Source organism: Athene noctua, chromosome 5 (genome assembly GCF_965140245.1).
Source record: "Athene noctua chromosome 5, bAthNoc1.hap1.1, whole genome shotgun sequence".
Classification (NCBI taxonomy): Eukaryota; Metazoa; Chordata; class Aves; order Strigiformes; family Strigidae; genus Athene; species Athene noctua.
The window spans coordinates 10308735-10379782 of record NC_134041.1 but is presented as its reverse complement, the minus strand read 5'-3'; the positions used below and the strand labels follow the sequence as shown (position 1 = coordinate 10379782).

General features: G+C 45.8%; 2 protein-coding genes across 10 annotated transcripts; both read right to left on the bottom strand.

Annotated features, from left to right (window-relative positions):
- Positions 1-9258: 9258 nt before the first annotated feature.
- MKNK1 (MAPK interacting serine/threonine kinase 1) lies at positions 9259-34028 on the bottom strand. Of its 8 annotated transcripts, none has more exons than XM_074906269.1 (15): positions 33918-34028; positions 32818-32904; positions 30838-30916; positions 29223-29329; positions 25729-26003; positions 24792-24889; positions 23279-23358; positions 21795-21868; positions 18391-18495; positions 15340-15395; positions 14666-14761; positions 13503-13697; positions 12694-12858; positions 12028-12071; positions 9259-11111 (listed from the first exon to the last, which is right to left on the bottom strand). In XM_074906269.1, the coding sequence occupies exons 5-15, from the start codon at positions 25841-25843 to the stop codon at positions 10883-10885; spliced, it is 1257 nt and encodes a 418-aa protein (XP_074762370.1). In that variant the 5' UTR covers positions 25844-26003; positions 29223-29329; positions 30838-30916; positions 32818-32904; positions 33918-34028; the 3' UTR covers positions 9259-10882. The 8 variants fall into 8 exon arrangements, with proteins under 8 accessions (XP_074762370.1, XP_074762368.1, XP_074762369.1 ...); XM_074906267.1 differs by having other exon boundaries at positions 30838-30905; XM_074906268.1 differs by having other exon boundaries at positions 30838-30905; positions 32818-32909; positions 33918-34008.
- A 10601-nt stretch (positions 34029-44629) lies between these two features.
- Positions 44630-68404, bottom strand: MOB3C (MOB kinase activator 3C). Of its 2 annotated transcripts, XM_074908115.1 has the most exons (4): positions 68157-68404; positions 60603-61102; positions 50488-50690; positions 46137-46307 (listed from the first exon to the last, which is right to left on the bottom strand). In XM_074908115.1, the coding sequence occupies exons 2-4, from the start codon at positions 61021-61023 to the stop codon at positions 46278-46280; spliced, it is 654 nt and encodes a 217-aa protein (XP_074764216.1). In that variant the 5' UTR covers positions 61024-61102; positions 68157-68404; the 3' UTR covers positions 46137-46277. The 2 variants fall into 2 exon arrangements, with proteins under 2 accessions (XP_074764217.1, XP_074764216.1); XM_074908116.1 differs by lacking the exon at positions 50488-50690 and having other exon boundaries at positions 44630-46307.
- Between the last annotated feature and the right edge of the window lie 2644 nt (positions 68405-71048).

The following is a 71048-nucleotide window of genomic DNA, read 5'->3' as shown; positions in this document are numbered from 1 at the left end:
GGTGACTTAATGTCTCTTCTCCTATACAGCTTTCCAGTTTGCATATATTGAGACAAAATGGGGTTGCAAAGAGATTTCTACTATCATCATTTCCTTCCATGCACACTTCACTTCCATACTTTGTTTTCCTGTGCAGGGCTTGGGTTTCTTTCATTCTGTTTACTTTTTCTTCCTTTCTCACTTAAGTCAAGACAACAACATTTTGTTCTGTATTTCCACAGTTATTCCATGGTGATTTGTTAACGGTGTTGGGTTTGCAGTCAAACGACTGGAAAGATAAAAAGTTGGCAAGCTGCTTCCCTCATTAGGGAACACAGTGCTCAAGTGCCAGCCTATTAGCTGAATTATTCAACAGAAGAAAAAACACATGAAAAAAAAAAATAAAAGCCCTACAACAGGAGTGGAGAGGGAAGGGAAGCTTATTGACTTTGGTGCTGTTGGAAAAGTTTGGCAGTGTTCCTTGAAACTCAGTTTGGGATTCAACCCATCTAAGGAACTCGGGCAAGGCTGAATGGCTGCGTGGAAGCAGATAGAAGCTGGCATTCATAATTCAGATATTGGACTATATTGTTGCTGTCCTGAACTGATAACCAAGAAGCCCAAATGGGGAATATTTCCAAAACTATAACATAAGGGATCTGTTTATATGCAGTTTGTGAGTAACTGGTGGTGCTGGAAATCTTCCATATGCAGACACAGGCTTTAAGCATTGAAAAAACTTACCATAAAGATCCACAGTAATAGTTTGTGTGTGTGTGTTATTATAGTGTAATAAATACCATGTAATTCAGAAGAGCTTAGCCACCCAAGAGAGAGGAGCATGTGCCAAGAGCAAGAGGAGTTGACACGTGGCAGCTTGTGTCCTGAACAAAGCTATGAGCTGGACCAAAAACTCTGATGTGAAAGTCAGAATTGTCTGACTTCTGATCTCATGTAACCTGAAAAGAGAAAAGTGCTTGATTGAGGCACAAAATTAAGCAGGGTGGTCAAGACTTTAAGGACCCTCATATTGCTGGTGGACTGCATGCAGGTGGGCAAAATCAGGATCTCAATCTTAACTCCCGAGGGAGGTGGCTAAGGACACAGCCTCTGGTGAAAGATTTACCTCTCAGGTGGATGAAACCAGAGCTAGTATCTGGGAGATGCCTCGAGATTATGGAACAAAGTCCTCCACTGGAGAAGTCAGTATGCAGACCAGACTGTAGAAGAGAGCATGGACAACTGTCCATATTCCAGCAGCAGTGTGGACAGGGGAGAAGGGGGTTATTTGTAGGGTTCAGAAACAGGGACTGTGAGATTTAGGTGTCAACTGCTAACCGAAAGTAGAAGAAATCTGGACTTATCAAAATATTTTTGGCTATGCCAAAAATACTCAGAAATAGTGAAGAAAGATCGCACACAAAATCTCTACTAAATTTTCTTACAGCTGTATATTTCCTGTGCTAAAGCAAAAGGCAATGAGTTTTATGAAACTTCATAAGCTGTAGGGATCTGCTTATTTTAATTGGCATATGATGTTTGGAAGATAAACCCTGAATCTGGAGATCTGGGAAGCATGTCCTTTAGCTACTGCAGGGCTTGAAAGTGCAGTGCTGCTTATGCAGCAGGCTACCACCCACTCACTTCATTCCCAGGCAGGTTCTTTCTTTCACCCAGAAACACTGTACAAGTAGATTTTGTATATTTTTGTGAAGGGATTGGTTATACATACATCTCATGCGTAAAAGTAACTTCAGAGGAAATCTGCACAGAAGCCAGAATTTTTATGCCACGGTTGTGCTGACAGGAGAGGATCTTACAAATGAGGAGAAAGCAGCAACAGTGGAATTCATCAAGCAATTAAATCATTTTAGTTGATAACCCAGACAGAAAGAGAAGTCAGGCAATGAGAACTGCTGATGACACTGAGCCATCACTTAGAAGAGGACAAGAAGACCAGAATATCACAAACATGATGCGGAGAACCTCAGTAATGTAACAGGGCTGAAATTCAACAGCAGACAGCAATGCCATTAGGGGGCAAAATAGAACTTTGCAGCAAGAGTGAAGGCTCAACCTCTGGTCTATTGTTCCCAGAGGAGAGGAAAGGACTGGGTATGCAGAAGAAAGTTAGTGGCTGCACATAGCAAGATACCAGAGAAATCTTAATCTAATCAAGTGAGAGATTTCTGGGGAGCAGGGAAGCATCAGTGCTAGTAAGACAGTGATGTGCCTTTGTGCACGCAGCTAGAGCCAAGATAGGGGGCTTTTCCCACCCAAAGGGCTCAGTGTATTTACCTAGACATGCAAAGGCTGAGAACGAATGTGATAACAAGGAATAGTATTTAGAAAATTAGAGATATTTACACCAGAAGATGAGGTCATTGCATGAACTAAGGGGTAGAGAGTGGCTACAGATGGTTCAGGTGTTCCGTTCAGGCTCTCCTCCAGCCTTCACAACAGCCCAGATCTCTCAAGGCATCTGTATGTGGCTTTGACAGTGGGAGAGACAAGTAGCCCTGACTTCCAGCAGGCAAATTGAGCTAGAGGGCTTACAGTGCTTCCAGATCTGCAAAGTGCTCCAGGGAAGCCATGAGACACAGGCTGAGCAGATGGAGCAACTCTTCTTGGAGCAGCTCCAGCGCCAGCTTAGTGTCTTCCACAGGGGCCCCCTAGATTCATCATCTTTTGGGACAATGTGTGTGGAGGGAAAGCACAAAAAATACTAAGAGGATCACTTTCAGGTGACAGTGTTTGGTGTACATTTGCAGTACACTAAGGATAGCTAATATATCCATATTGAGAGGACCAGTCCAAGTTGCCATCTGATTTCCCAGAAATGCCCCCCCATCACCCCAGTTCTTTAGAATCAAAAGCAAATTGGCCACTTCAAATACTTAGTTGAGACTTCAGCAAATTTCTCTACAAAATGAAGGCGGGAAGGGAGAAACTATTAGTCTTGAGGCACGTTTGGCTTTGCCATTGGTTAAAGCAAAAGCCTTGCTGCTCCAAAGACTGCAGGCAATGCTTTTGGCATTAGGAAGTGTGCTGACATGGTTCAACAAAGGGTAATTAATCAGAAGCCAGTGTAATTGAACACCTCCACTGCTGCTCAATTAATCTGATCACTTCACTTACAAATTCATAATTGCAGCCTGTGAATACAGCAGACCTTATTTATATGCCAGAGAGGTTTCCAGTTAGGATCAGACAGACTGTTCTGCATTTCCAGCCCAAGCCCTAGGGCTGCGTTCAAGACACTAGTACAGATATCACTGCTGCCTTTCTGCGATGCAACTACATGGAAAAAATCATAGAATCACAGAAAGGTTTGTATTGGAAGGGACCTTCAAGATCATCTAGTTCCAATCCCCCGCCATGGGCAGGGACACCTTCCACTAGCCCAGGTTGCCCAAAGCCCCGTCCAACCTGGCCTTGAACACTGCCAGGGAGGGGGCAGCCACAGCTTTGGGCAGCCTGTTCCAGTCGCTCACCACCCGCATAGTAAAGAATTTCTTCCTTGTATCTAATCTAAATTTACCCTCTTTCAGTTTAAAGTCATTACCACTCACCCTATCACTACACTCCCTGACAAAGAGTCCCTCCCCACCTTTCCTGTAGCCCCTTTAAGTACTGAAGGCTGCTGTAAGGTCTCCCCGGAGCCTTCTCTTCTCCAGGCTGAACCCCCCCAACTCTCTCAGCCTGTCCTCACAGGGGGGTGCTCCAGCCCCCGATCGTTGTCAGTGAACTTGCTGAGGGTGCACTCAGTCCCACTGTCCATGTCACCAACAAAGATGTTAAACAGCGCTGGCCCCAACCCCTGAGGAACACCACTTGTCACTGATCTCCACCTGGACATCGAGCTGTTGACCACAACTCTTTGAGTGTGACCATCCAGCCAAACTGGATGCTCCAGTAGCACATTTGGTGTGAATAGCAGGATGAAGGCTTGCCGACTGTCCAAGGTGTTTAGACCTAAAATGAAAAGAAGGGGGATGGCCAAACCTTGGAGGACCCTCATTGTATTTCACACAGGAGATGGAGTCTGTTCCAGTTTCAAGTAAAAGTTCAAGTAAATTGCTTAGAACTGCGAATTTTTACAGATGCCCTTTCCTGCCTCACAATGAAGCTGAGAGCAGGTGTAGAGATGAGAGAGAAAGATCTGCTCTGATGAAACACTACAAAAATGGTTTTGCAGATAGCACTGTGAGACAGTTTAAGGCAGGACATAAGGAAAGCTGCATCCAGCTACTGCTGGAAGAACATGCAGGGCATTGTGTCACCTAGCCAGGGATGACACAATGTAGTCACAACACATAACAAAGACCATATTCTAGACGTCATCCCCCACTTAGCTTGAAGAGCATTGGCAGTTTGCTGTAAACACAGCCTGGAAGTATCCAAACTAGGTTAAGATTACTCTGTAGAGCAGCAAGGATATGACATGGCTCAATATAAAAGGAAACCAGCCAGTGTGGGACCAACATTTGCTGAAGTCAGTTGGAAGCTTTGTACCAGTGCTTAGGATGAGCATGGAAGGTATATTTACTCCACAAATTTTTTCATGGTAGGGATATACATTTTTCTCTGAAAAACAGCATGTCCCCATGGATAATGTCACACAGAAAAAACCCACAATACCCACTTGTAACTTATCAAAAGGAATCCAGTCCACAGTGCTGAGTGCAGCTGTTTCTGACCATCCCTCTCCAGCATCACCTGTTGTCTCAACCCAATGCAACCTCTCACTTTCATTCAGCTCCCCTCTGCTAGAGAAAAGTTGGTCTGCTTCATCCACCATCACCAGAAGCAACTGGATTGTTGGTGTCAACAACAAAAGCCCCTGACAAAGCTTAGTGACAAGCAGGACCATCCACACAGATCTCCAGCAAACAGCTATTTTTGCTCATAACAAAAGGACATTGCAGCTCTTGCATCCCCAAAGCTAGCAGGTAGTACCCCCAAAGGCAATTCTAATTTCTAATACAAAACAGCAGGCACAGCAACCATGAAACAACCTAGTGCAATGGTCAAGCCAGCTGCAATTAAGCAATACAAAACATTAGTACAGACACATAAGTATACCTTTTATTGGCCCCAGTAACTCTTTTAAAGCTGGAACAGTTTATATGGGGATTATTCCTATAGCCCAGCTCTCTGAGTGAAGAGGACAGGACTTGACCCTTCCCACATTCCCAGTTCACCAACCTGCGTCACAGTCTGTGTCTGCTCTCCTCCTACACGTAGCTCCACGAGTTCTCTATTTTGTTCCACATCAGTCTGCAGAGGCCATGGCAGCCTGCAGGAGCACCCTCTGGTTAAGCAAGCTGATCTAGGGCCTCTGCAAGGGGAACGTCTGGATGAAGAATAGAGTGAAACTGGGGAACAAAAAAAGGAGCAGGAAATGAGGCAACCCTGCTTTCCCCACAGGTAGCCTGGAGCTGGGTGCAGGCACTACAATTCTCACAGCAGATGACCAGAAAGTCTCTGAAGTCCAGAGAGTGATGATTAAGGGTAAGGGAACAATGGGGGACATAAGTTTCATGCCCATACACACACATAGTGTTGCTTAATAACTGGCCATAGGATTTTGATCAGATGTGGTGCCAGGTGAGGTCATGAGCTTTGCTCTGGATCAAACAGAAAAGCTAAACAGAAAGCACCAGACTCCAAGCTTCTCTGCACTCTCTGCCATGCAGAGTCCTTGGCCTCACCCTGCTTCTCACTCAGCAACACATTTCAGGAGGCCCCATTCCCTCTTCCCTCCTACTCCAGACAATCAGAGCAAAGTTGCTGAACTGGGGCTGCTTGTCACCCTGCCAAACTTTGCTAACCAATCTTGGTGTGAAAGCAGCTGTGACAGGCAGCAACAGAAAATCTAGCATCAAATTAATTAGCTGGAAGGGAACCAACAAAACCCTGGTACTCTGTCTCATAAGCACTGGATGAGTCAATCCTCACCCTTCTCAGTGTTACAGATGTTGGACTGGGTGCAAGGTCTAGTTCTCTGAACCAGCCCATGCCAGCCTGCCCCCACAAAATAATCTAAGGATGAAGAATTTCTTTTAGGGTTCTTATCCCCGCACTGGAAGGGAATTTGTGGCTCAGTCATGTCTCCCTACAGTTTTTGTTTGGGGTGGGGTGGGGTTTTTTTGTTTTGTTTTTGTTTGTTTTGTTTGTTGTTTTGGTTGGTTGTTTTTTTTTTTGTTTTTTTTTTTTTTTTTACAAAAAATGCCAATGAAATGCCACCATTGCTTTTACAACTTTTATTGTTTTCTTCCCAGTGAAGTGTATTTCTGTGCTTGGAGCATTTTAAATGCACTGATTGAATCTGGCAGGGGTAACCAAACACACACATCACACAGGAAACAGAATGAAGGAAGGGTACAAGCAAATATTTCTTCAGGACTGTCAGGCCTTTCAGTTACCATGGCAGTATGTTTCCATGGAAGCCAAATTTGAAGCCTGTTGCTGCCACTGGAGTGGCCCAAAGAAAATTATTAGTTTTGAAAATTAACCAGGCTGCTCTCTACCTTGAAAGCCAGCCCACCCACAGCCCTCAAAAAAATAAAGGCATCTTTCCATCCCTGATAAAGGATTCAATAAACACGTGGAGAAGAAAGAGAGCAGAAGAAAATACCACACAATGAAAAACAGCAGCTTCCTTTTATGCAACTGACAACGCAGAAACCACATTGGAAAGCACAAGGCTGAATGCACTTTGTGAAATATTGCACATAAAGGTCTGAAAAATCCTACAGAGGATCCTGTGCCACCAGCTCCCAAGGGGACAGAAGTGGGATACTTTGAGACTAGTGCTGTTTGCTTGCCATTTGTTTGAAATTACCCACCCTTAATCATGCTGATGCTTCTCCCTTGGTTTGCTTGTCCACCTCCAGGAAAAGCTTGAGGAAGCGAAGGAAAATTTTCCCAGGGGCCACCTTAGTCAAACATCAAGCAGCAGTTTAGCTGCTTTGCTGGTCAGAATGTATTTTTGACTGCTTGAAAGTCGCCTTTTGCCTTACCCACCCCATTTCCCCACCAAAAAGACATTTTCTGTAGCCTCTTTCATTTTCCAGAAGCCAGGGAGTCCACATAAGCTGCCTAGTGCATTTTATCACCAGTAACTGGTGTAACTAAGCAGTAACTAAACATGGCACAGAGATTCAGCCCTTTCCAAATGACAGACTGTGGGATTCAGCAATAAAGCAGAGTCATGTTCTACAGGCTGCCCGAACAACAGACATTCAGGTGACATGAACAAACCCAGCACTACTTCAACAGGACAGATCACAGAGCCTCTGAATTTAGTGACTTCCCTGCTAATAGAAACCAGTGCCTTCTCCCCACTGACATGAAAAAAGTAACATGAAGGCCTACCAAATTAGGCCTTCTGAGGATAAAACACCTAAAGAAAGCTGAACTCTCATTGAAAGATAAAGATCAGAGGGAAAGAGGCACCTGTGATGAGAGACTGTTGGACCATCACCTGAATCTGACTTCTCATTTTGGGGCAAAGAAAGATTCAAGACCTATATCACCGAAACATCACTCTTGTACCACTGCTACAAGGTCTCCTGTGCTCTCTGCTACCTCTCTTGCCTGAGAAGAGGAGGGAAGGAGAAGTGGATGGTTTTAAAGCACAGCTCAAACAAAAGCATTTGAAGTGAATATTGCAGATTTCCTTTGAAAGAAAGGTGAGTACAAATAAAGGGCCTGCCACCTGGTTTGGGATCCCTGCTCTATTCAGGAACTGGAAAAGGAACTAAAACCCACCATGTCTGTCACAGATAGACTGATCTGATTATCACAGGGCAATGGGGAGTGCTGCAACCTATTTCCCCACCCAAACTCTATTATAAACTGTTAGCCAGAGACCTCCACAAAAACTTTAAGAGGCAGTCAAAGCTAGACTACAGCTGAGAGCAGAACAATTGGCTTAAACCAACCCCTCTTCCCTGACTGGAGAGGTTTTCTCAGTTCACAGCATTACACAGGTCTGGCATCTACCGCTACCTGCTGCTTGCCTTCCGCTCTGCCAGAGGCTATTGTCTTGCAGAAGGAAAGCATTTCCGGATTTTAGCTCTTCAGTGAAAAGCCCAACATCGTACCTTCAAGTCCTGAACAGATGAGTTTGCAAGTATGTAGCAGTGGGGAGCAAGGATGCTCTAGCACAGGCCACACAGAGGCAGCTGCTGGCAGCATCCTCCAGGCAGCTGGGAGCACCACAAGAGCCAGAGGGCCCTGAACCATCAGGTGAAAGGTTCATCATAACCACCAAAGTTTAACCGCTTAGTGCCAATCCTGCTGAGCACTTCTGATGTTTCACACACCAGTGCTTAAAACCCTTTGCAACGCACACATCCAACTACTGAAGTGTTCTCCTCATGCAGAAGGAGGCTTCAAGCCAGAGGAGTACTTGCTTGCCTAGACCACAGTTCCACTAGCCAAAGGTAATGGCATGAATATTGCTGAACTGTTTTCTTCAGACATTTCACTCTCTCTTCCCAAGCTCTCTTCCCAAAAGAGAAAGCAAAGCTGGCTAGCAAGCCAGCTTCTTCCTCGCTGTGCAGACGACACATGCATTGGATTCACTTTCCATGCCAGGTTTTGGAGAGAGGGAGGAAAAGGACTGACTGTCCAGACCAATAATTCACCCCGAACACAGGAAGAGCAGCTTTGGTCTTCACTCCACTAACTCACTCTCTGGGGCTACCTCTACCACCAGAAAAAGGCAGGAGGTGCAGAGCAAAGTCTGCAAAGGAACACTTACCAACACTTGAACAAATCCAACAGACCCTGTGGTCTCTGGGCAAGCAGCACCGTTAATGGCCCCTTTTCACACTTCCACACTAATAACTTCTGGAGCCTGACAGACTTCAGGGCTCCATCCAAGAGTATTTTGCATCGCACCACCACTCCTGGCCAAGCTTCAGGATTTTGGCTTTATGCACAAATCAAAGGGAAGAACATGAAATGTAACAATGCAGGTAAATTCCTGAACCCAATGGCCCTCAGTTACCTGATTTCTTATGAAGGTCAAAAGGATCACAGGATCCCTTTCCAGACCTCTCTGTGCAGTCATATCTTCATTTTACGAGAAAGCTGCGATCACAGGAGCCTCCAGAGACTGATACAGCAGTAGAAGAGGGAGGTATGCTTAGTCTTCAGACTTCAGTTGTCTTAAATCCAATGTCACACAGAGAAGTAAGGAAGTAAGCAATTCTCTATTTTTCTACATCATCAAAAATCAAGAAAAAAACACACAGAACTGCTAAATGTGTTAAATCCATAACTTAAAGCATTTTAATAAAAACACAGCAAAATACATCTCATAATCCGTCCACTGGCACCATGTATAAAATATTTTAAATAACAACTTTAATATTAGTCACAAAATACAGCATGTTGTATAAAAATAGCTGTATGCACACTGCTAAAAGAGAATGTAAAACCGCTCTGAATAGGCCATGCAAAAACATTCAGCTTTGACCTTTCAACTTCCAAGAACTTGTTGGATCTGCTACTTTATTCCTTCTCATTCTGCTTGGGAGGGTTTTGTGCTGGCACCTGGGGGCCACCTCCTCCACCTCTCCACCCTGCACACAATGCCCTGGCAAAGGGTTTCAGAAATGGCTGGTAAGTTTAAACGTGCATCATGTTGGGCATCTTAGTGGCCCTATTTTCACAGCTTATGTTTCAGAAAGTGCTCAACACCTGTGTCCTCCTCCATGGACACTTCACCTTGGTCACTCAAAATCTTCAGCTTTTCAGCCAGTACCCTTCCAAGTTACTCCTTAACCCCAGTGCACCACAGTATTAAAACTGGAAGAAAAAATCTAGACACCCAGCCTGAGATCACTGCAGGAGGCAGACTGCAACAGCTGCAGCACCATGTTTGTACAGATGTACCTCTGCATTTGATAATACTAAATTATTCACACACCAAAATTCACCAAAGCTTGTCCATTCACATTAAGTCGTCCAGATAACAGAAAAAAGGACTTGGAGAAATATGAGTTTACAGCATGGAAGGTATAACTAAGGATAGCATGAATTTAGAAAAAAAAAGATACTAAATATAAACTGTTTATATAAACGGTCTGTTACATACTGTGGTTATCAGACTTAAGAATGCAACTGCCAGAGAAGGGGACATACGGGATACCAAAAAAACCCCCAATTAAAAAAGAGATCATATGGACTATATTTTAGATATGAACAAAAAGATGTCGGATAAAGAAATAACACACCCCCAGCTTTCATCCCACATGCCAACACAAACTACCAACAGGATAAAAAAAGCAACCTGGTCCTCTTCATCTCTAGCCTGAGTGATCCTTGCACCTTTACAGTATCATTCTCATACAATTTAAGCCCAGTGAAGGTAATGGGAGACAGAAACCCACCTAAGTCATCATCTTCATTTCCTGAGTTTACAGAGGAGAGAAGGGCACTGTTGGTTAAAAACAGTCCCTGCTGCTGACACTAAGCAGCAGCACCTTGCAAGATGTGTCATCAAGAGCAGCCATAAGCAGGGAGAGACATGATGCTCTGCTGGGCAAAGAAAGCAAGCAAGCTTTTTTTCCTGATGTTTTCCAATTCACATTTTAAAGCATGCTCTTCTATGAAGAAAATAAGGAAAGCTTAGTGATTTATCACCTCAGATAATACAGGAGCAAACCCATCTTCTCCGGTTTAAAAAGATCAGTTAAATTATCTTAATGCACCAAATCTGACAAGCAAAAAACATTTTCATAAAAAGCTGTCCCCTTAAAGTTACAAGTCACATCACAAGAGCAAGCTTCTAATCAAACTGTCAGAAGCAGAGAAGCTTTTATCAGCGCTGAAAATCCAAATAAGAACACAGGCTGATCTTGCCAATCCATAGCAGGAAAGAAGTTTAAAAAGCTTTATGGGGAACTGGCTGAAAGTCACTGGTTTTGGTGGCATGCGTCATTGCTCTGCGCTTGGCGAGGCGGGACTTGGACGGAGGAGAAAGCTTCATGGAGCATACAGCATGGGCAACGTTCTCCTGCTCTGCGCTGAGTTCATTCTCGTGCTGAGACAACTGGCGGTTAAGGGCTATAGCCTCGGCAGCAAAGAGCGTCAGGTCTTTTGTGCTACTGTTCCTTTCAAGGGAAAAGAAGAAAGCAGTTACAACACACACAAAGAGTCACTTCAGCTGGTTACCCTCGCAGCAGAATAGCTGCTTCCAGGCAGTTTTATTTCTCCTATCAAAACATTGACACAGCAGGCAAAATGACCAGTCAATATCTGCATCTCTCCTCACTGCAAGGACCAGCGATACATACAAAAAACACTCTGGGATTTTGGAAACAGCCACGGTTCTAGTCCTCTAGTTCTGCCAAGGACTTCCGATGTAAACCCAGAAAGCCACCTGAGATGCCATGCTTATTTTCTACATGTTATAAAAGGATGGGCACATGGGGCAATACTGTTGTCTTTCCTCAGAGAACTGCAATCCCATTGTAATTGCACATCCAGCTTAAGGAAATGCATTTCTGATGGGAAGAACCACCTGGAATTGCCAGTGGCAGACATGGAAATAGAGAGAAAAGTGTGACTCAGGCTCCCTGGCATACAGAATCTGCCATCAAATCACTTTAAATGAGGCTTGCCCTGCTCACAGTTAAATTGATACTGTGATTACCACCAACTGCAATGGAAGTCAGATTCATGTGTACATGATGATTATTCACCCATCAGAAAGTAGTCTCTTTGGATAATGCACGCCTTTATGCCTTTCTTCCCCTCCTGGGCAGGGAACTGCCAAAACCATCATTGTTTTCTGTCTAAGATTAGCACTGCAGGAATTATCTCCAATGCCCTTCCCACAAACATGCAAGATTGGATCACAAAGAAAAATCAGAGCTTTAATATTTCTGATGTTCTTAAGTTAATGCTGCACATCTGTGAAGTTCCACTCTCAACCAGGGATCTCACCCACTGATTTGTCACCTCCTATCTCTCCCCATTCTTTCAGTAATAATTCTTGGCTAAGTTTACAGACATTAAAAAAGTTACCTTTGAAGAACTTGAGGGGTAGGTAATCCCCTTTCAGGAGCCTGCTAGAAGAAGCAGTTAAGAAAAGTTAGTTATGTGTTAGCAGCTGAGAACCAAGCTTTCCCAAGAGAGAGTAATAAAAAACAGGTGACCCCCCCAAATCTTTACAACTAATGGATATTGCATATAAACTAATTCACTGTGGGTTTACAAATCACATTTCATAATCTGTCTCCCCTCACAAGATATCACCACAATTTGCAGGTATAAGACTAACCCTTTGGAAGCTCTGTAGAGTCTATCCCTTCTATTCTGAACCGGGAACTAAAGCAAAAAAGGACACTGCTGTTCCTTTAAAACTGTATGTACCAGCATTCTGCATTACTGTAATAAAGAGTAACATCATAATTCGTGTACTGCAGTGCTTGGTATTCACAAGAAAGCCATTTAAAATGCATAAAGCAATAATTAAAAAAAACCCAACCCAACACTTAAAGCTTGGCAGATTCATCCAAATATTTACCACACAGAGCTCCAGAGAGAATAAAGCCACTGTGTATCATTTAATTAATCAATATAATAGCACTAAAACACACAATGACTATTAAAAGTTCAGAGACAGGGAACAGCTTGTTTGTCACTCTGGAAGAAGAATAACACTTAAAAAATATAAAGGGGGATACATACTCCTTGAACCCATGAATGTTGCAAAACTTGAGCGGCACTAAGTCGTTCCTTGGTGTCACGAACCAGCAACTTTGAGATGAGATCTTTGGCCTCAGAGGATATATGCGACCAATCCTTGTCAGGAAACTCATACTTGCCTTCCTGAATGCTCTCAAAAAGCTTGTTCTAGTAAAGGAAAATTTCTTTAATTTAAATAGCAACTAGAGTGAAACCAGAAGACTTCCCAAGTGACATTCCTCTCACTTGATTTTATCCACTTAATGTGGTGGATGACAACTGAAACCATCCAGTGTCCTTATGGAAGCAATGGACAGTGACAGACAGCTCCACAGAGCGATTCAGGGCGTCCTGAGATGGACATGACACGTTGTCTGCTGAGAACGCCTTCCCCCCTTCCCTGTAACAGTGTAGCCAACATACTCAGTTTTTTAGAAAGAATAAAAGCAGGCCCTGCATGAAGACTCTCCTGGGGCTCAACTTTCACCTGAGGAATTGTGGCAAGTACCATAAACCAGATCAAGAATTGCAGAATACAGGAGGATTGCGGAGTGGGGGAGAGGATGAGGAGAAGCCCTGAGATCTCACATGAGGATGAGGCAGTGGCAGTTGCCAAACCTTGCTTTAGAAAGAGATACCATCACTCAACTTTTCTATTACCACCCTGACTTCTCAGTCACAGCTTATCCTCCCAGATAACTGGTCGGGTTACAAACACAGCGTGTCACTGCTGGCATCATGGCAAGTCTTACGCCCTAAGTTCACAGAGCAAACTACAGTCTCCCACGTATGCCCAGGACATGTGCATTTACCTGGCAAACTCTGCAGACTTCTCCTCTGTCCCAGCCACAGTCTGTGCCACAGTTGCCCACAAAAGGGGGGTAACCACTGAGCATGATGTACAGAATCACTCCCAGACTCCAAAGATCACACCGCTTATCATAGAATGTGGCCTCTTCTGTGAAGACTTCAACTACTTCAGGTGCCATGTATTCTGCAGACCCACACTAGGAAAACAAATTCAAGCTTAAGTTTTCAAAAGGAGGGTCAAATCCATACAAGACTCAGGTTTATCGTTCTCCTCTCTTTATAGTAGGCAGCTTGATCTAAAAGCAGCATCAGGCATCGGGGACTACTGAAGTTTACTGCTGGCGTTCACTGCAGGTCTCATTTTGTTAAGCCAAATTGCAACTGCTGCATCCCTCAAAGGTTAAATGAAGTCACCAAGAGCTTTGAAACATTTTGTGAGCATACTGCATATGAAAAAACGAACACATTTCAGGTGTAAGGACTAAAGAGACCTAACAGAGGGCAAAAGAGTTCCTACTGTTCTTTGGGAGGATCATAAACTGTTCCATATGATTCTGTGATCCTTTATACAGGGTCAAAATTTTAATTTACATATTCCAGGTTTTTAAATCTTATCCATTAGTTACCAGACTTTTCAGAAAGTAAATAACTATATAATGGGAGGTGATTTCTAGAACAGACTCCCACAAAACTGTCATATTTTTCTTTCACAGTAAGGCCAAAAACATAGCACTGTAGTTTTTCAAACTAGTGTGTATTATAAAGCCATACGTGATTAGAGAGCTTTCATTCCCCTTAGCTCACAGGTCTTAGGTGCAGAACTCAAACCCAGGGAAACAAATGCAAAATTAAGGTTCAAATTCAGTCCATGGGCACATAAAACACCCCCACAAAAAGATTCCTCATTTGATGGAGTAAGAGATGAACAGGATCCATGCATTACTTTCTGGCCAAAAGGAGAATTAACATGGTGAGCTCCTGTGATTTTTATATCTTTGTTCGATGACTGGGAACCCAGGACAGTATTTATTACACATACACCTGCTTTAAATGAACCCCCCACCACTGGGTGTAGTTGCAGTAAGCAAACTGAAGCTCTCCTCTGCAGATAAAAATTGTTTAATGGTAGAATAGAAAGAGCACGAAGCCACAGTAGGTCTCTTACCGGCGTTGTTAATTCAGGAGTAGTTATAGGAGTGCACGCACTGTTCAGCTTCACCCCACTACCAAGATCAAAGTCACATATTTTTACTGGTGATACCTAAAAACAAGGACAGAACAGTAAGAGGTCCAGAAGACTGGGATTACTGCACTATTTATGAATACAGCACCACGTGGAAAACCCAAGGACAGAACACAAGTTGTTCTAGGATCAGGACTAGTGAAACCCAGTCTCTTGCAGCTATATTCCACTCCTTGTATTTGCCTCCTCTGCCCCAGTTGATCCTATAACACCAGCATCTGCCCCTATTGCATTATTTTTTATATCTGGCTAGGCAAGCACCAGTATACATCAGGGCACTCTGGGAACTATACGTGATGTGACCAGCTGGCCTGTAAATATTGCTTGTCCATCTGGGTACTGCCTCGGAACAGATGAGGTGCTAAATTGTTATTGCCATGCCCTAAGAACAGTAGGTTTTTTTATCGTAGTCAGATGCTCACATTTTTGCAGCTCAAATAAGAATTTAGTCTCTTTCAGGCTTCAGTTTTGTTAAATTTAGTTGAAGTTCACTAACGGGTTCAAAAGTTTTCAAGAGGAGAAGAGACAGAACACAAGGACTGTTTTTGGAAACTAAGTTAAAAACACTTCAAAACATTAAGAGACCAGAGTAGCACCTTTTCTGGAGATTCACACAGGATGTTTTCAGGCTTCAGGTCTCTGTGAGCAATACCTAAACAAGAGCACAAATGTTCATTACAGAAGATAGTCTCCTGTTTTATTTCTCATTACTTCTCTCTATTAGAAGGTGGCCTGGGAAATATTCTAGGCCTGAGTTTGCTACACAACTCCCCTTAATGATACTGCAAATAATTTAATTGCAAAGTGTATTTGCTAAAAGTCACTGTTACATCCTGCTATATACCTTTATCATCCTCAAATGTCCATGAGAGTCAGTCAAGCAAATAAGAACCTGCTAACACTGGAACTTTTTGGCTTAGCCAAATTAATTATGTTAATTAAAATCAGCTTATTAGGATGACTGACCTGTAGGAAAGTTTACTTGTGTACACAGTTTAGTCAAAAGATTTTTGTGCCTTCTACAGCAAGGTCCTTCTTTCCAGATGGATCAACTAGTGGTTTGCTGAACTCCTACTAGCACAGACAATACATGAGACACTCTTCCCAAAAAAAACCTGAATTCTCAGATGAAAACATCATCACTGTAACAGTGATTGCTGAAGCAAAAGAAAAATTAAAGGGTTTGGTTGGAGATGCTGAAGAAAAGCTACAGGATCACCACCAAAGGGCTTCTTCATTTTTCAACTGCTATTGGAATAGGCAAATCCAACAGGAAAGCAGCAGCAGGTTATCTATCCATACAATTCACATGCAAAGGTACTTTGCACTGTTAAAGCAGTTCTTCAAATGCCTAAACACACAATTTCTGAAAGTTCTCCATTTAATATGATCAAACATAATGGGAAGGCAGAAAATGAGAAGCAAAATAATCAAATCAAATGAGCAACTTGGCCGTAATTCAAATGCACCCTAGCCTTGCTTAAAAATTATACTCCAAGCACACCTGATACTACTTCAGAATATGAGAAAGAAAATATCCCACCAAATTCTAGGTAAGGGAGTTTCTAATGTCTTTTTTCAGCACCCTCCATAAAACCTGACTTAAAATATAACATTAGACTGGTGCTATGCTACGCTGCTAAAGGAATGAGAGCTTTCCTAATGATGCAGCGCACATTGCTTAAGCATGGAAGATGGCATAATGAATCCATCAAGATCACCCGAGCTGACATTTACAGCAAGGCTAGCAAAACCCCCAACAGTTGGCTTGGCTTGCAATATGAAACTCAACAGCGCTTTTTTGTAACGTAGTTTGACTTGAAATATCTGATTATATAACATTTTATTGTGCAGTTGCACACAGTACAAAGAAAACAACTGCCTTTAAACACTCCTCCAGCAGATTATTAGCAATAAAGCACACATATCCCAAGTGGGTGTAAGGCAGTAGTATCATCCAGATGAGTTTTAAACTATTCCTGGCAAAAGAATTAGTTGTCCTCATTCAAATTTTTTTTTTTTAAAGCATCTAGCTACAGCACTTCACCACTAAACTGTGCAATAAAATTGCTTTAATTTCCTGTTTACTTCAGTGTTTAGTATGCTACTTACTAATTATTTTAATATCACATGAAAGAACCATAAAGAGAACAATAAAATGAAAGGGGATGTTGTAGTTGATTCTGCAAGCCATGTCCCCACCGTACCAATTCACAGCAAATGACAACAAAGTGGATTGCTGCTCTAAAGTCATTTTAATAAATCACTCCCTTCTTGTCTGGGGAAAGGGGAATTAAAACTAAAAGCTGACTGAGAACTACAGAAAGACATTAGCCGAGTCAATGTTAAACTTCCTTGAACAGTGCTCCTAGACCTTCAGCTGTTAAGCAACCTGCTATAGCCCTAGCACATGAAATAAGTATTTCTCTACATGTTCAGCCTAAGCTTCCCGTTACTTATTTGACCCATCTCTCAAAGTAAAAATTTTCTAAACACCGAGTGTTTAGAAAAAATTTTAGAATCAAAGAGTGCATTCTCTGCAGGTTTAAAAATTATCACAAAGTCTATAAAGATTACCAAAAATATTAATCCAGGCCAAATTTGTTTCCACATTCAGATTAACCTCTCATAACATACACACAACATGTGACAAGATCCATATTCCTCAGGTCTACCACCTTCTCAATTCCCTATGCACTGCTATGCTTTTCTTTTTAATAGGTTCAACCTATCAGGGTACCAGTGCTGTGATTCCAACTCAAGCATATAAGCAGTCCCGTGACTTACAAGTAAAGCCTACAATTAAAGGTTTACTGAACTGGGGCCAGTACTAAACAATTTAGCAAACGCAGATCTGCTGAGATCTACCTGGCTAATTAGAATGACAAAACAAATGGAGAGACAATTTATCAAAATAAATAACCAATAAACATAGTCTCCAATTACGTGTCATTCTATTCAAAGGTAGTCACCGTAACATTAGCTGAAGCTGCTTAATCTATGCAAGACCAGATAACCATAACACAAGAAAGATTTTAAAGGTATCACATTAAATGCGAACATATAATCTGAGATGACCATAATGCACAGAGATATTTTGAAATGAAAAATTATTCCCAAGTAGAAAAAGCAGCAGAAAAAACATTTTAACTTAAAACTACTCTCTACAAACAGAACTGCTTTTAAATCTGAACAAATCCCAAATGAAATGAGGACACCTTCAAACAAGGACTATGGTTCACTTGTAGGTCTCTCAACCCAGCAGTGGGGGTCTAAATGTGGAGACCAAAAGCTACTACAAAGAGGTCTTGTAACCAGCAGAAATTCTAGGTAAATACAGAAAAGCACCTTTGTAGACCTGGAAGAGGAGGAAATTAAAAAGAATGTAATCTCCCTTTTGAGTAACCTTTACATGGTGGCTTAGGTAACAAGAACAAGCAAACTGATTCAATCCTAATGCTAATTCTCCCTGGATGACAATTTAACTTTTCTTCTTCAAAAGGCTATATCACCTTAACACAGCTGATTACTTAAGATACCATATTATGCTGAAATGCTAGCAAAGGCTGACTACTTACAGATAAAATGTGCTCCATAACTGAAGTGTACAATATCAACTAGTAAAGGTGGAGACAGCCTCTTCCTACCTTTTGTATGGAGAAAATCCAGAGCAGAGGCAATATCCCTCACCACTTTGCTAGCTTCTCGTTCATTGAAGTGCTTTCGCTTTTGTATATGGGCCAGGATTGAACCTGTCAGAACAACAGGTGAAAAGGAAAACCTTAATATGAATGTTGCCTGGGCTGAGAAAAGGCTTTGTCAATACAAGGATAAAAACACAATAGACACTGCTAGTCTGCCATAAAGGAAAAATTGATCTCAGTGCAAATAGGGCCAGAAGTCATTTAGAAAAGTTACTGGCTAACACTCTGTTCTAGTATGTTTACATGGCAGAAACTGAAGTGTCACAATCCCATGTTTTTATACTAAAAGATCCTCAGAAAATAATGATGAACTAGTACCAAGTATCATGAATACATATCCTCATTTCTCATACTTTGTAACAGCCTTTCACAGGAAGCAACTTCCATGGACCAAACAGGTAAATGACTAAGAAGAAAAAGGTACTGAACAGCTTTAATACTTAAAGCATGCTAGAACATAATTTTCAAACACTGCAGCCCTCTAGTTTAAGCACAGCATGAGAGGCAATCACTTTTTACTGCCCCAGCACACGACTGGTCTGTTTTCCACACACCATGAACAGTAGAGACTTGCTAGTAGTATTAGTAAAACTCAAACATCATCTAAGGAAGTAGACAGCACTTCAGCAAAACCCACCCTCCCCCAGGTCCCAGCTGGCCATGCTCAAACTAACTCTTCTCATTTTGTGTAACGTGACAATTGAGACCCTGCACTGAAAGTCAAGTATACACATTTTTTGTCTCAACACCATCAAAAAAAAAACCACCCACCTTTACCTTTAAATACACATTAAAATTCCCACTGACATCAAAGTAAGGCTCATACATTGACTTAAGGCAAAATGTGCCCTGGGACATGAAATCTGACAAAAGGCCTCTCAAATAGGAATACACTGAAGGACTGGTAGTTTGCAGCAGAGCTCCACTTATCCCTTTAACAAAGGAAAAAGGGAGGTTTGATTCCTTATTTTAAGTGAAGTCCATCAATCTTCTCAAAAGAATAAAAATATCTTTAAAAAACCCAATTAAATTTGCACTAAATAGCCTTACTACTGTCTTCCATTTTCTTACTGAGAGGTGTATTTATAAAAGCAATCAGGGAGAAAAATTCAAGGATTAACTGTCCTTTGTTATTGGCCCCCAATACAGCAAACACTTTATATCTCAGGTGATTTCATTTTTTTTATTCAGTTCAAGATGTGGGACAAAACCTCCCATTCTCTGTTGCAGTAATTCCTATTCTTATACCATCAATACCTCTGCCACTCCTTCACAGAGAGGAAAGAGGAAAGACAGTCAAAAAGAAGAAAGATGGACAAAAGACTCCAGATATGCTGTGTCAGATAGGTGGAGGAAAGCCACTTTGGACCAGGTTATCAGATTTCAAAGACGGAACTTTTCCCTTGCTGGAAACACCACTTTCTAGTTGGCTACAGATTTCTTTACGGGCAGAGTTCAAATGGGTTTCCCGGTATAGTTGTTCTTTACACCTTTAGAAAGTAGTAACAGTTCTTGAATGTTTCCATGTCTGTGGAAAAGACCCAAGACTCTGCAGGAAACAATACCAAGCCACCTCAAGTGTTCATTTTATTCAGCAGGTTTATTTAAAATTACTCTTCTGAATAGAGCTGATGTTCCAAACTCTCAGAGAAGAATTATGTCAATATCAATGAAAACATACTCTACAGACTTTATATTCAGCCCACATAGAGGAATCCCACAAACAGAAAGAATAGCAGGGCACTCCTGCCACAGCTGTTACCACCTCTTCAGTATTCAGCAGAGAGAAAGCATCATATAGCACCTCCCAAATCGCATTTCAAAGAAGTAAAAAGGAGGAAAGGACTCTTAAATCATGCAAGTTCAGTACAATAAGCTGGATTTTAATGCTTTCAATTGTAAAATGCCGTCAGGCAAGGATATTAAACAGCTTCTGCATATCATGGCAAACTGAACACAGCTAAAATATGAGCAGAACTCCTTCAGTTACCACAGCTACAGGAAGGCAAAGCTGAAATGGAAAGCTCAAGTTATGCCATTACATTGTAGGTAACACCAGTCTCTGAGACTGGAGTTACCGGAGTAAAGTTTGCATTGAAGATTAATATTCTCATTCTTGACAGCCACACTGCTTACATCAGAATCTGCAGTGCATCAGAAGCTAGTCCAACCCTTAATTCCTACTATTTCTTTTTTCTAACCCACATACCTAACACTCCAAATGCTGAAATTGTTCAAAGAGAAAACTAGCCTCAGCCCTACTTGACCACTGTAAAAACAGTAGCTAAGAGAGGAAAGAAGGTGTACCGTTATCATACTCTCAGCAGCTGTGCAGGTACGCTGACAACCAGTCTCGCAGTCAAAGAGGGTTAACTAATGGAAGAATGTGGATATGGGAAAATAGACAAATGCAGATTTGTACCAATCAAGCCCTATCACAGCTAATTTGTCAGAGAAGTCTGTGCATTAAGAGGAACAGTGTTAGAGGAAATCACAACAAAATGATGCAGTAATTTTAAGGGAGAGTAAACAAAAGCTTTTACTCAAGAAAAAAAGGTGTCCTCTTTTTAAAAAGTCCTGCATCTATTCCGCAAGAATGTGCATTTCTTGCACGTATGGTTTGCTACTGAAAACCTTCCTGACCAATGACAATAAATGATATTCTATGGACAAAAGTACACTCCTTCAGAAACTCAAGTTTTCTTTGAAGGGTGGGTGACACTTAACTCATGGTTTTGCACAGCCATGCAATTAACGGATACTGTAATTATGCTCAATGGAGACAAATATGAGAAAGTGCTTTATGTAACCTTCTCACTCCCCAGGTGAGTGTTAAATGCTGGAGACCAGTGACTACACTTGCTCACTGACTGGCCCTCAGCCAGCCACAAGCAGACTGCTTCACAGTTACAGCAACCCCAGGCAGAAGCAAGATGTTTTCCACAACAGTGCTCCATGAGTTTCAGGAAACAAAGTCAATCCTACATCAGGTGAGAAAGCTCCCAGAGTATATAGATGCTGTACTAAGATCATGCATAATACCTGACATACTATGTGTTTCCCCTTGCCTGAAGGTACTGTGACCTAGTAACTATATTCCAAAGCTTCCACTTCAACAGAGCTGACATTTCCAATCACTTAACTACAGAAAAGGATTGCAAATGTATGACCAGACCCATCAATATTCAAGAACAACCATACTTCAAGCTCTGTACATTATTTCCTCTACTTCTTCGTCTTAAAATTCTCAAGCATTTAAAATAAGCTCTTCAGTTTCTACTTTAAAACACTGAGACAAACAGGATCATGATGATTCAATGCACAAAGGCACAGTTACTGCACAGTACCTCCTCGCAGCTTCTCAAAGACAAGGTAGTATCTTGTGTCATCTTCAAAAAATTCTATTAACTCCAAAATGTTCCTTTTAAAAAAAAAAAAAAAAGAGGGGAAATAGAAGAAACAGGCACAGAGCATAAACAGAGCAATAAAGAGTTTCAGCATGGATAATTGGGAAGTGCCAGAAGTAATCAAATATAAGAGTTCTAATTAAACAAGTTGCTTTGGTTGCCTATGGCATTAAAACCACATTTCCAACTCACACATAAATTTAAGCAGGGGAAACAGGCCCAACACCAAAATCAGACAGGACTGTGAGAGTTCTGCTGCTGCTCAACTGACAGGAAGATAACTGGTAATAGGTTGTATTTAATAATTTAAAACATCGCATTTGTGCTGAAGGCAACAACAAAAAAAAACAACTGGCATTCTTCCTCTCTGGAAATCACAAGGCAGAACACAAGGGGCTCAAAGAAGACAGGCATCTCTCACCATGACATTAAATCCAGTGCCTTAGTTACCATTTTTAGACTAACTCACTCCTGTTTAGCTAGCGTAGTCTTTGCAGCACAACACAAACACCCCACAGTGCCTTGAGAATGTCAAACATGTAAGTCAGATTTTTCTACACTTACACACTAAATCCAAATTCTGCACATGCTCATGAGAGCTTGAGGTTTTCATCAGTTATGAACTGGATAACCACATGGTCTTAACCACACACATAACAGATATAATCTGATTCTCTATAGCACAACTTAAGACCATGAGTTTGCTAGACAAGTTTGTTCTTAAATTCTTTCGGTGTTATACTAAAAATTTGTAAAAAAAAGGCTTGATATAAGCTTTACAACTGTAGCATAAACAACAGCTGTTGTATACATTCTAGATTAACAGAGACATCTAAAGGAGTAGTTTCAATATTGGTTTAAACTCATCACAGAGCACGCTGCCACTGGCTGCGTAGCCCTTCCCTTCTTTTCAGACACGGGTCACAGCTATAAAGCTGTTTCACCCTGTGGCCACGTGAAGTCAGCACACATCCAAATGAAAACTAAATTAGCTGTTCCAGTGCAAAAGCAGTAAGGCTGCCACAGAGGAGGACAAACCACATATTAAGGAATGGCAAGACTGTTCCTTTCAAGAGCATCTGGTATCATCAGGTCAGCCTTTGCTGATGGTGAAATCAGAGGAGAGTGTCAAAATGTTAATTCCTCATTCAGACAAAAGCCATGCAGCACTGAAGCACATTCAGGCTATACTGACCTGGTTGCTAATTGAGTTACGTGACCTGTAATTTGTAAATATTTCCCTGAATTTCACAGGTAAGAGAAGGGGAAATTCTTATTTTGAATAGGTCAAGACTAAATTTAAACTGATTTTAAGGAGAATACTGCAAAACTCCTAACCTAGTCAAACATAACAGGCTTAAAAATTTGAAAAAAATAGTCAAGATACTTTAAATAAACAAACACACACAAGACTCTATACTTACTTGTTACCCTGACACTGGTACAATGTTTCTATTTCACGAAAAACCCGACTCCGACTATGCCCAGCATTTTTTTCAATGATCTGTGGAAAGAGTTAGAGCTCATATTTGAAAAATTACTGCAGAAACTGTGCATGTGGCTCTGGAACTAGGTAACTGATCTAAGGCTTGAATCTCAGGCATGCCCACCAGAAAGAAACACTCCACCTTTGTTTGGTTGTTTAATTTCTCAGATGTCCTTTATCTACAGTGTCAGCAGAGCTCTGGAAGGCATTCAAAGGACAAGAGAAACATGGACAGGAAGAGAAGAAAGGAACTTTACCTACATTACACAGTTACCACAAGCATTTTCTTGCACCATTTTAACTTTGCAATGTGTAGAAAAGGATATCCTTTTGAGTTCCAGCAAAAATAGATTTGAGTCACATTGAACAGTCAAAAAGAAGAGTTTTGTCATTACAGGCATTTAAGTAAAAAGTACTACATTCACCACAAAATGAGAGTTTGGTTCATACTGCAAACTTCATGGAGACCAAATAACAGGACCTAATGTATTAAAGAAAACATAAATTCAACCTCAGAGTTCTTCTGTACTGCCATCAGAAGTCACTTTCCTTCACACACTCCTCCAGCTGAAAGAGGACAAGGACAAAGGCTTTCCACAGAAGCCAAGACTGAATGATTGCTACGTGAACGGAAAGCTCATGACATTAATTCAAATAATACCACTGTCTGTATCCAGTATTGGTTTCTCATTTTTACAGCCAGAGTTCTCCAGTACAGAACAAGCAATCATTCACCAGTGCTACACGGAACTTGGTATCTGATCACATCTAATCCATAGTATAGTGGTTGGTTTATTCCAGACTTTCAACTTCAACAATTCTACGAAGTACACACAAAATTATAGCATCTACAGGACCAGATTTTTAAAGGGGATTAAAATTTTGTGCCTATGGTTTTTGCAAAAGTATCAAACATAAAGCTTTCCTATTACTGTTATTTGTGTTTGTAATAGGAGACACAGGGTAACCACAAATCTGTAAATGGGCCCTAATAGCTAATAACAGTGTTACAGAAGATTCACCTCTACCAAAAAATAAGAGATGGCACTGCATGAACTAATGGCAGTAACTGATGCTCTCTGAACTCATAGCAGCATTCTCAAAAGCTCACATTATTTGGTAGGCCACGCTAGATAATGACTTTGCCTCTTCTTTCATAAGAAATAAAAACTGGTAGGACTACAATCAAATCAGGACATGTGAGGAAAGCTTGCCCTGACATCTAACCATCACACAGTCATTCACTGTTTGTGAATTCTGTCTGCACCTGATAAACTGCTTCACTCCAGAGGCACAATACTTAAGGCGGCAGATAACAGTTATAAAGCAGGCTCATTTCAAGCATCAAAAATTTTCTAAAAGGTTTTGCTATTACCCACCCTATTACAGGTTTTCACTGAGAAACTAGGAGGGAGAAGACAAAAGTGATGCCACTTTTACTCTATACTTACTTTCACTGCGTATTCTTTCCCAGTTTGGAGGCTGACAGCACCTTGAACTTTGGCATATGCTCCCTCACCAAGAAGCTCAGCAGTCAGCTTGTACAAGTCTGCCAAAGAAATCCCACAGAAAAGACACATTAGTCAAAGCATTTCAGTGAGTAACATCAAGACAAGCTATTTATCTGACGAGCATCCTCATATGACAGCAACTGAAAAAATTCCCTTGGTAATGAAGACAGAAAATAGATCTATGCAGTATTAAAGTAAATGTGCCAGCCTTAATTATGCCTCATTTTTCACTTCCCCCCTTCAAGTTCCAGGAAAATCTAAAGTAGACTTCATTCCAGCATCAAAATCATTAGTTTGTTCATACAAGAAACATTTTATAGCTCAGTAACTGCTAGGACCTCATCCACCTTCCCTGTCCTCATGTAAAACTCAGAACCAATTTTTTCAGGTGGAAAACATTTCACTCCTTGATCAGAAAATGCCCACCATGCAAAATCTGCTTGCAGAGACAGTGTTTTAAGTATAATTGAAATGTGAAGGTTTAAACCCAGAAGACTGCTACCATCTTGATTTGCAAGATACCTTATAAGGCTATGTGCCCACTAAGAAGTTTTCTACTGGTCAGCTTTGTCGCACTGAACTGTATTTTACCTACAATGCTTCCCAGTATTTGTGTTCACATCTATTCAATCAAAACATTTTGACATCAGCACTGTTCCTGCTAAAAAACCCACACCACTAAAACAGATTATGGATAGAGCACAGATTTCACCACTAAGAGAAAAAAAAGAGACTGAAGACTGAAATATAGGGAATAAAGAAAAACAGAAATATTAACTGATAATGTTTGCCAAAAAGCAATGTTTAGCTAAGAAAACAGAGAACAGAAGAGGAAAAACAGACCATTACAATTAAAAGCTTACAAGTTGCCACCAACCTTCAAACTTCCCAGGGACATGATCTGTGGCTCTTGTTCTTTTTTTCTTTTTCCTTTTCCCACTGTCTGCTATGGGGAGAGCCTGACTGCTGACCATCTCTGTGTGGCAGAACATAAAGGTGCCTTTAACACACAATCAATTACTTCAGGAGAAAATGAACATGCTCTTGTGTGTTTATGTTCTTAAGCTATCCAAAAGTTTCTCTGCTTGTCTCCATCACAGGCTGCCATCTCTCCGTAGGCTGCCATGTCTTCCCCCAAATATCAGAGGAAACCTAAAAAGACAATTCAGGTGCTAATTAACAGTTCTGGGGAGGTTTGATAAACAAATGTAAAATCAGAAGAAAATAACTATGCATCTATACTGAATCCTCCTCCCGGAGTACACTAAAGCAAAGCACAGGAATATCCTTGTCAACAACTATGATGAGCTACCCACAACATAATGCGTGCCCTGATGCACGACAGGATTTACAGCCCTCACCAGGGCGCTATTATTTGAGCTATTCTACTGTCTTACAAGTAGATTTATTTTTTTTTTAAGACAATTTAAGAAAATGAGCTTCCAAAACAGGAGGAAGGTGTGGGGAAGTATCAAACAACACAGTGAAACAAAGCTACCACAGGAAGTTAACAGGTCAAAAGAGCAATCTAGGTCAGTTTACACTGCTAAAAGGCCAGAAAAAAACCCATTTCTCACAGAACCATGATGTGCCTTTCTAAACCACAGATCAGTGGATAACTTATGCTCCAAAACAAGCAGTGTTTATGGCATTTAGATATTTGTTTCCTGCATTACTAGCTGCAGATATTACAGGAGCTTAGTCAGAGATAACAACTCACTGATGCAAGATAATATGGCAGAACATGAAAAAACCACCTGCATATTCTTATGGAAGGCCTAAATAAAAACATTGTCATACGTTTTCTCTGTCAGAAGCTGCTTCATAGCTAACCTATCTCCAAAGAGGTTGAAAGATTCCATACTATACTCACATGAGCATTTCTTCACACCAATCACATCCTGCCAAGTTGGCCCTAACAGTTAAAAATCCCAGCTCAAAGTCTTCTGGCAGTAGCAAAGCACAGCTAAGACATTTTACAGCCAGAAGAATTTGAAAGTAAATTCACAACTAAAGATCTTGTACTACAGAAAAACCTAAATCCCTAGAAATAGCATAATCATAATAACACTGTTAATGAAAGAAGAACAAGCCCTAAAAACAACGATGACAAAAAACTTTCTGGCAAGTCTCCTTTAACAGAGACCCTTTGTGAATAGCCATTTTTGTGCCTTTCCCAGGCACAAAACATTACACAACAATCTGAAATACTTTTTCTTTGCTTCACTGTATTTCTCTTGTCAATATCTGTCAGCGATAGCTATTATGAGCATCACTTAGAACTCACACATCTGAAAATTTAAGGCAAGTGCTGTTTTGAAAGCCCTTTCTCTTTAACAACTTATTGAAACACTTAAAAATGTATCACTCAAAGCCTCAAGACAATAGTAAATCCTCATTTTCAAGTCTTAAGCAGAACGTGTTAAGAAATCATGATGGATGACATACGTAAGTTCTCAAATACAGTAAGAAATATAAAGGCATAAATTTTACCAACTTCTAAAGCAACAGCTTCTTTTTTAACTTAAACTGGCACACATACAGTTTCAAATTTTAACATAAAGAGAAGGCTAGCCTTTGACAGCAAGTTCCAGCTGTCCCCAATTTTAGTTCAGCCTGCATTAGAAGTTATTTAGAACTGGGATCAAAATAACACATAAGAACCTGCTCAGAGATGGAGCTGGTCTGCTTGAAGGAGGTGCTCCATTTCCAGGCGTCAAACAAGCCATTTTAATGACCTCAACTCCTGCAAGTCAACAAGTCATACCTAGACAAGTTCTATTCCATTTCAAATATTACATGGTTTCAGAGCTTGTAACAGACTAAATATTAGCAAAAAGACAGGAGAGGAATCCTGCATCTTAGTACAGCTGAAATATTCCTTCATAACCATCTCCTGCACTTACCAGTTGGCTATGATATTTAGTAGTGTTTAGAAACTCACTACATTATTTCAATTCCCTTTAGTCTGACTCAATTCCTAAATTACACAGAACTGCTTCCTTGAACCAGGAAGTTCACTAGTTCTGTGTACAGAAACCAAATTACTGAAAAGCTAATGTTTTCAACCTATAGTCGTGGCCAAAGTTGCTACCAGACAGGCATGAAATGTTTGCTGTATTAGATTCTTATTACCCTTCTGATCTGCTATTTCACATCATTGTGCAATTCACTTCAGTCCACACTGCTTTTGCTTTAAAGGTATCACAGCTTCATTCTCATTATTCACTTTGTTATAATGAACTGGTACTTAAGTAACAGCTGGTATAACAAGAAAATGCCTTTAGCCCAGGCAAATGCTTTAGAGGTTTTTCAAGCTTTCAAAGAAATGGTTGTGCCTCTGCGAGCGTATACCTAAGTTTCTGATGGCAACGAAAGACAGTGTGCCTCAACCATCCAAGCAATGCTGAGGTGTTTTGCATGCTGCAAAACCACCTCTGGTGACAAGGACACTGCGGGCTCTGAGGACGCTCACCCTGCCAGACAGCAAGCTCAGAGACTGGATGAACTGCTCTGGAGGGAAATGGCCCGTAGACACGTCAGGTTCAAGATGGATGTCTAACTGCTGTCATTTTAAGGTCATTTTACAATGTGGCCTGAAGCTTTGAACCCCTGCTTCCACCAAATCAACTTGTCCACCCACTTTATAATCTATTCTGGCTGAGTGCATGGAGGTGGGAGTAGAACACTACTTGGTGCTCAGAGCAGACTAGCCAAACCTTTGACAAAAAGCACTTCTTACATCCCTCTCAACCATAACAGACTGTTCTCTAGGAATTACCGTCTGACTAGCAGTCTGACAAAAGCTGAAGAAAACAGGGAACAGTTCAAACTCTGATGTGTCCTTCTCTGGTCAGGTTAGGATTCTTGCTTACAGGGTAATATAACCCAGCAAAATCCATACTGCAAGCAAAAAAAGAGCAAGTTTCTGTCTTAGCTGCAGTTTTGTTGAAATCCTGTGTTATCATCATCATAATTCAGTGTTGAGACAATATTTAACATACACATTATTCAGAGCCTGTGTGGGAAGGTACAGTTTACAGCCTTTTCCTTTTGCTATTGTGGCCTCTACAACTATCTTCAAAAGGATGAACAAAAGCATTTATCATAAAGACGACTTGCAAACAATGCCAAGTGAAGAATGAACAATTACCCTAAGTTTCACTTCATCCAGATCTTAAATCACTTTTCATCTTGTTTCCTAACACTCCATATACAAACATGCCAGAATTCACTACCCAGACGTAACTCCCCTCTCATTCTAATCTGCTTCCCAAAGGAAGGAAGGGTATATTTAGAAAACAAGCACACACACGTACAGGAAGCACTTGGGGAACACAGAACAGATGTCTTTTTCTGTTAAGAAGATACCTTGTTTGTGCGTTTGAATTCAATGGAAGAAAACAGTTTAAGCAGAGAGTCCAGGTACTACCATCTGCTTCAAAACTGGGTCTTGCTTGAGCCACGTTGTTCTGCAGCTGAAAAGAAACACAATCACACTTATATTCAGAAATCACATAAAGGTTGCCACATACATTCAGGTAGTGCCCAGCGTCTCAAGAGATTGCAAGAACCTGTTGTACCAGGCTTCAGGTGAGCACACAGCAAAAGCACACCCCTGCATTAAACTTTATAACTCTAAGTACAGAATGCAAACCACAGTGTTATTTGTAGTGCTCCAGTCATTTCAACCAAAGAGAGGACCCCCTTGTTACAGTCTTGCAAAAACAATGGAGTGATTTGTGGCGTTCATTAGTTCTTGTTGTTATACTGTTGGAGAAACACAAGTTGAGATGCAAAATACAGAATTATTCTTAAGAAAAAAGAATTACCATACTCCTAACCTAGATCAACACTCATGATAGAGTACCACAACTACAGCCATAACAGCACCAAGGTTAAAGCGTATCTGGAAATGGGTCTTGGAGGCAGCCAAACAGGCTCCAACAGACCAGGAGCACAAGAAAGCATTTTCCACAGCTGAAAATCTCCTGAGAACAGATACCACCAGTACTGAATTCACTCCTAGCAAGCGACAAACAAGGCAGTGATGTTCAGGTAACACCATCTCAAGAAAAGATGAATCAGGAACCTCACGTAAAGCCTCTGTGGATTCACAGAAGACAGCCACAACCCCGGATTCAACAGATGAAACAAATTTAAAGTTGATGAGCTGGCACAGGATGCTTTCAGACCACTGAGGTGGTATCTAAACAGCTGCAATTACAAAAATATTACTGTCCCACAGATACTGTAAAAGCAAAGGCTTTTTATTCAGACTGAATAAAAGCTCACCAAGATCTCTGACGAGGCTTCTCTGATTGAAATTTAAAAATACTATTTTGACTAACTGAGCCACAACAGGGAGATCAGTTGCACCTTATGAACAGCATCAGGCTTCTCAGTTCATTTATGCTTATTTTCAGAGCCATTGTTTATTTGGTCAAAGAGCTACCAACAAATTCAATAAAATAGGCATGAGTAAGTCCCTTGATTCCATAAGCATGACACACCTGTGACTCTCAGACTTCAAATGTGAAAGTGTGTGCTCCAAACAGAAGTTAAGCCACTTTAAAGTTTCAAACATCCAGAATTTTGGACAAGGAAACAAGATGGAAACAGACTTTGGTCTCATTTTCCTCCCAACTCAGTTTCTCACATTGTTCTTGGACCCTCCCTTCCCCAACAACACTTTGATTACTGTAGATGTGGCTCATAATGAAACAGGACTCAGCAGGTGCTGATTCTGCCAAAACCTGCTCGTTGCAGGAAGCTCAGAGTAATCAAAGCTATCTTTATAAAGCGACTACAGAGTGATTAACTGTGCTTCTAACATTACAGATCAAGAGAAATACAATTTGAAGAGGAAGGATGCCCAATTCTTTAGAACAGCCTTATGTCAAATCCAGAAATAGATTATTTTAATACTCATAGTACTGCATTAAGTAAGAAAATTAATTTCAAATTGTAAAAGTGAGTTTCTTACCGGTCTTTTATCTTTACAGTAGTTTCCCCATAATTCATTCTTTGCTATCAGTTACCTTCACATCCCACCTGCAAGAAAACTTTCAATATCACTTAACTCACTAATCTGAATTATCCATGAAGGAAGATGAACTTTAAAACATTCCAACATCTTCCCAAAATGATACAGGAGCATTAACATTTTAAAATCAACACTCAAAAGTCCACAGGAAGCCCAAGCAATCTGATTTCATGAAAGAGCAAGTCTGAGGAAAAAAAAATCATTTCTGCCTTATCACAGATATTACTGTTAACACCTACACCGTGTAACAGCTGACACCATCCTTCAAAAATCCTTCACTCTGTAGAAAAGGTTACAGCAACCTTTCTCTTTACCTCTACCCTTCTCTCTGTGATTTCTTGCTGTCACACTTAGAAGACTGGTCATCTTCTGTGTATGCAACCTCCAGAGTCTAACTTTTTGTACTCTCAGGTAGCCACTTCCCTTGCAAATTAAGCATGGGGGTTTTGAGGTCCTGAGTCAAACCCTCCAGCAACAGGTGGATCTCACTTGGCAGGATAGCACAAAGTTATTTCAAATAGATTCCTCCCACCCCAATTTGTTACTTCACCATGATTACTACTGGGGAAACAGGGAGAACCTTAACAGAGAGGAAAGCATGCAGCATTCCTTTCCCTCTCCTGTGGGGAGAAAATAGCTTATTTTAGCACACATGCTGTAGATGTGAGATCTTCTGCTAAGGTCTGCCAATGTTTACACAGACACACATGTATTTCTTTAAAAGCATTAGTTGTTATTCAGGTTAACAGCAAAAGAACTGTTATCATCCCCACTGGAAAGACAAAGGCAAACAAGACAAGTGTGCTGACCGTGCTAGGAGTCAGCAAGGATAACAAATGAGACTGAAGGTGGCTTAAAAACATACAGTAATCTTTTTAATTTCTTGTTCTAGGACAACATGCCTCTGAGGCAGCCACATGGATGAGAGGACATAATAGGGTGTATTTCACAGGGCTAACAAATAAATGTGAGTGGTAAGACTAATTGGGAACAAAATGGCACACACACTGGTTATTGCTCTAAAGACCTTCCCTCCTTCTGCATATAGCAGTACAGCCAAACAAGGTATTTAATGTTACTGACCACTGACAGACAACTCATAGTTAAGCTTCCACCACAGCAGGAACTTACGATGCAAAATTATTTTAAACTCCAGATCACACATATTCAAGAACAGTCCTTGCAATAGTACTTTGACTAAACTACCCAAAGCTTATCTAACTCCTACAGCACTTTCAAATTAAAGAGATATACAAGGCAAATAAGTTCTGAGTGCCACTTACTAAACAGTAAGCTTCTTACTCTCTTCTACATCTGATGGCATCAACAACTCTCAGCAGACTGTCTCTGCATTGTCAGTTACCTCCTCTAACCCCACTCAGTTCCCTTGCTAGTTTTCAAGTCTAAACCAAAGAGAAAAACTTCCCAGAAGCTTCTGATTTCATACAGAAACAAGATAAGCATTTCCTGCTTTACTCCACACCCTACAAATGATCAGATAATGACATCTGTCACTAGAAAAAAAAGCTGCAAAACATACTCCAATATTAGCCAGCAGGCTTGTTTGGAGAGGTTAATCCAACTAAATGTGTTTTTAAAGTTTGAAGCAAGTCTGATTTTTCTTTCTTTTCCCCTCCTCTCTACTTTTAACTCTAAAATTAATAGTCATTAAACTCAACTTGATATCACATAAAATTCATACCAGTGTTTTAACATTTGTTACCAGGAAGGTGCTGGAAGGTGAGAGGAAATTCCTCATAGCAGTAAATACCTTTTTTGAAAGCATTAGGGAGTACTGATACAGCATTCACAGCATGAAATAATATCATCATGGACAGTACTCCATGTCAAGATACTTTCAAGTGTCCAAGGCACCCAATCCACTTTACCTGGAAGGCTGCCAATACCAAAACCAATTACCTTTAGAACTGCAGTGGAAGAGGTTCAGCTCTGCAAGTGTATTTTGCCTTGCTTCCATCCAGCACCTGGAAGGCATGAAGAGGAGCTCTGTTCTGAAAAAAATGCCAAACTGTAGCTCTTCAAAGTTATCAGAATACATGCCTATCTTTCCAAGCTAATCGTAGGGTGTAAATTTGTATGATAAAGAGGCTTTGTATGATAAGCAGCAAGCTCATAAAAGGAAAGAAAAAAAGGTATCTGGAGAGTTGTTTACTTCTAAGCAGATCTGACACTTCACAAACAAGTGCCAGTGGTGTCAGGGGAACGGGCTAGTTTTTGGCTATGACCCATACTGCTGAAGCTAGCAGCCGAGCTGCCACCAGGGCTGTACCGCTGCCTTGCGTTGTCTTCTCCTCCCCGTGGGCTGCCTCAGAAGGTCACCCCGGGCAGGCCAACCGATACTGCAGAGGTGAAGTATAGACTAAATCTAGATAGATTTTCAGTGTTCCCAGGGGTTCATAGGTCTCAACGTTTTATGACAGATGAAAAATACCAGAACTAAAAGATTACTTGTGATCAAAGCCAGGAATAGGTTCATTTGCCTTTGCCTGCTCTTTTTCCACTCCAGAAATATTCCTAATAGAAAGCAGCCATCGTAGGAGTTTACAGACTTACCACTCTTTATTAAAAAACGCACTATGTATGAAATACAGCAGTTTAAGCCTCCGGAGAATAACCAGCTCCAAGCAATAGGAAATTCCCACGTCCTTCCGCGAGGGCCCCGAGACCCGAAGCGGCCGGCCGGCGGGCTGGAGGCATTTTACCGCCTTCCAGCTGTCCCTAGCCACCGGCACCACCCCCAGAAACCAGGGCTACCACCTCTCCCGGCTTTCAAAGTGTTTATTCCTCCACACGCCCCGTGCCTCGGAGGAGCCCGGACCAGCCCCGGTGGGAAGACCCGCGCTCGCAGCCGGGGGAGCCCAGCGGCTCTTGCAGGCACGGACGGCTCCCCCTCAGGGGTGCCCTCCCCCAGCGGACCGAGGCCGGGAGAGCGGCCAGCCGCGTCTCCCCCTCACCACGGCCGCACCGCCCTGAGGGAACCCGGCTCCCCCCGCCCTCACCTCCATGGCGGCCGCCTGCGTCCCTCGGCGGGGGCGGCGCTGCGCCGCGGGCCGCCCGCCCGCCCCCTGCTGCTGCCTGCGGGGAGCGCGCATGCGCGCGGCACCGCCCCGAGAGCGCGCCCGGCAGCGGGCGCTCGCCGCTCTGCGCGAACGCGCGCCAGGCGAGGCCACACCCCCTCCGCGTGCTGGCCGGGTGCGCAGGCGCAGTGCGGGCGGGCGGCCGCCGCCGAGCGAGGGGCGGTGCGCGCAGGCGCAGTGCTCGGGGCGGAGGGGGGGGCGTTGTTACGGCCCTCGCTAAAGCAGCAGGGCTGGGGCGTAAGGGTGACATGAGGAGCTAGGAAATTAAAGTAGGATCTAGAAATTAGGCTCTCGAGAAATGAAGGTATAACTTAGCTTAGGGTTAAAGATGGAAGACTTAGAGATCAGGCTCGAGGCCCATTAGTTAAAAGATAACTAAGATTAAATAGGATAATAGATCATAGTGGATGGGCTAGAGAGCAGAGCAATAGAGAAACCTTGATTAATGGAAGCTCTGAGGGAATGCTTCCTGATGGAATAGGAAGACAGCCCTAAAAACTGGTCAAAACCAACCATATGGTCTGGCCTGAGTCCAGGAGGCTACAGAGCCTGCACAAGAAACCGAGGTAAAAAGCTCAACAGTGAGGAAGAGGAGCTACTTCATCTCTGGGACCCCAGCCCACAGCCACCGGGATGCACTGCGCAGATGCAGCTAGGAGGAGACTGGGGTGGAACATATAATGAGCCTGAAAGTCTTTTTCATAATACGAAGTGGGGATAGGTCATGCATATGTATAAGTGTATTATGAATATGTGATGCTTTGTATCATAAAGCCAAGACAAGGTGCCACGAGAGGTGCACCCGTTTGTGGTGGACCATCCCCTGTGTGCCTCAGCGTGAATAAACATACCTGCTCTATAACCTTATATATTGTGGAATTGCGTTTCTGCAAGTCAAGGGGGGGTGTCTGGACTGAGGCATTGTTCCCCAAGCTAGGCTGGCAGCTTGCAATCTTCTCCATCCCACTTGTGGGCAGGAGGTTGCAGGGCCCTTCAGGAGAGGTGGCCTGTGTGCGGACCCTCTGTTGTAGCGTGAGGCAGGGGCTGGGTGGCTGCCATCTTGTCTTGCCACCCCACATCCCTCTGCAGGGTTGCTGAGAAGCGCTTGTGGAAAAACTGTGGTGATTAACAAACAAAATTCAGCACGTGCTGGTCAGATGACACCTTCACATAAAAGACCCTAGGGAGTTAAAAAAGCCAGTAAGACACGTCTGCCTGCACCAAGCAGGTGCAAGTGACCAGCAGGTTGAGGGAGGTGATTGTCCCCCTCTGCTCTCATAAGACCCTGCCTGGAGTACTGTATCTAGCTCTAGGGCCCCCAAAATAAGAAGGACGTAGACCTGTTGGAGTGAGTTCAGAGGAGGACCACAGACGTGATCAGAGGGATGGAAAACCTCCCTTGTTAGGACAGCCTGAGAGAGTTGGGATTGTTCCTCCTGGAGAAGAGAAAGCTCTGGGAAGACCTTATAGCAGACTTCCAGTAGTTAAAGGGTATCTATGGGAAAGATAGGGAGGGGTTGCATCAGGGAGCATAGTGATAGGATGAGGGGTGATGATTTTAAAACCAAAAGAAGTTAGATTTAGATTGGATATAAGGAAGAGATTCTTCACTGTGAGGGTGGTGAGACACTGACACAGGTTGCCCAGAGGAGCTGTGGATGCTGCCTCCCTGGAAGGGTTCAAGGCCAGGTTGGACGGGGCTTTGGGCAACCTGGGCTAGTGGAAGGTGTCCATGGCAGGGGGTTGGAACTAGATGATCTTTAAGGTCCCTTCCAACTCAAACCATTTTATGATTTTATAAGTACTGTCTCCCACAAAACTGCTAGGGCACAGGAGGGGTGATAAGGATAATTTTTTAGTAACCTTATTCAGGAAAATTTGTCTTAGCTTTACAAGCTGATATTGTACTGTCTGTGTAATGCCAGCAGCATAATATATATTTTGGAAGTTAATTTCCTTGCCTGTGTTCTCTGCTTCCTGTGCTCCCCACAAGTGTTTTGCATGAGACAGTGATTTTTCCGTTTGTTCTCAGGACCAATTTACTGCTGATGTACCTCAGCAGTTGCTCAGCTGACAAGGGCAAAAGTGTCCCTCGCCTTGCCCTTCAGAGCAGTGTGGCTATAACAGAGGGATTTGGGGACATTCAGTAAGCCAGGTGCACCTTCAAGCAGACCAGCCTAAGAACAGAAGGAAAGAGTACAGTAATAACAACCAAGAGCTAGGGATAAACCTAGAGAGGGACAGCACGAAAACTCTGTCATGGGACAGAATGTCCGAAGGACTCTGGGAAGGCAGTGCTGTACACCTGACATGCTGCTTCTCCTCAGCAGTGGCTCTGTATCCCTTGCTCCTACCCCCTTTGGGATAAATGACAGTGCTTCTACATTAGGATGCATTTTCTCATTTTTTTCCATGCTCTCTTGAATAATTTAGACAGCAGCCTTATTTCCTGCAGCTACTTCCTTACCTCCCCAGAACTGCTGCACCTCTTTATCTGGCAGTGAAAGATAAGTCTCCTTCTTTGTGACTAATACAGCTACAGGTGAGGGGCAGCAGTGTAAGAGCAGTGGGGCAAAGATAAGCATGGTACTCAAATATTTTTTGAAATCTTTTTAAATAATTACTATTGAATTAGGCTTTCCATTTTGCCAGCTTTATCCCTTTTAAGATTGGTTATATTGCCTGCAGATATATTTGACTGGAAAAACTGTCAGGTTTTCTTTTGAGCAGAGGCACAAGGTGCCAGCTCTGCACAAGAACTCCAAGAGAAAAAAGGCTCACTAATAGCAGAAATCTTGCACTGGAATTTGCAGATTAATCCCTTTTAGTTTTACAAAAAGAGAAACTCTGATCTACTTATCAGCTGTTAAAAAGGCTTGGGAAGAGACTGTTATCAATGCTATTTCCCACCATAAAGCTGAGGAGGGAGGTGGATTCATCTGCAGAGAAGTATACCTGGTAAGAAATAGCTCTTTTCCATATCAACTCAGATTGACATTTTATAAGGTTATTCTCCATTTGGATGACATTTCAGTTCTCCACTCATTGTCATAGATTAAATGAAAAGACATAAACTTGAGAAAATTTAGAGTTTGTATTTAAAAAAAATTTAAAAAGTAGATTGAAATCAAGTCCAACGGGAACTCCTGTAAGATACTACTCCCTACCTCATTTGTGATATAGTATCTTCTCCATAAGGATCTCAAACATCAGTGGAGATAGTAGCTTTGCTGGGAAGTGGGAGATGTTCATGCCTAGAGTCTGCAAGCTTTGTAGATTTGTACACAAGACTTGTGTAGCTACAGATATCAGATAGATAATGGGAAACCTTCAAGTGGAACCTGAATATGCCTGGAAAAATCAGAGTGAATTGCAAGTTATCAAGTTAGCAGGACTTTCACCATATATAGACGTTCTAACTCATTTTATTTTGCATTTGTGAAGATCTGGGTATTTGCCACAGTGTTACCACATTTCATCTGGGAGATGGTAACTGTCACATAGCAAAGAGCCTGTAGGACTGGACAGCAAAGAGATATAGTCCTTCCCACACCCAGAGCACCAGAAACCATCTCCAAGTTGCCATGGAGGGAGAGCAACCTCTTTTAGTTATACTAGCCCAAAACTTTCAATTGTGCTGCCACATATAGGGTCAATAGGTTGTTGTTAACAGTATTTTTCACCCAAAGCTGTTCAATTCCACTAGCATTGGCTAGTGTCGAAACAGCTCAAGAGAAACACCATATTCAGCTTAGTGAATTAGAACTTTAACCCATGAGCATCCCAGCACTATATGGTTTCAGTCTGGACATGCAGCTTGGTACCCACAACTCTCAAAACCACAATCTCAGCAAATCTAAGTCAAGTTAAGACATATGCTACCTGCTTTTGCTGCCGTCTCTGCCAAGGGGCCAGGAAGATGCACCACAGTTTGACTGAGCTGCTAATTTGTCACCTGGGTTCAAAGGAAACAGCCCAGAAGCAGAGCAGTGCCTGAGACAGCTGAAGCCTGCAGGTCCCAGGACAGGATGGGGTTATGGAACATCAATGGTACCTTTGTGGTATCCTCTCCCAGGATGAAAGCGTGCTTTGTTCTTTCCACCGGTGTGGAAGAACAAGTCCTATAAGTAGCAGAAACACTGAAGCCTGGTTTCCTAGGGATGCACTTAGGTGTGCACGTTGGTGCAGTGCTCTGATGTCTAACAAAGTGCAAGCCCAGGTGAAGATTTCTCCACAGCGAAGCCACTCCTGGCAGCTCTTCCCCACATGAATCTCTGGTGGTCCATGCAGGCTGAGGACACTCCTGTTCCTCTCTCCCCTCAGGGAGGGCGTTGTCTTTGTTCTCCACTAGTTGACCACCTATTTCCACAACACATCGAAGCCTTTTATCCTTGAAGAGTTCAGGAGGTATGTCTGGACATCTTCCCATGTATACCTCCCCTTGAACAGGAGTATAGGGTAGTCTGCAAGAGTAGCTCAAATCCACACAGGAACATTCAGACTCTCAGTTCTAGGACTTTATCAGTTCAGGGGAGATCATCTCAAACTTTTGTAGTGTGTTTTGAAATTGAATTCCTCATGGTTTTTAATTCCCATCCATTGCTTCTTGTTATACCTTTCTCCTCTGGGTTAAAGGGCTCTTGCACAACACAGCATCTTCTGCCTGTGAAAGAAAGCGTCTGTTCGTAAAGCAAGATGTACATACTTGAATCCTTGTTTTTCTGCCCCTTTTGTTACTTGCAAGATAACCCATCTGCACAACACACTTAACCAGAGGGCAGATCTTAAGTTTCAATCTAGCCTGTTATAAAGCGGGGGGGGGGGGGGGGGGGCAGCAGGGGGGGAGAGAAAAAAAAATAATTTCATTTTGTTGTTTTAAAAAAAATAGGCATGGTATTTCTAGGAAATGGTTATGCTAATATTTCAGGACTGTCCCATGAAAATTGAAGAAGAAAGCACTCCTCAAACAGTATAATGGGTTTATTAACCCAAGTAAAATAAGTAGTTCTTCACATGACTTTTCCTTTTAGTTTTTAATAGCTTTTCAAGTACATGTCTGCTTTTTACTCATGCAGCACAGAGCAGAGAAGATAAGGAGCCATCTATGCTGGCTGTTAGGCAAATAAGACGTAATTACCTAAAGCTAGTTTTGATTTAGCAGTGTTACAATTGGATCACAGTACTTTGGCCTATGTTTTACTATTAAAATTATTCCAAGCCTTGACTAGAATTATTCCTCTCTTATCTGCCCACAGCCAAGCACCAAAATCTATTTTTAAGCACCTGCAATCTAGTCTAGTCTGATTTTCAGGACACAGAGCATGTACTGTTCCCTCTGCTGTTCAAGGAATTTGTACAGGCTCAAATTCTCTGAAAATTATACTTCTCATTTAGGTGATTAAATCCAGAGACAGGCTTATGCAATCACATTTGCCAGGATCAAGCTTCTGTGTCATTCTTTTGTTGTGAATGTCCCTTCTCCACCCATAAAAGAAAAAAAAAAAAAAAAGGAAAAAAGAAAAAAGAGAAAGCCCTGTTTCTTTCAGGAAAACTTATGATTCATGTGTAGCATTATGGGTAGTGTGAGATATCTCTGTCCCTAGAGATGATATTTCAGTGTCCCATCTGGCAAAGCTGTTGACAGTAGGAGACGAGAAAGAGGTTTCAAAATTGACATTAATGGTGCCCATATGGATGTGAATGCCAGGCTGAAACCTCCTTTGCCTGTAGCCAGACCCATGAGGAGTACTCACACCTTCACACAGTGCCATCACACTGCCCAGTGGAGCAGAGATCCTGAACTGACTCTGTTTAATGGAAATCCCAAGTAACATAGGACCTGGAAAACTTGTGGTCTGCTGATACCAAAAGACCAAACTTGCTGGAAATGAGCAGAAAAACGCTTGTGTCCAGTACTGTACAAACTGATCATTAGAGGCTGTTACTTCATACCCCTGAACTCCCCCATCTACCCCAAACAATTGTTCAGCAGCAGCAAAGTGACTTCCACGAGTCCAGACTGCTTTTCATCCTCAACAGTTCCTCACTTTTCTGCTGGACTCAACAAGACCCATTACAGACCCTTCCAGTGCATTTCCTATGGTGTCCTGCTTAGGAGAGCAGGAGGAATCGCAGACTGCATCTGTCCCAAACGCTAGTCCCAGGGACAGCCACTGGAGACACATGGGGCTGTGTCCAAGTAGTCTGACTTAAGTGTTACAACTTGGTATTGATTATTTAGGTGGTGCCTATGCCATCATTATCGATGCAACATGGACAAGAGGGGTGAGATCTGATGATGTTACACTCAGTCTTTTGATGATACATTCTTATTAAAATGAACATGGCTAAGCTGTCTCATGCCCTTGATTCCTTGGGATATTACCCAGATGAGTAACAGGCGCTTTGGCCGAAGTTCTGGACACCACAGTTTCATTCTAGGACACTGTGCATGCCACATCTATCTGTGCTGTCTAGAGGTTTAGCCAGCATTTGTACATGGATGAAACAAAAGTCTTGGGGCTAGGGACGAGCAAAGCTCTCAAAGTCCATTTGACAAGCGAGGGTTGATATCCTCATCCTACCATACTAGGTTCCTCAAACATGAGAGGTGCTGCTGTATGAGCGATCAGCACCAAAAAGGGAGGCTCTCAGAGTCATCTGTGACATGCTTGTGCAGGAGAAGGGGCTTTTTTAATTCTCCTATTGCTGTGGGCTGATTACAAGTATAATATAAGAATGTCTGTGAGTTTTAATGAATTTGGAAGTCATAGTACAAAAAGGGTTTCTTGGGGAGGAAATTGTTGTAACTGCTAGGAACAAAAGTTGGAAGTTTATTTTCCTTTTGAGTGGTGACATTTTCAAATGCAGCATCCCAGTTTCATTTCACTGTATTCCTGTTCTACTTAGGTTTTTATTTTTGCATCAGAGAGCAGTAATATCAAGCAGATTGCAAAGTCAAACAAGAAGGACTTAGAGAAGATGCTGGAGCTGCTGCTTCCATCACAGAGAAGATGCTAGCTGAACTCCTAGCAAGGCCAGTTATGGGTTACAGAAGCAATACAAGGACTGAAAGAAAACAAGTCCTCAGAAATTATCACAGTTACCAAAACAGCAGAACAGCAGTAGAAATCAAGGCTTCCCACAGCATTATCTCCACCTACACGTAGCTACACAAGTCAGCACATCCACCCTGCTAGTTTAGGCTGGGACTGAGACCTTGTGTACATCTCAGCTCCTATTCCCACTAGTGCATGTAGTGTGGAGAATTCTGGTGCTACTGGAAAACTGATATGAGTTAAGACCCAAGGGAGGGAGACCATGAGTGCAGTGCTGGCCCTGGCCTCCAGCCCAGGATGCCTACATCAAGTTGCCCCGAGACTGCCAGCTCTTACTTATGCTCACCAGACAGCCACATGAATAGATGGCAAAATGCTTACCTCACTCCATCATTAGGGCATAGCCCAAAGCAATTGGTAACTGGCCCAGTGAATAAAAATATTAAGTGACAAAGGAGGGGTCTGTTCCAGTATGGCAACTCCCAGATGGTACAGCTTCATTAAAGTTAATAATAAAATAGCTGCTGGAGAATTACCCACATGGTAGTGAAGCTTCTTCTTCTAACACAGGCTGAAGAGTCATAAAAGTTGAAGAATCCTGAGAGTATGGATCCTCTTCCTCCCCATCATGATTATTGTTCCTGGCAGGAGGGTGTTAAATGCACACCAGCACTTGCTGAGTATGGAGCAACTCTGTAGCCTAGGAACCAGCACTTGGCCCCAACAGTTCTGCGAGAGAAGCTCTACAGTCTAGCATTCCTGCAAAGTCCCAAACTCCCTTCAAGTTTTCCACCAAAACACATGATTTGGGAGAACAAGTGCCAGATACTTTTAAGAAGCAGCAGTCATGGAGCTGCTGGACTCACTTAGGATCCAGCGGGTATCATCTGAAAACAGCTATCCCAGTTATCCTTGTTGCTACTGAGGAACCTGTGGCTGGCCCCAGCCATGAGCCAGCTTGGATGGGGGAAGGTTGGGTGAGCTCAGACACTGGAAATGACCGGAGACCCTGGGGTGGTCGAACGGTGGCCAGCTTTGAGTCACTACATAGGTAGTGAGTTCTGCCCTATGGATGTCAGTAGCAGATGCCATCACCTGGTATCTCAGAGCATCAAAGTAAGGTGCCTAACTGAAGCGGAATGGATTCTGTTCCACTGAGACCTTCAAGAAATTTGCAGGCAGACCATGCTTTTGTTTCCCCCCCAGCCACCTCTGCAGAAAGAAACGCTGTCGTTTAAGAGACCTCATTTGCTGTTGCTATGTTCTACATCCCTGCATCCCTGCAGACATGCAGACATGCACCCCACGCACCGCTGGCACTTCAGCTCTGACTCAGGGTCTCTTTTCAGCAGGGAGCTGAATGCCTCGAGGTTTTCTTGACACTTATGAGTCATTTGTCCTTCCCTGACCTGCATGAGGGAATGTGGCTGACCAGGCTGCGCTAGCAAAACCATCAGCCTGCAGAAAGTAAAAGCTGCATACATTCAAGAGAAACACTCTTGCATCTCTTTGCTAGAATCAGCATCTTAGCCCAACTGTAAGAAAGCAATTAAGGAATGGATGTAGTATTGTTAACCCGTCTCATCCCTTTCTGATCCTAAGTGGATTCATGGTCATCTCTCAGCATGGACAGATTTTTAACCCTTGGAAACAACAGCTACTCCTTGGCCCCTTTTTCTCTCTTCCCAAATCTTCTCTTATATTTTACAAGCTTTCACCAAGAGAGGAGGAATATCTCAGACCAGATCATGTCATGGTTATTGTGAGCATTCACCGAGGACTGTCCAGCCTTGGCATGGGCAGGCTTGAACCCAGGAGCCACCACTCAGACCAACAAACCACCCCACGGCCCAACCCCACTAGACTGCCAGTGGGGCTACTGCCAGGGTAGGCCAGTCTTGATCCCAGCTGTGCATGGCCACAGGCAGTATGCTTCACTGGCTGAGCCCAAGCCCTCTCTGTGTCCCACCCCTGTGGCACTGGGACAGGAGCCATTATGCTCCACAAAGCCCTTTTTTCCCCCATCCAAGGCTATTCCTAAATTCTCCAGTGTCTGGAGCGTCTCTCTCGTGCCAGCCTCCATCTGACCTGGTGACCAGCGCCACAGTCTTTTGTTTGGTGCTGAAGGACATGGTGGCTGCAGAGAAGGAAAATAAAATCCTAGCAGTAGCACATCTCCCCTCCATCAGGAGAACCCAGGGATTTTGCAAAGAGACAAATGAGTCCTGGCCACTGGCAGCCAGCTGAGCAGATGAGTCATTTAGGGAGCTGGGGCTAACAAGAGCTATGTGCATATTTAATGCATCCCAAGGTTCTCGCCTGCTTTCAAATTGCACAGGGATGTTTGCTGAAGCTATGGAGATGTTGGAGCCTCATAGGCACACTGCAGCCTCATGAAGGGAGAAGTTTGACTTGGGTATTTATCTCAGCGCTTTCTGCTTCATAAACATCTCTGCTGTGCTCAGGCATTAAACTCTCCAGGCTGGGAGGCACTCAGATGAGGACCAGGGGAATAGTTCAGTGTCTTGGAGAGAAACAGAAAGACCTTTCTGGTAGTGACTGATTTCCATGTCACCCCTTCCTATACTGCTTCCAGAGTTACTAAAGAAGCAGTTGTCACAGCACAATCATGAACTTTGTTTTCTCAGGTAAAGCAGATTAAAAAGAAAGGGGGGGGGGCGGAAATCTTTGAAATTCTGTTTTAAATTGCTGCTTGAGATGAGCCTGTGAGTTGATCTTTTGCAAATAGTGCTTTCTGTTCCATGGGAATCTGTAAGAGCTCCGTGGTGTGGAGGAGGTAAACAGAAAACACTCCCAATGTAGGAGGGCTGAAATCTTCAGGCATGGGTTTAAAAAATAAACAAAGTACATTCCCCTTTTGTAATGCACAGTGCACAATTACCTGGTGGAACTCATTGCTACAGGACAACGTGGAGGACAAAAATATAAGCAGGCCTCTGTGCATGGACATTATTTACACCGTCTTGTTAAACTGAGGATGGTTAACACTTCCTCTCTGCGTGTCTGTTCACTGGCCGCATCACCCTCTTGGATTTTTTTTCTGTTGTCTAATTTGAACCTCCCAAGCCACAAATTGTAGCTGTTGGTCACTGTCTTACCATCGTCCACTGTTGAGAGGAAGTTGAATCCGTCATCTTTGTAACTCACCTTGAAGTAGCTGTAGGTTGCTGTCAGTTCATCACTTAGATCCCACTGTTGAGACAGTGTCTCCATAAGCCCCAACCTTACCAGCTCCCAGTGGGTCCTGTGCCCTGAGTCCAACCAGGCCTTACTTCCCAGGAGGGCAGAAGGTTCCTGATAGAGCTGTTGTCATCCCCTGCCTCTGCACCACACAGCAGTTTGTGCCTGTAGTTCTGATTTATGTGAAGAGGCTGGAACACGGATCCCAGGACCCAGGAACCACACACCTTTGCAAAAAAAGTATCACCATGTATCACTGGAAAAATCCTTCAGGTGGGATGAAGGTGAACAGTCAGCAAGGGGAGGATGCAGACCAGCAACATTAGCCTATGTCAAGCCGCTTTCTGAGATGCAAGCTGAGGTCTCAACATGGTACAGAGAACTATCAGTGCTGCAATTTTCAGGGGAAATCCACTCTTCAGGCTATCCTGGGTGCTTTTTCATGATGCTGTCTTCATATAGATGAATCGGGGAAAAATTAAGTACACTAGGCTTATTAACATTTCTTTAATTAGTAACAGAACAAAAATGTTTCGATTTTTGCTGATTATTTTACACAGAAAATATTAGAATGATGTATCAGGTGGTTTTATGTCCATTTTTGCTCTATTTCTGTGTAAAAATATACATCTGGTACACAAGATTTAGAAAAATAGATTTTCACAACAGAATAAGTGCTTTGAGCACTAAAAATTCACTTGTGCACTTTAATGTTGGCCTAAATATTTACATTTTCTAGCCACATCCTCTCCCTACCCCAAAAATGGTCAAACCCCAGATTATAAATATCAGCTATGTCTGGTATACAAAACTTTCCCAGAAAAGGGATAGGAAACACAAACATAACAATGCTGTGGCTCAGACAACTTGATTTTAACTCCCCAAAAAGAGTAAAAAAAAATAAAAACACTTCAACTCTTGACAAAAGAAAAATGGCACAGGGAACACACCACTAGTTATCAGGCATTGCAGGCAGATGGGGAAGAAATTTTGAGATGTGATACCTTTCAGGGGAATAATGGCACAGACCATGTAGCAATAGTACGCTTTCAAAAGGTCAAAAAAGTTTAAGAAGGACTGATCTTGTCTTTTTTGAAGAACAGGATAGATTAGATATCTCTTAAACTCCTTCTTCACCTGATTTACTGTGCTGTAGGATTGGATAATGAAAAAACAACAATTTCTACGGCCAGCATCTACTGATCTTGAGAAAAAATAACATGTCAGGAAATGCTGACATGTTTAAAGTGTTGTTTTCTGGCAATAGTTTCTTTCCACCACTTTCTGAGTCTTTCTTGGGTAGACTCTGCTGATCACACTGAAAAGTGGCCTAGTTCTCCTCCTCTGTCACGGGGACACCTTGTCCAAGCAGTGCTGGACGCAACTTCAAACATCATGATGTTCCCTCTGCCAAGTGTCAAAAGTCCCTTGTGGGGAAAAATGGTCCATTTGGTAAAGTATGAATTAGGGCAGAAGGGGAGACATTCATAACTCATGGTAGAAAACATCAGCAACTAACCACAAGAAGGCAGCTGGGATCAAATCACCAGCTTTGCAGAGCTGATCTCAGATGATGTTATTACAAACCCACTGTGTGTGGGAAAGGTAACAGACATCACTTGGTAGACAAGGTCACACCTGCTCACAGGGCAGGAATCACTAATAAAACATTTGCAGATCAGTGTAGCTGAGGCTGAAACAAGAGGAAAGGTAGCTGAAGGGATGTTATCAGACATGGGATTGAGTCTTCGAAACCAGAGTGTGAACAAGTCAACCAGACTTGCCTCGTTCTCCAGTAAGTCGGTGGCTTTCTAAGATTGAGATCTGCTAGAAAAAAACATCTGTCCAGAGGTGCTTGGCAAGTTTAGGATTCAGCCCTGGCCTGAAGAGGCTCTTCTGCAGCATTCATAGTCCACTGAGTTGAAATGCCCAGAGCGAGTCCTTGGGAAGAGGTCTCCCACCACAGGGTGTCTTGTCCCATCGGACTCTGAATGAGCCAGCTGAGTTCGGCTGCCAAAATGCTTCAGTGGCAAATTCGTTCTGTCATTTCTTTCTGCGTTGAAATGGGAGAGAAAAGAACGAAACAGTAAGTGCAAAAGACAGGTTTTAGGAGAGTGACACGTCAGGCAGTTTGGTAGGGGTCCAAAAACAACCCAAGAAAGTGACCGTGGGAGTCTCAGGCAGCATTTCTGTATTCCCCATGCCAGCCCTTCTGGGAACTGCTCTGCCTCAGCAGCTCCTTCCCTGGCATCCTCCTCGGTCTCTGTGGCACAAGGCTATTTTGGCCGTGCCTTAGCTTTGAGAGCCGTCCAAGGAAAGAGCATTGGCTGAGATGTTGAAAGATGCAGGTCCTGCTCCTGATTGAGCCACGGAGTAGCCAGACAAGGCGGTGCCACTCTCACAGACTTCGTTTGCAGCTGCCTTGGGAGACAGGACACAGAGCTGCTCCTGGCTCTCGCTTCAGGAGGTGACAACAGCTCACCCAGAGGACCTGTGGTTTTGCCAAGGGATCCCACAGTCACACTGCAACGCAAATGAGTGCTAATAACAGAGGGCCACAGGAAACCTCCTGCTCTGTTTAGGTTAACAGACTGTTTTCTTTAGCCAGGATGGCAACATACCAGCTGCATTAGGATGCATAGCCTTCTGCTAGTGGAAAATGGTGTTTGTCCTTGCCTTAAGGAGCTCAACTATAGCTTGAAAATCATGTACATTGCTGCAGCGAGGCAAGTCTGTGATTCTCTCCAGCTCATCAGGTTCATGGCTGTGTGCACACAGACCCCTTCACGCACCCCAGCGGAAGGTCTGCACAGTAAATGTACTCCCAAAATAGATCTGAAGTAGGACTGGTGTGTGGAGAAGGAAGGAAGGATGCAGCTCTGAAAAAAGAACTAGGAAAGTAGGATGACCCTTGGATAACCCTATAGAAGGCCCTTTAGTGATATAACCAAGGGGGAGAGAAGCTGCAATCTCAGCTCTTCAGTGCTGAGAGCTTTGTTTTTAAAATCCATCGGGGGAGAGTGGCAAAGAGAGGTCTTCTCTGTAGGAGTAACATGCAAAATCACTTGAGCACAGAACCCTGCCATCAAATGAAAAGCTGATGCTCTCCCACAAGATCACGTTGCAAACGGGAAGTGTTTGCAAACATCTCAGAAAGAGAAAGAAGAGGGGGAGTGAGAAGACTGAACATCCTCTTGCAACAGCATCCAGCCCACCCCAGTAGCACAGCAGCACGCACAACGGCAGCCTTGAACAGGATGGGTTGCCAAGCTGCCTGCAAGTTCCTCAAGCTGGCCCCAAATGTCCAAGGCATTCATCACACTCTGGAAATCCCCACAGCTCTGCCTTCGTATGTCACCAGCTGGACCTCTGCCAGCGCTGCTGCCCAGCACCATGACCTGCCCTTGAAAAGGAAGCAAGTGCATGGCTTCTCTCTGTGCCCATATTTCTTGATTTGTTAAGAGAGTGAATCACTGCCTTGGGCTAGTTCTGCCTGCACAAAGGATCTATCTCATTCTCAACTCCCAAGATTTGCTGCTAAGAAATCACATCCCAGAGAAGCTTGGCAAAAGGGAAATGAAGGCAGCCAAGGAAGATTCAGCCAGAGGCATGCTTAGAAACCAGGAACTCCTTCATCCCACAATCCCTTCAATTTTTCTAAACTATTTGGGCCTAACAGGACATTTTCTGGCTGGGGAGGTGCTGTTTCTTTTCTTTCTTCTTACTCCTAAATCTGAAAACTGGGTGTCCTCAGCATAAAGCCCACATCTGGAAAGCTCCAACCACAATACAGCACTCAGACCTGCTGTCCTGCTCCAGATGTGCCTCCTCCACATGCTCAGTGGCCTTCCATAGCAGGGAACAGGCACCTCTGCAGGCAGGAGTCTCCTCTGTCATGGGATTCATGTGCACTAACTCTGGCCATCTAAATGCAAGATTAGGACAGTTGTCTCAGCTCATGAGGCAGTCAAGAGAGACTGAACCTCTCAAGGACAGTTCATCTCATCCCTACTGAGAGATTATCATCTTTCCACAAACCTTAAGAACTTAAAAAACTAAACTCTGCAGTCTTAGCTTAAAATGAAGGCAGATGCAATGCACTGTCTGTCCTTGCTTAAGTGTCAAACCAGCTGATTTAAAAACATTTAGGAGCAGGGTGACAGCTATGGTGCAGCCCAGTGAGAAGAGGAATGAGCAATGCAAGTCTCTGGTGCTCTGCCCTGGGCGTGGGAGAATAATTAGCCACAGGAAAGTGGACCAAGGTCAAGTGTAAAGTGCTGGAGAGGTTGGATGTTACTATTTGTGCATCTTCACAACTGCTGCTGAAGCAAAGCCAGAACAGCATGAATACTGGGCTTCCCACATGCTCCACAGTGAACCCGAGCCACACCAGGCTCCTGGGGACTCGTTGGAAAGCCCCTGGGATGCACATGAAGAAACTTCCCATTATTGCTTTCCCTGACTGCAGCAGAGAGAAACGCTGTTGGAAGCTACTGGATCAATCCTAACCCATAACTCTGGGACTGATGGCAGTGTCAAGTGACAGCCTCCCTGGGGTAGCAGCATGGCCAGAAGGATCACTTGCAGTTTTTGAAAGTTCACAAGCTGCAGCCACTTGTATCTCCCCCCTCAGCTCAGCATTGCATCCAGGACACAGCCATCCTCTGGTTGCAGGACACTCTTATACATACCTACAAGTCATTGCCTGAGGGAAGGTCTCCCACGTGGTTAGGTCTGCTTGGGGCTTGGATGCCAGGTGATGGGCACACCAAGAAGTGAGACACAGATAGACCAGAAGTAAATGTGAGTCATTTCCTTGTAGTTTAACCTTGATTGCATCACAGAGGAAAATCTGTTCATCTTAGATTCATCCAGACCCGTAAATCATCTCATGTTGCATGTGAGTCACTGGCACTGAAAACCTATTTAGCAATGTCAGCCTCTGCTTTGGCTATTAGGTGCTAATTATTTACTTTAGCATGCATCAGTCAAAGGAGATTACACCATTATGGACTGTATATCAATGCTAAAGAAGTTTGTCATAGGGAGCAGTGGTCAGGAAGACTAACAGAGGACAGAGTGACTGAGCTGCCATTTTCTGGAGCTGAGAGCCGTTGTGATAATATAGGTCAAAATCAAACTCTATGAAATAATTAATGTCAATGCTCTTGTCATTCAAGTCTCCCCCGATTAGATTATCTCTCCATCCCCCCAGATCACGATCAGACAGGCAGCAAATTGACTGAGACAAATGAAAACAGAGAAAGAGTAAAGTGCCCAGCACTTAGGGGCAGGGGCATCCCACCCACCTCCAGATACTCCAGAACAGGCAGCTCATGCTTGGACTTTTCTCAGCTTTTTCTCTCTGGGATCAGATCCTCTTGGTCTTCCCTGGTGCTCTGCTGCTGGGTACGGCCTTTTCTGCAAACTAGCCCTTATCACAGCATGCTACCTACTGGGTTCCCTATTAATTCTTCTCCTCGTTGCAACATGTCCTCCCTAGGTCCGACCACACTCAACTTTGCCTATGACACACTTGCTTCTGTTACAAAACTATATGCATTTTCTAGTTTATGTGCCTGGGCTGTCTGGCCTCTGCTTCCCACCAGTCCTGCTGTTTTCAAGAACTCTCACTCTCTGCTTGGCTAATTGCTTCCCAAGGGAGGCTGCAGAGAAACTTGAAGCTCCAGCAAGGCCCCTCCAGCTTGGACTCTGTAGCTGTTGTCTGGAGCTACATGTCCTGCAGCCTCATTGTAATTCACACTAGGATCTCAAGCAGGGACCTCAGTCCGCTAATAGGAAAACTCAAGACTGTGGAGAGAAGACTTGGGCTCAAACCTGACCCCTGAAAGTCACGTGGACACAACTGGCTGGAAACACTTTGATGTGCAAATTGCATTAAGAGCTACCAAGACAGGATGACACTATGTTACAGTGGTCCTGAGGATACTTAAGAGCGATTCATATATATGGCTGCAGAGGCAAAGTTTAAGGAGGGTTTTCAAAGGGTAAAGGGCTTCCTCAGTGTTGCTGGGAATTTCTCTCTCAGAGCACCAAGGCTGATGGTTACAGGACAGAAAATGTGGGTGTGCTTCTGAGGTAGGGTGGCTGAAGGAGTCTGAAGAGGGTGACTGCACTGCTCAGAATCCAGCCCGCACCTGAATCTACCAGTGCTGTGTTCAGGCCACACCACTCTCACCCCCTCCACCTCCCCATCCCTGGGGCGTCCTTACCAAAGGCTCCAGCTCCCGATGGTCAATGAGGCTGAACTCCCTGATGAAGTAGTAAAAGTGCTTGTAGCAGGTGTTGACATGAGCCTCAGCACCCATGTTGATGATGCTGTCAAAGTGGTGGATGTAGACATGGACAAAGACACGGAACAGGCGAGTGAGGATCTTAGTGCAAACTTGCTGGAACTGCTTGGGGAAGGGAACACCTGCAAAGCAGAAGCAAGTTGGAAGCCATTTGACCATTAAAAAAAAAAAACCAGCTAGCTTTTAAATGTCAGGCAGTCGTGGATGATGAAGAAGGACTCCCTTGGGTGGTGTCAAGAGTGACAGCTACATTGAGGCAATGTGCCATCTAACTCTCCCCACATGCTTCCTCATTGCTCAACTAGCAGTTTCACACAGACATGGTCTGAGGATTTAGAGAGTTGCCCTAGGAGAGGAAACTTCTCATTCAGTGGAGGAGGCCAAATCTCTCCACATCTGGCTCTGTCGAGAGCAATCTGGAAGAGGATCCTTCTGCCCTCTCTCCCTGCCTTTCCCCTACAAACCTGTGCAGGCACAGCATAACTCAAATTTACCCAGGTCCACGAACAAAACTAAACCTCCTCCTGCCTTCTCTGGTCCTCTGAATCAGTTCATGGTTCATACTGTTTTTCTCCACACACCCTCAGCCATCACTTCTGATGTATCAGCAGAAACAGGTGTGGTTTCTACCTTTTTTCATGATCCTCATTTCAAACAAATGTCTCATCAAAACAGGAAGAAAACTGCCCATCTTAATGATTCTTAGGCTGTAATTTCATTGCACCTGTATGATGCTCCCTCCTGAGATGTCCTCCCAGAATGTCCCTCCAGATGTCCCTCCAGAACAGGACCCACGACATGTTGATCTATAACTTTTAGCCTTGTCCCACACAAGGACACAATTTCATACTCTACATTTCCATCCTTGTCTAAATGCACTGCCATTACAGTGAAAATCTCAGAGGTATGATACAGTGAGTGTCAGCAAGCTTGGGGTAAATCTCTAAAGGAAACAGGGCTTTGAAGCTCTGAACATATTTTTTGTGAGGAGGAAAACAAAACAACTGGAATTTGTTTTCCTGAAGCTTCTTCCTCTCCCCTGAGCAATTCAATGCAAATTTGCAAAGAACGAAATAAAAACCTCCCTTCCCACGGTTGTACCAGCCTCCTCCCTTAGCTTCTTATTAATGCAGCACATAACCTCTTAAAAATCTTTCCAAACAATCTCCACTCAACCCTGGCCAGCTCACACAATTTGCGCTGTGGAAAGCATCAGCAAATCTCTTCACTAAAATAATTTAAAATGGTAATATTATCTTTGAATCTTTCTCATCAGCCTTGCTAGGCAATTAAACTATTTTTCCCAAAGGCTCCTGGCAGTTTTGTTTCCCAGCAGCAGTTCTATGCCCCTCTCCTCTGTGGGTGGCAAATGCAAAGGATCTGTCCCTCTAGCATCATGCATGGAGCCTGTGTTTTGAACGGCCAGGGTTCTGCAGATGCTGGGTTCAGTATCACAGTACTCATAACAGAAAATAATCTTTGGTCTAAAATAGTGTCATCCTCAGCCCAGTCCAGGCTCACTTTGCTTTGTGCACAGCGTGGGTGCAGCAGGCAGCACAGAAGCACGTGTACTTGTGCACAGGTGGATGTCCCAGCCACCACTTGGAGGAGGACACGTATCTCGGCTCAGCATAACACAAACACAGAGAGGTGGTTTGGAGACTGATTCAGAGCCACTGCTCTGCATAACCACGAACATGTTGCAGCCACAGGGATGCTCCCACAGCAGGGACCTTGGCATTACCTGTTTTACTGCCAGCTCTAACAGATCCCGTTATGACTTTCTGGGAAAGGTGTTCATATCTGGCAAAGTATGACCAGGCTCTTCCCATGCCAGCGGTTTAGGGATGGTACTGGAGGTCTGCTCCTGCCCTGCACCCTTGACCGAGGAGCTCTCCTTGCCTACCAGTTGCATAAGGACAGGGATCAAAGAGAGATCTTCAGGTTTACCTGCAGTCAGGAGGGACATGGTGCTTTATCAACAGCTTCATTTGAGCTTTTTGCACTGAGTGAGAATTTGCTGAGCAAATCAAATCTGTAATGACCCAGCCGGGGACTCAGATGTGCCATTAGGGTGGCCCCTGCAGACCAGCTTTGATGAACCAGTCAAGAAACACCTTTTTTTAATATAGAAAAATTAATTTTGGTAAGTAATTTCTTATGAGCATGCGTTGCCAGGCCCCAGTTGGGGAATACACACTGTTCTGAACAGCCTGTCTCCCTGGGACCACAGGTGAGCGGTTATTGCCAGGAACTCAGCAAGGTGCCAGCAGGCAGACAGCAACGTGTTTGTTGCCTCCAGTTTGTCACCCGTCCCACTTGCCTAGTGCTTCCTCCAGTCAAAGCAGGCAGCGAGGAAGAAATCAGGCCTGACCAGCCACTGGGTGTTTATCATCAAACTGCAAAGAGTGATAGTGAAGGCAAGCAGCAAACCTCAGCCTAGTCCTGAGCTGAGAAAGAAAAAAGATCAGATGGTGAACAGCAGATCAAAAAGATCTCAGACTCCCAAGGCTGATAGCATTGACAGTCCAGATACTGTGGTTAGATGAGCCAACTCCAGAGCTGGCAAATGGTGAAAGTGGCCTTCTACCACTTTTGTCCTGAGGTTAGCCAGGAACTGTCTTGTCCTATAAATCAGTTACCAGCAAGTCTTCATGGACATGCTGGCAGCTGAGAGACTTAGAGGGAAGACACCTCCAGCTACATGCTGGGTTCTCCAAAAGCAGCTCTTGCGTCAGGGAACAGAGATTTAACATGAATCATAGAATAGTTTGGGGTGGAAGAGAGACCTTTAAAGGTTATCTAGACCAAATCTTGTGGCAATTGGCAATTATGGGAGCTGCTGAGCTACCCTATACATAATGATGCCTGGAAAGATATCAAGCTGCCAGGACCTACAAGCACCCTTCTGGGCTACCCCACCACTGTGCTTTCACATGAACCCAGCAGCAGCACCAGCTCCCAGGACGTGAGGCTGGGCTGCTCTTCTTTCTGTCCATCACAAGGTGTCAGCATGTGGCCATTCCCTCCAGACAGGGCTAGGCTGTAGTGGTGGCTGGCTGTCACTAATGGACTTTGACAAGTCACCCCTCAGCCTACCGTGTCATGACACCACCACCCGCTATGGTCCTTCAGGTCCAGGGATTACTGGGATCTGGTTTTCTCCCCGCATCACCCCTCCCACTCGCACACATGCCCAGGGAGGCACAGGTAGTCCCAGCAGCACCGGGCACAACCCTGGGCCATTGGGTCCTGCTTCCTCTCCCTGTGCTGCAGCCGCATCTGCACCTCCTGTGCCAGGACCCTCAATACAGGCTACGGATGCTTGACTGGACCTTGTGTCTGGCATGGGAGAGTGCTCCAGTTGATCAAAGCACTTCCCTGCGGGAAGGAAGTAAGGCGGATATCTGATAAGCAGGTTGCCTCCACCAGCAGAAGTCGTGCCTCACTGCTGATCTCTAGTCACTTGAAAAGCAACCCACAGCAGCCCCAGCAGGCACTGGCCATGCTGGCAAGGAGCTAGAGAAACTACCCATCCCCTCGCCGAGAGCTGAAAGGGCTCCCCAGTAACAGCTTCATCTGACCAACCCAAGGAGAGCAGCAGAAAGTTCAGCCGTAAAAACGGCTTGCCCTGGGTCACGGCTGCTAGTGCAGCGGATGTCCAGCAGCCAACGCATGTGACATCCTCTCCAGCACGCGAGGGGACACAGCGAGAGCAGGCTGTGCCTCCTCCCTGCAGCCAGGTGCGCGTTGCAGTCAGCACGTCCCAGAAAGGAGGAAGCCCTGGGACAGGGATCTCGGCACTGGCCATGCACCTATCCTGCCCTTGCTGCTGTAAACCGAGCGGCCAGGCCACTGTACACTGATGTTAGATATGTTCTGCTGCTAGAGGGGGTCACCATGACAGCAAGTGGGGAGCAATGGGGCCCATTTCCCCAGAATGCAGGGTGGCAGGTGGCTCCCACCTCCCTGCCAGGCTGGGCCAGGCAGATCAGTGTTACAACCGGTGGCAGAAAGACCCATTAGTGGCCAAGACGCCAATAAGCAGCACTTGGGAACGTGGAAGTGGTGGCCCTTGCTTGGGGGACTTTCTCCATCTCAGAGGTGGTGCATGGTGGCACAAACCAGCAGGAGTAGCAGCTTGGTGAGGTGAAGGGATGAGGCTGGTGGGACTGACTCTGCATGGCTGAGATGACCTGTTAGCAGAAGTATTCTGGCAGGCCGGAGCAAAGTCAGGATTGTCAGTTTTGACAAACCACCATGGCAGGGTGACGCTTGGGTTTGCTTCACCCTTCCCAGCCCTGCACACATACAGGGACCCAGCAACATCATCCCAGTGCATCCCACTTATATTAGTCCCAGCTACCCCAAGGGACAGCAGAACACCACAAAATCCACCTGGGCTGATTTAAAGGCATTGAAATTACCTTCACATTTAATTCACTGGTGCTCATCATCCAGCAACCTTGGAGAAAGCAGCATCAAACCCACAATCTGTCAGGCAGTAGCCCCCCTCTCGCTCTTCTTGCGTGATGAGGGAGGAACCACAGGATGCAATGTGAGCTCGTTCAGATGCCAGGAAAAAGATTTATACACAACACCAGCTCTTCTCCTCCACACCTGTGATCATAGGTGTGTGCTACCCAGACGCTACACGCAGATGAGACAGCTGACTCATGGGAGCTCAGACGGACTCATGACAGCTGACGGCTGGGAGCATCCCCTGTCCCAGCATGGAAACGCAGCCAGATCCCGGGAGTGGAGCAGAGCAGCCATCCACGGCAACAGAAAAGGGAGAACCTTACCCATGCTCCAAGCCAGGGCAAAAGCTGTAAGTACAGCAGGTACAATTTTACTCACTGCGATGCAGCCAGCGTGCTGGCGAGCGGCATGACTCACAGCCCTGAAATGAATTAGCACCTTCAGTTTATCTTGGATGTTTTGCTTGAAAACCCCAAAGATGTGATTTAATGCTGCAAGAAATCTGTTTTCCCCACTCTGTGCTGATTGCTTTGAAACATAAGGAAACCATGTGGGACTGTGTGTAAAAGGAAATGAAAATGAGAGGTAACAAAGTGCCTGCGCTTACGGTAAGGGACTGCGAATGGCTCTTGGATCGCCTTCTGTCCCTAACCCTTGTGCTCCAGCCAATTTAATTTTTTCATGATGAATCAGTACTGGGAAGCTACTTGGCTTCTTGGCAGTTGTATTTTTTTCCCCTGAAAAAGCAGTAATTCAGTGATCAATTATTGTTGTTGCTATTATTTCTCAATTCCATTTTGGCGACTGTGGTGTTCAGTGATTCATTTTTTCCTAAAAATAAGTCTTTAAAGCCCCATTTAAAACTAGTGGTATGATGGCAGCTGCAAGCTGGTGTGGTGTTAATTTTGGAAGAAAATAGGCAGAAAAAAAGACAAATCATGTAAAAAATAGCCAGCTGAGAGAACAGCAATAATTAGTTGAATTCTGAACATATTTCTCCCGTTGTTATGGGGAGAAAGTATCGGATACTTCTACACTAAATTTTCTCTGGTTTTTATAATTGTTTTGCGACCATGGTTGAATGGCAGAGCTTGAGTTTTGAAAAGCTTTCCAAGAACTGTTCCAAAATCTCCTATGACTGATGCTCTTTAGAGCCACAGGCACATTTGGCAGAGAGCATGGAGTGTTTCCGGCGCTGGGTCTGGTCCAAACCCCACGTCTGCACTGATTTAATAATGGAGAGGTTTCAGCAGCCGGGCTGGTGCTGATGCAGGATGCCTGGCCTTGTGCAACCGACAGCCTGATGCTGGGCTGACTGGTGCAGATGCAGCCAACTGCCACGGGCCCTGCAAACACCATGCACTCAACCCTCCTCCCCAGTGTGCTACCACCCAGCAGCAGCTCCTTAAAACCAGGCACCAGGGGGCAGAACGATTACCGGGAGGAGTCAATATTTCCAAGTGGTAATTTGTTCATGTGGCCACTCACTGAAGAAATCTACTGATAGTTTTACCAGATGGTAAAAATACACCTGTAGAATCATTTATTCTTCTCTTTGCATGGGAACAATGCTTATTCTCCATTTAAATGTATTTTTCAGGACAGCCACATTGGTTGGAAGAGTGGAAACAGAGCTCCAGCGCATGCAAACTGATATGGGTTTGTCTGGGAAAACTGCTGCTGCTGCTGTAGATTTATAGTGATCAGGCTGGCGTAGTTCACCCCATGCAGGGATTTGTCTCATCTTGACCAGCAGACAAACAGGTTTCCTCTCCAGAGGAAGGATTATACAGCAAAGACTTTAAGCGGGACAAAGTCCTGCAGGTGGATTTCCCTGGGGATGGGGAAGATGCAGTATCTCCCCTCTGCCCCTTGCTGTGGTACGCGGAGGGCTTGGCAGCCCCTCCCCAGCCCCATTAAACCACCATAGGGATTTTCTGCTGGTGCATGTGTGTCATCCAAGGGCTATGGCCATGCTGGTTAACTCCACCAGGTCACAAGCTGTCTGCTGGCGTCAGGCTCCCTCGCTGCCGCTTCGGGTGTCAGCTGCCCCTCTGGCCTGGCTGCAGAGCCGGCACAAGCTCTGCATCACGTAGCTTGGCTAAACCAAAGGTGTTTGTCACCTGGGTTACTCTGCTCCCCTCCCACCTTCGACATGTGCTGAAGGACCAGATACTTTAGTGGTGCAAATCAGCCCAGCTCTGCTCCAGTCACTGGAGTTGTGCTGATGTACCCTAGTCAAGGTCTTCCCCATGATGCCAAAGGACCCTGTGAGCCCACAAGCCAGTGAACCATCTCTGCTCATTTCCTGCTGAGTCTCTCATCCCAGGCTGAAGGATTTCCCTGCTCCAACCCATGCAATACCTCTCCCTTAACTGTCAGGACAGCCTTGAGCAAGCCCCACTGAATCATGTGCTGCTTCAGGCTTTGTAGCTTTTGGACTGAGAAGGATGCTGAGGTTAGCCTCAGGCAACATTAGCAAGCTTGGGGAGCACTTGCTGTTTCTAAAAAAAGAAAAAAGAAAAGAAAAAGCCTGTTTTGTCTGTGGTCAGGTGCCCTTAGCCAGGGAAATCTTTGTGCTGGGACAGTTTCATTGCACATGGCAAAGAGGAGCCAGGAGGGAAAGCTGAGATGCACACAGCTCACGAACCGCCCTCTGAGATGGTGGTCAGCCCTGCTGGTGAACCTCTCTGGTACAAGCAGGAGTGGAACAAATCTTCATGCTAAATCCCATCTCTGTTACTAATACTGAAGACCCTCAATGCAACTCCAAAGCATGAAATTTATGATTTCACCCCCATAACCTCATCAGGCTCCTTTCCCCTCCTTAAAACAGTTCACATCTCCCCTGTGTCCTCTTGGTGCCTTATTCCCCTTCTCCTGGGTCTTTTCCCAAGGGTCTGGCTTTTTAGGAGGGAGGCTGAGCATATCTGTTTGCTCACCCTGGCCACTGCCCCCAAGCCTTGCGTCCCTCCCTGCTGCATGTCCCCCAGCCCCCCGTCATCCGGTGTGGCGACGAGGAGCAGCCCCCCATCAGGAACAGGCGGATGTGACATTTCCCTTCAGCCAAACACCTCCATCTTCTGAAACGCCAGAGCTGCCGAGCAATTACCCAGTGCACAAAGCAGGCCTGTGAAAGGCAGTTAACTAGGGACACACTGACAACTAAATGCCGCTTGCTCCCTCCTCCCCCTGCCTCCCACAAGAGCCTTTCATGCATTTTAAAGTGTGATCTCAGACTAAGTTCCCTTTTGCATGTGTGAGGCCAGAGCCACAAAGACACGCCGGCAAGGGGACTGAAGTCACTCAGGGACACAAGGGTCCCTGCAACAAAGGAGCTTGGAAGAGGGACTCCAGAAATGGCTTTGGAAGAGAAAAAAATGTGTTTGCCCCATGAGAGCCTGCAGCCAGCCTGGATCTCACCCAGAACTGCCCCCATGTCAAAAGTGGAAACCAGAGGCACCAGCCATCCCTCCCCATGTTGGGATGTGTTACACCTCAGATGGAGAAGTGCTAGAAATGGAGTTAAAACCAGCAGGACCACAACTGTGCTTGACTTTTGTGCCTCCAAGGGAGACGTGGGAGAGTGGAGGGTGCTGCAATGCCATCGTCCCTCCGTGGCTGCCTGTTTTCCACAGTGTTAAGACTCCCTCTAGCCCTGACTACCCAGAGCAACTTTCAAGCAGCATCACATCCCAAATCCCACCAGAAAGGCATGAAATTGGATCCGGACACTCTCCTGTCTGGCCAGAGGGAAAACGCAGTAAATCCACAACTGCACCCCTGCTTTAATGGTGCACAGAACCTCTCCTTGGGAACCAGGCACCTTTGGAAAGAGGAATACCCAGCCTGTACCCTGTGGCTTCCATGTTGCCCCTTGGCAGCAGCAAACCTGTGCCCAGCTGCAGCCAGAATCAACAGGGACGTTGTCCCCAGCAGTGCTGGGGCTGCTGGCACGCAGCATCCTGCACTGACAGTCAGCCAGCCACGCTTCCAGCCTCCTCCGTCTGCCAGGATATGTGGAGCCCTCTGAGCCCACCTGGGAGGGATGCCTCCATGGCACAGTGAATGCCCCTGGTGAATCCCTAGGGCTGACTCCCCTGCACGCCCTGAAAGCAGCCTATCTGCCTGCAGTCTGTCTGCCTGGCCTGGCCCAGACCGCCAGCAAGGATAAGAAGGCAGCAATTGCCTGCAGGTCTTGGCTTCAGGTGATGGAGGGAGAGAGAAAGAAACCCCTAGAAGGGGAGTTTTACCCCCCTAACCCCAGACAAAGCCAGTTCAGCCAGGTCAGACCAGGGGCCTGGATGGTCACATCATCCCAGACGCCAAAATGATAGTTTGGCACAACTAGCCTGCAGGCTCTCCTCTTGCTTACAGAGACCCTCAACCCCATCCGAGCCTTGGAGGGCCAGAGACTCCCAAAAGACACACAACTAGATACTACAGGTCAGCCAAATGGGGCTACAGCAGTTAGTGGCTGCCCATAAACCCACACAGACTATTTTCTTCAATGTTTCCCAGCATATTAATGAAAATTCTGAGCCTAAACTGCACTGATTTCATACAGCTTTGTTGGCTGTGCTGCTTGGGAAAACAAAAAAGGTCAAGTAGACTTGCAAAGCCATGCCTTCCATTCCCTCACCCCCCATCCCATCTGCGTCACGCCCCCCAGCTCCTTAAATCTTTTACATTCAAGTAGCTTTGTGTTTCATCTGAAAAGCAACTGCTCCAAGGCACAGCCCAAGGATCCAGCAGCCTCACCTGCCAACGCATCAGCTCCAACCCTTGAGCTGATCTCCCCAAAGGACAAGAAGGCAGCTAAGTAGAAGAGCTACTGTCAGCCCTGGCAGCTGCCAAACACTGCAGGTCAGCAGCAGAGAGGTTAGTTTGCAAGTTATGTTGACTTTAGCAGCTGCTGCAAGCTCCTAAGGCCAAACATTTTGAAGGGGTGCATCATACACCTGGGGGTTGGCAGCTGGAAAGGCCAGATCCTGGGGACAGGCATCTCTGCTCAGGTGATGCCTCAGCTAAATAGCAAGATGTGATGTATAATCAGGGCTGAGATCAATTAGCAGAGATGTAAAGGAGCTAAGAAGTGAAGCAGACAGGTGGGACAAGGGTTAGACCTTGGGACCATGAACCTACCTGGAAAACCAGAAATAAATTGAGTTGGCTAGTCAAGAGAAGAGCATGCTGCAGGGATGCGATGACCATCTCTAACCAGCCCTGTGGCTCAGCTTCTTGGGGAAGGGCAAGGAAGCTGATGACCTACCAGTCCCCATTTCTCACAAGCACAGAATACTTGAAAAAAGTTCAAGCACAGAAAAGGAGAACATTGTTTTCCACATCCCGTAGGAGCAGGATGAGGAATCCCAAGATCAATTTGCAGCAAAGGGGTGTGGGGACAGACAACGAGGAACACCTGAAGAGGAAAGGCCATCGTCCCTGGGATCGTAAAGTTCAGCAGTACCAACCCTGAGGTGCACCAGTGGCTTGGGAACCTGCACCAGTTACAACCCCAGCCTTCTCACAAAGAACTAGAGCACACTCACCTATCCTGGTGGGGAAGATGTCCTCGTTGTTAATGAGCATCTCAATCCAGTCCATCAGCATACACATGTATTGTGGGGCTGACAGTTTGGTTGGCTTCTTGTATTTGCTATCATCCTGCCACCTGTACTCGTACTTGAGTCCACCAGACATGATAGGGCAGCTCTTTTCTGTGCAGTACTCTGACATGGTGCCGTAGATGAGGTTGATGCGGTTGAAGAAGTCCACCACGTGCACGGCGATCCAGTCATTGATGCTCTCGCCAGGAGGCAGCTGCACTACTGCTTTCAGATCCAGCCCGGACTTGAGGGAGGCCTGGGCTTTCTTGTACAGCTCAAAGCGCTGGGTGCCCGGCTCAAACTTCTTTCGAGGACGAAATGTTTTGTCTTTGTTGAACACTTGCTTGAGACACAATGCCATCATGGGCAGGGTCAGCCAGGGTGAGGGCAGAGGCTCAGCACAACGTGAAACCCAAGGCTGGCGTCTTCAGGGGTGGAGGTTTCTGAGAGGATAAAGACAAATTCCAGTCACATATGAAGCCAGCTGCACATGTGGGAACACTCGCAAGGATGAGTTTGCACCAAGACACTGGCTGGCCCTGCTGCTCTGGCAGCACATAGGGATGGAGATTTGGGGTGAGCTCCTGGCCCCTCCACACCCACTAGAGTGGCCTGGAGCAGCTGCTGCCACCTCACGGAGCAGCTCCTGGCACCACAGAGGGTGAGCACTGCTACACGTGCCCCATGCAGGGCTTGATGGCAGACAATGCCCTTTGCCCCTCCTGAACATGCCAGGAGCTCGTGGGGCTCCAGCCAGCATCTTACCTCCAGGGCTTTTATCAGTAACTGCAGCAATAAAGCGAGAGCCGCGATATCAGCAGAGATCACCAGCCTGGGCAGACCCAACCCGGTGGCCCAACCCTCTCCCAGCAAAGGGGAAGTGTCTTTTTCCCAGGGATTTCTCAGTACAAATAACCCCCGACCCTGCCGTGGTGGCTGGCGAGCAATGCCCTGGGGAGCACGCTGCGACCGCAGCTGGCTGCTGGTTCACACAGCCCCAGCACCGAGATCAATAGGAAAAGGGGGGATTATTTTTGTTGTTCTGCCTCGTGTGTTTGTCCAAAAGAACAAAACACGCATCTGAAGAAGGGAAGTGGCAGCCCAGCACAGCAACAGACATGCCAGGACGCGGCCGGCCCTCCAGGCATGCACACAATGCACACAGGAGCCGTTGGGGTGGCCAGCCAATGCTCCGGGTGACTCGGTCTGGAAGTCACAGCTCAGCAAAGTGCTGAGCTCACCCCTTCCTGCCTGAGGTTAGCAATACAGATGAAGGCTGTGGTATTTCCCTTTTTTTTCCTTTTCCTCCCTGAAGCTCCAGCGGAAATCCCATCCACCACAGGCTGTCTTGGACAGGCTGAAAATTTTGTTACCTGCACTCATCACCAGTGGTGGTAGCATGAGATCAAGACCCCCTTGTGCTAAATGCTTTGCTGAAGTTTAGGGAAGAGAAGGTCCTCTAACAGCCTCCCCCTGATGGGAGGAGATGGAGAAAGAGTTAAAAAAAAAAGGAAGAAAAAGATTCATGGAAAGGGGAAGTGACTTACCCAAAGTCACGAGCAGGAGGGAATAGTGCCCAAGAAAAACTTGGATGCACATTCATCATTTAAAAAACAGCTTTTAGCTAAAAGCTTGCTATATAAACTCTGTTTTGTAAACTTTGTCCTGAGCCACAGGCAGATCCTATTTTGCCCAGCAGAGACCAGCTAAACATCTTGCAAGAGAAACCCTGTGCTCCCATCAAAGCCCACCCATAGGGGCATCACTAGGAAGCAGCAGGACCTAGTGATCCTCCCAAGCACCAGCAGGATCTGCCCGACGGGGACTTCTATACCACAGCCAGCATGTGGCTGTGAGGGGAAAACCCTAGTGTGGGTGGAAACCCCAGCATGAGTGCTGTTAGTGCACTAACCCTGGCCTTTCCCGCAGGTTGGAGCGTTGCTTTGCCACTGATGTGTAGCTCACGGCATGGTGGTACCAAACCCCTCCGTGCTCTACTGTACCCATGTACAACCTGACCTGAAACCATCTGTTTTTAGGTGCTTTTTGCCCCATGGAGGGGATCACAGCCATCACACAATGTTATGCAGTATGATTTTAATACTGGGGTATCTGCAAACCTTCTCCAGCTCATGTGGCTGGGTGGGATTTGAATGGCTCCAGCCCTGTTGTCCTCATTTATTGCCAAAGGACAATGAGTGAGGGATGTTTCTTGGATGCTTTTTCCTCCCCAGACCCAAGCAGCTGGCTCCAACCATGTCAAAGAACTTTTCCCCACCTCAAAAAGAGAGCATGAGCTCTCCAAAATCCCAGCGGATGGAGGGAGTCACATCCTGACTCCTACCTGTCCCGAGGGGAAGGGTCTCTGGTACTGCAGCCCCGAGGGAGCCCCCGGAGGCCAGGGGACTCTGGGCACAGCCAGGCTGTAAAGAGCAGCCCTTATCTGGGGCTTCCCACCCCACTGTCATGTATGCAAGGCTCATCCTGTTAACACCTCTTAAAAAAGCCTCCTGGGAGTTTGCTAATGCGTTAGAGTTTCTAAAGTACATACATATACATTTCTATATAACCACTGCAGTGAGGATCCTAATCTAATAACACAGGAAGTGTTGGGATACCCTTTGGGATGAGGCATCCTGCAGGGTCTGCCAGTATGGAGGTAGGTGCCCTGGTGCTGAGCAGTGCCAGGCCCTGCAGCCAGGGAGGGAGGGAGGGAGAGGCCAGCAGCACCTCTGGTGCTTTTGCCTCCCCTCAAAGCACTTGTCACTAACTGGCTCTGCCACCAAGCCAGGACCCACCAACCAGACTGTCCATACCCTCATACATGGATTGCTTTTCCTCTCTCTCCTGTCACCAGCCAGCAGGAGAGGGCTCTGGCTGAAACACAAAGGCCATTAAAATAAGCAAAAAACCCCAGTCGTGCCCCTAATGAGCAGTCAGAATCTCCCCATCTGACAGTTGGCTGCTTCCCAGGACAGGGATGATGCAGTACCTGCTAATCCATCCTGCAGCTTCTTCACCCCCATCCCCAGCCAGTCCACAACCCCCAACAAAGCTGAGCAGCCCCTTGGCCCAGCACCCAAAGCCCAGTGACCATCACCCCTCAGGGCTGGACAGCACCACACCAGGTAGACAGAGGTTGAACAACTTGGTTATCCCCGTGTTACACCAGACCGACCCTACCAGGTCACACAGTCCCTCTGGGTTAACATCAGTACTGACAGGGACTGGGATCTAACCCAGGAGGTTTCCCTGGGATTTCAGCAAGGCAAGTTGTGACAACAGACATTTCTCCTTGTCACCATTTCTACTGGCCTCAGCTCCGTTTGCTCTGCTCCAGGGGCTATTGCTGCTTGTAGGCTCTTCCATGCAGAGACAGGGTTGTTCCGGGGTGATGAGAAGCCACCTGGCAGATGATATCCCATCAAAACTGTCACTTGCAGGGGCCATCAGCAGTGAAATCAGTTCTTCATGAATATGGTGGGGACGTCCCTTGTTCCTGTGCCTCACACTTCAAGTCTTCTGCAAATATTATGCCACTAACTGGGAAATAAACTCTGCATCTGATCTCCTGAAGCCAGACCCATAACTCACCCCACAACTGCATCTCTGCACCATCTGCAACTGGATCTCTATCACCCTGCAAGCTGCCCTCATTCATCAGGCAGGTGGGAATGTGCTTCACTACCAACCAAGAAAAACACCAGTTTAAAAAAAAAACAAAGAGCAATGAACCTGCTAAACATCTGCCAGGTGTTTTCCTACCATGCATCTGTTAGACATTCCCAGGAACAGAGGAGCAAGTGCCCAAGTGCTCAGAGCAGAGCTGTCCCCCGAGCCCGTGGGACGCCAGCACATCACCACAGCCTCTCTGCTCCCCGGGCAGCAGCACACGCTGGAGTCATGCAAGTTGTTTTGCTTTCAGGATCCTCGCCAGCATCACTACCAAATTACCAAGTCATTAAAAGGCCGTGTCAATCTTTACTGGAGAAAAATGTTCTCCAGAAATTAAATTTAACACAAAGCCAAAAACACATCCTAGGATTTATGATCCGAAAAAGCAGAGAGAGGCACCAAGCCAAAGAACAGATTTGTTTTCTACCTCGCTCCAAAGCTTTCATTGCCCAGAGAAATCAATGTGCAGGGAAGGATGTGAGCAGCATAGGGAGGGAGCTGCGCAGAGGCCAGGACCAAGGCTTGAAATACCAGCTCTGGCCCTTGCATCTGGGGCGCTCAGATGGGATGTATCCGCTCGGAACAAACAGGCTCTGCAAAGTCACCAGTGCCTCAGTTTCCCCTGGGACAGACACACAGCACTCGCCCCCGCCCTCTGGGAAGAGAAGCAAAGTCCTTTGGGAATGGACCCAGGCACATCCCAAGTCTAACTGGTGGAAAAGGGCATCAGCAGCAAATGCCAGACCAGATTTTCCTGGTGTCCACTTTTATGCATCCGACTCGGCCGGTGCTCTTCCATCACTGGCCAGGATCTTGAGACAGATCCACAAAAAGAGGTGGAAAATGGGAGACTTTCCAAGGTTCAGCTGTGGTGCGGAGTTCAGTTGAGCCTGATGTTCAGAGCTGTCGCGTTCCTGGAAATTAGGCCATGGTCCGCTGGGGCTTAGGGAGCGACAGGAGACCCGCCCAAGTCCAAACCGCGGCTCACACTGCCTGTTTTGGGAAATTTGAAGGGCAAGCTGCCATTCAACAAGCTTAGACAGCAGCTTCCTACAACATGACCATACACATCCCGCTGCCAGCCCATGCTGGCGGGGCCTGGACCGGCACTGTGGCGGCAGCCTGCAGCTCTCTGCCTTCAGTTCCCATGTACAGAATCAAAGCTTCCCCAAGAGGAACCTTGGCAAAGGCTGCAACCCCACTTCACCACACCAAGGTTCCCATCATGGGGTGGTGCTGGCACCCCAGGGGCTCACACGTCCCTTTCTGACACATCTGCAAACACCCAGATCAAACCTTGTCCCTCTCCCAGGAGTGGACAGGGAGTGAAGCAGGGCAGCCACGGAGCCAGACACCTTTTCCACTGTCACCCCATGTCTCTGCCAAGGACAACTGAAGGAGGATGAACAAAGCTGCTGGGTGGAAAGAGGCTGCTGCTTCCTATGGGATGCCCACGCCATGGCATGCCTGGTGCTCGCCCCCATTCACGCTCCCAAAATAGCCTCAGCTTTTCAGAGGACTGGCTACAAACCCATGTGAGGAGCCACAAAACCCTGTCCACGGCTGTGAAGATTGCTGGCTTCAGTTCTGCCCCTATTTTTAACAAGCAACAGCAGAAGCAGAACTCAGTTGGGTTTAGCAAGAACCAGATGAGCACAGGATTAAGCTCTGCAATGGCAAGACAGAGCTGCTGCCGGGTGTGTAGCAGGCAGACACATGAAAAACTGATTTCCTAGATTGCTGGCAGGTCCTGAGATGAAAGGAAATGAACTGGATCGGGTGGATATAAGTTCAGGGTCAAACTAAGCTGCTAATTTCAGACTTGAGAGTTGTTTTGGTGGTGAAGGCTTTGTTGGAAATTAGAAACAACTCTGAAAGGTCTGTTTAGAAACTGGCAAAACAAAAGGGGAAAGCAGGCAGAGCAGTGGGAGGGGGGCTTCCTCCCTCCAATCCTGCAAGCGCGGGCAAGGTCACCAAAGAAATCCTCCAGTTTTGACCCCAACAAAGCTTTAGTCAGAAACCCAGCAGGAAGGATTGGTCAGACACACTGCTGGTCTCCAGGGTGACAACACCAGGGATGGTCCCACGGTCCCTGCCTCAGTTTCCCCAGTTTCAAAAACTCCTTTCCCTCCCCAGGCTGCCTTTATATTAAGGGCTGCAAAAGCAAAAGCTTTGGGGGAAAATGCTTTGCAGCATTAATGATTGTGGAGGGTAGGGAGAGAGGAAGGCTCCAACACCTGGATCTGGCCCAAGACAGTTACACACTCTCACAATATCTGACTGGAAACTGCAGGCGGGTGCTTTAGTGACACGCTCCAGCCCTCGCCAGCAGTGCAACAGCTGGGAGCACAACAAGGGGTCCAATGCTACAGGCAATCCGCAGGGTGACTCTAGCTCCTACTGCTTGGGGAACAGGCTGTGGAGGGAGAGTGCGTATCCAGGCAGCTTCAGGCACCATAGAGCAAACATAGGTTAAATGTAAACATAACCTAAATGTAGGTTAAATTCTACCAGCTCTGCACATCCCCCTTGGGCTTCCCCGGGGCATCTTGCCTTCAGCCACCCAGAGTCTACTTCTGCTTCCCTGCTTTAGGGGAATCCCATCTCCCCACCACAGGCAGTGTAAAAGTCCCCTCCTGCCCTGTCCCGGGCAGAAGAGCAGGGCAGGCATCAGCTCAGCCACTGTCTGCCAGAGCCCTGAAACCGCCAGCCAGCCTCCAGATGGACAGTCTGACCAGAAACCAGCTGGCCCTAGGGCTCAGCTGGCTTTTCGCTGCTCTAGGAAGCGTTACTGTCTGGCTGCTGACTTGACAGTCCTGTCTCTGAGATTCCCTTCAAGCCCCAGAGAAGTCCTGTTGCAAAGTTTGGTCTTCAACTTGTCCTAGAGCATCTTTGCAACCAGGACTTCTTCCTAGTGGGTTTGTGCCCCAAAGAACAAGGGTACTTCTCCTGAGCAACCCTTGAACTGCAGCCACCCTAGCCCCAGTCCAGGCAGGGGCTGTGGGCGCACAGTTCTCCCTGGGAAGGAAACGTATCCCCTCTTTTCCAGCTTTTGTGATAGCCACGTCTGGTTTTAATTGTCTAAGGAAGGAGGGCTGCAGAAGGAGGATACTAGTGAGCACAGTCTCGGGGTGCTGGCCCCGCTCCCTCTGTGCTTCCTGCTGGAGCCAAGCCCCAGCTGGGCTGGCCGTGAGAAACGGGGTTATTGGCTGCCGATCCCAAATATAACCCAAACGATGGAAAATTCCAGGAAACAAGCCAAGATGCTGGGAGGGGGATCAAGGCTCAGCACACGGGCGGGCTGGGGGAGCTGCAAAGAAGCCCGGAGCTCTCAGCAGCATCTCCCTGCGGCCAAACCCTCCTTCTGCAAACCCTCCTGGTGCCGCGGAGACTCACGAGAGGTGTGAGCATCCTCTGAGGTAGCCCCGAGCACCTGCCTCTGGAGCAGCCACCTCCGGAGCAGCAGCAGAACTCACCCCCCTGTGCCCTGGCTGGGGGCAGCTGCCAGTGGGAAGCCGTGTTGGTGCTTCCTCCGGTGCTCGGAAATCCCCAGCTCGTGCAAAACGGACCCAGCATGACTTCCAGGAACTGGACTGCGCACAACTTGGCTTGCTCCCCAGCTGGCCCCCTGCTCTGTCCCACTCCTTGCCCTGTCTCCCTGCCACACCACCAGCAAAGCAGAAGCTCCCTGAGGAGCACAGCCTGGCCCAAAGGCACTGGAAAAGTTTTTCCTGAGTCACCCAAGATGCCTCCAAGCAGAAAACCAAAGCCCCAACTCTCCAGGCTAGAGGCAGCATGTTCAGTTCATTTTGGGGGTGATACCTGATGGGGCTGGGGGCTCTTTGGTGGTACCTCATTCCTGGGAGCTGGGATCTCGCTGCTGCCACCAGTGACTTGCTGGGAGCCCTGCAAAGAGGTGTCCAACGGCTTCCACTATGCCCGACTGCTCTGGTTCAGTCCCAAGGGTGATTACTCTGCCGTCAGAGCCGTAATCCCAAACACCGGGAGCTCCAGGCCTCTGAGCTCAAGGAAGAAGATGAGAGAAGATAAACCAGCTGCTGAAAACCCATCTCCACTGCTCGTTCTCACTCAGTTCCACCCCACACCACCCACAACTTTCTTCCCTCCCTCCAACACCGGCAAAGCCACTGCTGGGACTGTCCCACCCGGGAAACAGGTGTCTGCCCACACTGTGTTCTGCCTTTCCCTGCGGGTCCCCCCCTCCCTTTCCCTGCGCACCGCAGGCCATCTGCAGGAATCCCTGCCCTGCCGCCACCGGCTCCCAGACCCTCATGCATCCCCGGAACAGGCTGCCTTGGTATTTGCACCCTGGCAGCTGACTGAGACATGCTGGAGGAAGGGAAAGAGCCCTCTGCAGGCGTCCGTGCCCGACTGAGTGAAGGATTGCTCCTTCCCAGGCTAACCCCAGCTAGGTCTTGCTCAACCCATGCTGAAAAGCACCCCAGGAGCATCCTCAGGGGTGGGGCACTGGCTTTTTCTACCCCCAGGACTCACCTCATCCCCCTGCACGCCCAGCTTCCAGCCCCAAATCCCTCTGTAGCACTTTCTGCTCTTATTGAAGAAAAAAAAAAAAGAAGAAAAAAGCCCATGTGAGGCTCCCTGTTGGGACTGTCGACAGCTGGGGGATCGCAGCAGCAGAGAGAGCTGCTGCGCTCTGGCGCTCACTGGGGTTTCGTTAGAGAAACTCAGGGCTGAGGGTTTTTCTCTAGCCGGTGATGTCACATCCTGACCCTGCCCGCAGCTCCAGCTGTCCCTGTAAAACCCGCGGGGAAGCCGGCCTGCGAGCCCCCGCCAGCACCACGGCAGGCACCCATGCTCACGGGCAGGCACCCACACCCACTCCCACACACCATTCCTGAATGTTGAGGTCCTTTTTGGTGTGCAGTCCCATGCCGCTGTCTGGCTCCAGGCTTTCACAGGACAGCAACGCGCTGAAAGGAGATGAAATCCTGCAGTACTTTCCCCCCCCGCCTTCTTTTGCACAGTCCCTCTCCCTTCATGCTTCCCCCTCTGCACGCACACAAAAATCAGTCGGAGGTTTCAGTGCCAGGCCAAGCTGGAGGCCATCCAAAACAGAAAAGCCAAAGAGAGGGAAAAGAAGAAACCAGAAAAACTTTTGCTGCAAAGAGCAGACTTACTTTCTGTCGGTCTCGGAGGTGGGGTGAGTTCTGAAGCGCGTTGTGGTATTTAAATACCGCTCGGTAAAAGCAAGCCTGTGCCAGCACGCTCAGTGCCGAGGGGAGCAGCCAGCCAGCGTGGGATGGCTCAGCACAGGCTGGGACTCTGCTTTGGGATCAGACTCCTGGGTGGGGATGTAAAACTGGTGGTGTACCCCACGTGTGATGCTTACAGGCGTTGCAGTGGGGTGGGAGGCTGCAGCATGGCCCTGGTGCTCACGGTCCCCTTCCGGACACGGTGGCGTGTCTTTCCCAGGGGAGCAGCCCAGCTCAGCCGCAGCGAGATGAGATGCTAGTGTTGTTGGAAATGTCTGCAAATTGTCTGGCACTGGGACAGCTCTAGCGAGGGAAACGTTTCTAGGCTTTCCTTTAATGTGTGTTAAGCTCAAGTTCAGCCAAGCATTTGCAGGTGATGGGGCGAGCTGGGGAGTAGGGCGCAGGGCGAGGCAGGGGTAAGGAGCAGCAGGAGTGTGAGAAAGGAAACCACAAACCCAGCAACCTGAGACAGTGGGAAGATCTGGCCCCTGGGTACGTTTGTATGAAGCAGAAGGGTTTAGGATGAGGGTTTGCATCCCTGAACCCTGCTTGGCTTCCCCTGCTGCTGCAGCCATGGATTTACCTTCTGACACCACACAGACTGTGCATCCAGTAGGACACATCTCTGCAGGCTCTGGACTCCTTCCCCCGTAACAAGGCTCCTCAGCTACAGGTGGTGCCAGGGTTTGCCCCTGAGGGACAATGTTCAGCCCATTCAGTACCACAGCTGTAACCCCAAAAGCTCGGCTCTGTGCATCCATCCACCCCAGGACCCGTGGGCTGAGCCTTTTCCACATCAGCCTTGCACCACTTCTGAGCAAATCTCTTCTGGTCATTGCAGATAGTCTCAGGTCAAAGTAACACCCCTAAAATCATGATCTGGCTCAAGTAGCCCAGAAGACTTCCTGGCTGCTGGCAAACCAGCCCTTAGCCTGGCTCCAGCAGGTTCAGGCAGCAACAGCAGCTCCACAGAGTCTTTTTTCAGCACCTGGGGGATCATCCCCAACGCTGGATGCTCCCTGTTTGCACATCGCAGCCACCCCAAGTGCCAGCAAGGGCAGAGCAATGCTGCTGCCCTCCACCCCAGGGAGCTGGTAGGCACCAGTGTCCGTGCTCCTTCCCAAGGGATGTGGGAAACCACACAGTGTGCTCTGACTTCGTGAGCAGGAGGCGGAGGTCTGCGGAGCAGATGTAACTCCGGACTGCTAATGCCAAGACAGGAGGAATCTTTCAACTGAAACCCAGCAAAAAATGGGCACAAATCCAAAATTGAGGGGGCCTGGCCGTTTAGCAAAGATCCTGGAGGAAACTCATGGCCAGGATTTATATCCAGGCAAGATGGAGCCAAAACACTTAAGAGGCAAGATGGGGTCCTCCCGCCCTCAGCAGTCTGGAGCCAAAGGAGAGGGGCCAGGAAAACAGCACAAGGGCTGAAGTTGCATCAGCCCCTGTTCCACAAGTCCACAGGGGTGAGCAGCAC

What these genes read in the sequence shown, in the direction of transcription:
- MOB3C (XM_074908115.1), bottom strand. Translation starts at nt 61,023, where the DNA reads ATGATGGCATTGTGTCTCAAGCAAGTGTTCAACAAAGACAAAACATTT. An exon ending in CATCTTCCCCACCAGGATAG is followed by an intron (nt 50,691 to 60,602) that starts GTGAGTGTGCTC and finishes TCTGCTTTGCAG; the next exon opens with GTGTTCCCTTCCCCAAGCAG. An exon ending in ATCGGGAGCTGGAGCCTTTG is followed by an intron (nt 46,308 to 50,487) that starts GTAAGGACGCCC and finishes ATTTCAACGCAG; the next exon opens with AAAGAAATGACAGAACGAAT.
- MKNK1 (XM_074906269.1), bottom strand. Translation starts at nt 25,843, where the DNA reads ATGTTCTGCCACACAGAGATGGTCAGCAGTCAGGCTCTCCCCATAGCA. An exon ending in GGAAAGAATACGCAGTGAAA is followed by an intron (nt 23,359 to 24,791) that starts GTAAGTATAGAG and finishes CTCTTTCCACAG; the next exon opens with ATCATTGAAAAAAATGCTGG. An exon ending in ACCCCTCAAGTTCTTCAAAG is followed by an intron (nt 11,112 to 12,027) that starts GTAACTTTTTTA and finishes TTCCCTTGAAAG; the next exon opens with GAACAGTAGCACAAAAGACC.